Consider the following 72,089-nt stretch of genomic DNA (forward strand, 5'->3'; position numbering starts at 1 on the left):
ACACTTGGTTCTATCTAGAACCTAAAAGGATTTCTTAGCCTGTCCCCACGCCAGAACACTTTGAAGAACCCTTTTGCATTCCAGGTAGAACCCTTTCCACAGACAGTTCTATATGGTACCCAAGAGGGTTCTCTCTGGAACCTAAAAGGGTTCTTCAAAGGGTCTGCTATGGGGACAGCCAAAGAACCCTTTTGGAACAATTTCTTTCTAAGAGTGTACATACTGTCCCATACTGATCAGAGTGAGCATACCGACTGACGTCATCATAAGTACCAATTGTTATAACACTGATTGTTGAACCTCTTAAACTGCCTCCTACTCAAACTCAGAAGCTAGGATATGCATATTATTAGTAGATGTGGATAGAAAACACTCTGAAGGTTCTAAAACTGTTTGAATGATGTCTGTGAGTATAACAGAACTCATATGGCAGGCAAAAACCTGATGAAAAATCCTACCAGGAAGTGGAAATCTGATGGGTGGACTCTTTTCAAGTCATTGCCTATCGAACACACAGTGACTCAGTAATCACTGTGCACTTCCTAAGGCTTCCACTAGATGTCCACAGTCTTTAGAAAGTTGTTTGAGGCGTCTACAATGAACAGAGACAGAACAAGAAGGCTGGGAAGTTGGTGACCCAGGGAAGGACATCAGCTCATTGGCGCGCATTCATGCGAGAGGTAGCTCTGTTCCAAAACATTTTTCAAGACACTGGTTTCGTCCGGTTGGAATATTACTGAATTTTCACGTTCTAACGGCCCTAAAGATTGATGTTTTACAGCGTTTGACATGTTTGAACGAACGTAAATATAACTTTTTTTGACTTTTCGTCGTGAAATTTTTGCCGCGCTTCCAACTGAGCCTCCCTGTGGCTCAGTTGGTAGAGCATGGTGTTTGCAACGCCAGGGTTGTGGGTTCGATTCCCACGGGGGGCCAGTACAAAAAAATGCATGAAATGAAATGTATGCATTCACTACTGTAAGTCGCTCTGGATCTGCTAAATGACTCAAATGTAAAATGAGTAGCTGAACTGAATGCGTGAACAACAAGGAGCTATTTGGGCATAAATTATGGAGTTTATCGAACAAAACAACATTTGTTGTGGACCTGGGATCCCTGGAAGTGCCTTCTGATGAAGATCATCAAGTGAATATTTCTAATGCTATTTAAAATTTTAGGTGACTCCAAAATGGCGGCTATCTGTATTGCGTAGTGTACTTTTCTGAGCGCTGTACTCAGATTATTGCAAAGTGTGCTTTCCCAGTAAAGTTATTTTGAAATCTTTCACAGCGTTAGCATAAAGGAGATGTTCATCTATAATTCTTTGAATGACAGTTTAATATTTTATCAACGTTTATGACGAGTATTTTTGTAAATTGTAGTGCTGATTCGCCGGCAGTATTTGAGGGAAAATATTTTTTAGATATAAATATTAACTTTATCGAACAAAAAATGCATGTATTGTGTAACATGATGTCCTAGGAGTGTCATCTGATGAAGATCGTCAAAGGTTAGTGCTTCATTTCGCTGTGTTTTGGGTATTTGTGATGCATCTAGTTGCTTGGAAAATGGCTGTGTGGTTATTTGTGTCTATGTACTCTCCGTGTACTCTCCTAATGTTTTGCTTTCGCTGTAAAGCCTTTTTGAAATAGGACAAGGTGGTTCGATTCAGGAGAAGTGTATCTATAAAATTTTGTAAAATAGTCCTATGTTTGAGAAATTGAAATTATTAGATTTGTGGTTTTGAATCTGGCACTCTGATTTTTCACTGGCTATTGTCAAACTCAGTCCCGGTGATGGGATCGGGTTGTCGTAAGAAGTTGCTTACTCTTTTACATTGATCAACATCACTTTGACTGTTTGGGTTGAAATGACGTGAAAACAATGTTGATTCAACCAGTTTTGCCCAGTGGGAAGTGTTTGCTGTCATTTAATGAGAAATTATTAGTTTTTATGCACATTTTTCCACTTGAGAAATACTGCACCAAACATCTTAGCTAGATGTTGAATTGCTTGACTAAGACCTCCTCGCCTCCAATTTACTCAACATTTTTGAAAACGCATTGGCCTACCTGTCAACTAGAATCTAGTAGTATCAGTGTGACTTGTTACCTTTCTTCTTTCCTCAATTTCATCAGTTAGTATTTCTGCTTCACTCAATACTTTTGAAAACACATACCTGTCCACCTGCACACATGTGGCTTATTAACTTGAAGAACTTGAAAGTTAAGTCTGCTAGGTATGCATTCCCTTCACCAACTAGTTATAGGACAACAGACACAAGAAACATCACTTCCTACCCAGTAAGTCTCACATTTCTCAGAAATCGCTCCAACATTTCCTGGTTGCAAAAATTCTTATAGTTCACCTTATTTCAGTTTATATGACAAAACAAGCAGACATTGTGTAGAGAATCATTGTTCCATCTAAACCGCTGTGAATAACTTTTCCATAACCCAAAATATAATATTTTCAGCGGTTTGAAGTTGGTGTATAAACCCGAAAGTAAAAGACTCAAAAACGCTTCTTAGACTTACTTTCAAAGAGAATGAGATATATATATATATATAACTGACATTTCTATGTGAAAATGGTCGGGTCGCCCAAAAAGTTACATATTGCAGTTTTAAATCGATTTGAGTTCAGTTAATTCATTCAGTCCAAATTTCTTTATATACAAACTGAAATAAACTTAATAGCGAACTTCTTTAAAACCAGGTGAGTATAAATGAAGAACGCTGTAGGATAAAGACAGCGATACATTTAGAATTGTACTACTTACCTTTTGACAGGAATGTCACCATTATGGTCACTACACAAAGAGTCCTGAGGAAGGCCATGCTTTCTTGTTGGTACTCTGGACTCAATCTTCCTCCCTAAGCAACCCTCTCTTCTGTTGTCTTTTCTCAGCTCCTCCCTTCCACACACCACATTACCTGCTAGACACACACGTCCCTTACATACCTTTCGTCAAATTTTTTCCCCCTCTGTCCACTTCCTTCTAAGCATGCATAACTAATGCTGTAATCTATGGTTAGCCCAAGCCTAGCTCTTTGGTTTCCATTACAGAGTTATAATGTCGGCACTATTTTCATCACACCATTGCCAATTTAGAATAATTTTACTACTGTAATTTAGTTGTAATTTTACAACTGTATCTGATAAATGTTACATGTAGATGTTAACAGTGCTTTCTTTCATTGCCCGACAACAAAGCAGTGCATGATCATGAGACTAAAATCAACACACCAAATACTACTTTCCATGTCTAGGAGCATTGACAAAGTTTTGCCACCGAGGCCCAAGACAAGAACCTACCTTAAAACCTAATCCTAATCCTAACCCTTACCTTAAAACCCCCTAAAGTCAATGTCTGGGCCTCCATGATAATCTAATTAGCATAAACACCTGTTAGTTTAAACTAGACATATCTGGATTTTTGCATTGGATGAGTCTCAATCCACTGCATCCGTCGATGCCGCACTTCCGCATCTGCTGTGGAAGGTGACAGAGCTAGAGCGATGTTTGTCAGAACATGAGACATCCCAAAAATGGGTCTTCTCATAAAATCATCTGTAACATCAGATCGGTTTGCTCTGTGACCCCCACAAGCGTCTTGGGACTAGTCTGAAGTTGGTACAGCTGATTTGCCAACTTCGGTCTGTAGCGTCCGAACAGTTTGGGCTACACACTAATACGACCCCTCTGTGGAAAGGAACACGTACAGGGCTTAGACTGTTATGGGTTAACCGTTTTAAATGTCAACTTCAATTGGGTGATGTAATAGTTGGGTTGTCCTAAGCATACTACTTATCAAAAACCCAAATACAACAGGGTGTGAAACGGCAGTCCGTAAGCAGGATTTGTTTGAGTGGTATTTATTCATAAAGATAATATGATAAAGTGATTTCTCTTCCTCCTGGGTTGTTTTGAAGAAAAAGGTGTGGCTGTTCTAGATAAATAAAGCTCTGTATCCTCATTCCTACTTAAGGCCACTAAGGCCAGGCAATACTGGCTAATAGGGATTTTTTCCCCTTACTGTCATCTGACTGAAACTTTACCAGTTGAAAGTATACATAAATATAATATATAATTGTATTACAAGTTTTATTTATTTTAAAATTAAAATATGCAAATGAGGCAAGCCATCCTTAAATGTGCGATAATTTGCATATTACGAGAATCTGTTTTTCAACACATTGTTTCAAGACAGAATGTTTTTTAATTTTTTTTTAATTGTGAAAAGACACTCAATGGTCAGACTTTTACAGATCAGTTTATCTTAATATTATAATTTCATGGAATTATTTAAAAAACACTTCACATGTATGAAGGATGCAGATGTTGCATATATTTACATGTACAATGACACTTAAAATCAAAATGACACAAGATATAAAAGAAAAGCCTCTGTAAAAGTCTGACTATAAGACCTAAGAACCTGTGTGGAATAAAGGGAATGTACGTCCTTTGAAGACAGAAAAATGAATTGGCGCACAGGGAACATGTCATTTTGAGAAAATGGCCGATAAAGACAGGCTAATGCAATTAAAATGTACTTTCCATAAATATTTATGTCACATTAAATAAACTCTTATTCATATATCACTTCTAAACTGACAAATACACATCAAATATACCTTTTACAAATACATTAGCACGTTTAATACATTTGTTTCAAGCAATAGAGCATATGCTTTGAATACTGGTCTGTTGGGCAAATATGTAGTTTTGGGCAAATTCTCATATCACTTTGTTCAATTTGTCACATGCAAGGCTTTTGTACGGCAGTTGAAATGTGAAGAACATGAATCAGCTATGCCTGCCCCATATGTAAGGCCCTCTGAGTTGTTGCTGGTGACGATTTACTTTCTTGACTGTGTCATGGGACCTGCTCCTATACTTGGCACACTCCATTGAAGCAGAATCAGCTCTCACAACTCCTCTCTGATTGCTCCAATCTCACCAAAGTGCTGTCAATCCACAATTTTGTTCATCACATTTGTTATAGCAGTGGCTCCCTCATTGAATGTGCCTACTGCCATACTGGCTGCTCCGTCAATGAGGCTTTTGTCCACGAAGACAGTTTTAAGGGCATCGCGACCATATTAAAGAGTTCAGACATTCATTTGCATTCTGGGTTCCTCCGTGATACATTCTTTTGAGTACGTTATCATTTGACATCCTCAAATATACAGCTACCATTTTCTGTGCAACCTCTCTGTTAAAAAATGTATGGCCTCCAAGGTTTTTGTGACAGGGTGGATCTTTACCATTTTCTATGGCTCGCAGGTACCAGCACCAATGCACACACCTATCCCGTAGTTGGAAGTGAATCCTCTCTTGTGCCATCGAAGGATACATTAATGTCTATGATGACATACTCATCCTCCTTCAGCATCTCTGCTATGTCTGGGTCTATATCTGTATCCTCATCCTCCTTCAGCATCTCTGCTATGTCTGGGTCTATATCTGTATCCTCATCCTCCTTCAGCATCTCTGCTATGTCTGGCTCTATATCTGTATCCTCATCCCTCTTCAGCATCTCTGCTATGTCTGGGTCTATATCTGTATCCTCATCCCTCTTCAGCATCTCTGCTATGTCTGGCTCTATATCTGTATCCTCATCCCTCTTCAGCATCTCTGCTATGTCTGGCTCTATATCTGTATCCTTATCCTCCTTCAGCATCTCTGCTATGTCTGGGTCTATATCTGTATCCTCATCCTCCTTCAGCATCTCTGCTATGTCTGGGTCTATATCTGTATCCTCATCCTCCTTCAGCATCTCTGCTATGTCTGGCTCTATATCTGTATCCTTATCCTCCTTCAGCATCTCTGCTATGTCTGGGTCTATATCTGTATCCTCATCCTCCTTCAGCATCTCTGCTATGTCTGGGTCTATATCTGTATCCTCATCCTCCTTCAGCATCTCTGCTATGTCTGGTTCTATATCTGTATCCTCATCCCTCTTCAGCATCTCTGCTATGTCTGGGTCTATATCTGTATCCTCATCCTCCTTCAGTATCTCTGCAATTTTAATTTTTTTTATATCACCTTTATTTAAATAGGCCATGGTGGCGAAGTAATTACAATATAGCAATTAAACATTGGAATGTGCAGAAGATGAATGTGCAAGTAGGGATACTGGGGTGCAAAGGAGCAAGATAAATAAATAAATACAGTATGGGGATGAGGTAGGTAGATAGATGGGCTGTTTACAGATGGGCTATGTATAGGTGCAGTGATCTGTGAGCTGCTCTGACAACTGGTGCTTAAAGCTAGTGAGGGAGCTATGAGTCTCCAGCTTCAGAGATTTTTGCAGTTCGTTCCAGTCATTGGCAGCAGAGAACTGGAAGGAAAGGCGGCCAAAGGAGGAATTGGCTTTGGGGGTGACCAGTGAGATATACCTGCTGGAGCGCATGCTACGAGTGGGTGCTGCTATGGTGACCAGTGAGCTGAGATAAGGCGGGGCTTTACCTAGCAGAGACTTGTAGATAACCTGTAGCCAGTGTGTTTGGCGACGAGTATAACGCGAGGGCCAACCAACGAGAGCGTACAGGTCGCAATGGTGGGTAGTGTATGGGGCTTTGGTGACAAAACGGATGGCACTGGGATAGACTGCATCCAGTTTGTTGTGTAGAGTGTTGGAGGCTATTTTATAGATGACATCACCGAAGTCGAGGATCGGTAGGATGGTCAGTTTTACGAGGGTGTGTTTGGCAGCATAAGTGAAGGATGCTTTGTTGCGATATAGGAAGCCGATTTTAGATTTAATTTTGGATTGAAGATGCTTAATGTGAGTCTGGAAGGAGAGTTTACAGTCTAACCAGACACCCAGGTATTTGTAGTTGTCCACGTATTCGAAGTCAGAGCCGTCCAGAGTAGTGATGCTGGACGGGCGAGCATGTGCGGGCACTGATCGATTGAATAGCATGCATTTAGTTTTACCTGCGTTTAAGAGCAGTTGGAGGCCACGGAAGGAGAGTTGTATGGCATTGAAGCTCGTCTGGAGGTTAGTTAACACAGTGTCCAAAGAGGGGCCAGAAGTATACAGAATGGTGTCGTCTGCGTAGAGGTGGATCAGAGAATCACCAGCAGCAAGAGCAACATCATTGATGTATACAGAGAAGAGTCGGCCCGAGAATTGAACCCTGTGGCACCCCCATAGAGACTGGCAGAGGTCCGGACAACAGGCCATCCGATTTTACACACTGAACTCTATCAGAGAAGTAGTTGGTGAACCAGGCGAGGCAATCATTTGAGAAACCAAGGCTGTCGAGTCTGCCAATAAGAATGTGGTGATTGACAGAGTCGAAAGCCTTGGCCAGGTTGATGAATACGGCTGCACAGTAATGTCTCTTATCGATGGCGGTTCTGATGTCGTTTAGGACCTTGAGCGTGGCTGAGGTGCACCCATGACCAGCTCAGAAACCAGGTGCGGTGGGATTCGAAATGGTCGGTAATCTGTTTGTTGACTTGGCTTTCGAAGACCTTAGAAAGGCAGGGTAGGATAGATATAGGTCTGTAGCCGTATGGGTCAAGAGTATCCCCTCCTTTGAAGAGGGGGATGACAGCAGCTGCTTTCCAATCTTTGGGAATCTCAGACGACACGAAAGAGAGGTTGAACAGGCTAGTAATAGGGGTTGCAACAATTTCGGCAGATAATTTTAGAAAGAAAGGGTCCAGATTGTCTAGCCCGGCTGATTTGTAGGGGTCCAGATTTTGCAGCTCTTTCAGAACATCAGCTGACTGGATTTGGGAGAAGGAGAAATGGGGAAGGCTTGGGCGAGTAGCTGTGGGGGGTGCAGTGCTGTTGACCGTGGTAGGGGTAGCCAGGTGGAAAGCATGGTCAGCCGTAGAAAAATGCTTATTGAAATTCTCAATTATAGTGGATTTATCGGAGGTGACAGAATTTCCTATCCTCAGTGCAGTGGGCAGCTGGGATGAGGTGTTCTTATTCTCCATGGACTTTACAGTGTCCCAGAACTTTTTTGAGTTTGTGTTGCAGGAAGCAAATTTCTGCTTGAAAAAGCTAGCCTTGGCTTTTCTAACTGCCTGTGTATATTGGTTTCTAACTTCCCTGAAAAGTTGCATATCACGGGGGCTGTTCGATGCCAATTCAGAACGCCACAGGATGTTTTTGTGTTGGTTAAGGGCAGTCAGGTCTGGAGAGAACCAAGGGCTATATCTGTTCCTGGTTCTACATTTCTTGATTGGGGCATGCTTATTTAAGATGGTGAGGAAAGCTTTAAAAAAAAATAACCAGGCATCCTCTACTGACGGGATGAGGTCAATATCCTTCCAGGATACCCGGGCCAGGTCGATTTGAAAGGCTTGCTCGCTGAAATGTTTCAGGGAGCATTTGACAGTGATGAGTGGAGGTCGTTTGACCGCTGACCCATTACGGATGCAGGCAATGAGGCAGTGATCGCTGAGATCTTGGTTGAAAACAGCAGAGGTGTATTTAGAGGGCAAGTTGGTTAGGATGATATCTATGAGGGTGCCCGTGTTTACGGATTTGGGGTTATATCTGGTAGGTTCATTGATAATTTGTGTGAGATTGAGGGCATGAAGCTTAGATTGTAGGATGGCTGGGGTGTTAAGCATGTCCCAGTTTAGGTCACGTAGCAGCATGAGCTCTGAAAATAGATGGGGGGCAATCAGTTCCCATATGGTGTCCAGAATTAACAAAGAACTGCAGTCAGTTTCAGAATGGGTGGCAAGTAATAAGCTAGTACATGGACAAACCATTAACTAAACCCTAAACCTCAACTAAATCTTGTAATGAATAATGTGGAAATTGAGCTAGTTGAGGAGACTAAACTGCCTGGAGTAACCCTGGATTGTTAACTGTCATGGTCAAAACATATTGATACAACGGTAGCTAAGATGAGGAGAAATCACTGCTCTGCTTTCTTGACAAGGCTATCAACTAAACAAGTCCTACTGTATGTAGTAGTGGTGTGGTGATGTTATGTGATGTACTGTTTTTATTGAGCTTTTTGTTGGTTTATGTTGTGATGTTCCTAACTGTGACTGGACACCAGGAAGAATAGCTGCTTTCTTGGCAGCAGCTAATGGAAATCTTTAATAAATACCAAAAAGATTCAACACTAAAACATACCTCAATACAGTATGACTAAAAAACATACTTGTAACAAAGTTATTACAACATAAGAACATATAACCAAGTTATTGCGACATAAATTATTAGCTAAAGCAATGTAATTACAACATATAACACCATTTCCCCAATGTCAGAGCTTCTGGACATCACCCTGTCCCCCCATAGAATTAGATAGAGAGCACAACACAAACAGGCTTTGTGGCATGTGCACCCTCTATCCAACTCTATGCCGCTCAGCAAGGAAGAAGCCACTGCTCCAAAACCGCCATAAAAAAGCCAGACTATGGTTTGCAACTGCACATGGGGAAAATGATGGTACTTTTTGGAGAAATGTCCTCTGGTCTGATGAAATAAAAAGAGAAGTGTTTGGCCATAATGACCATCGTTATGTTTGGAGGAAAAAGGGGGAGGCTTGCAGGCCGAAGAATACCATCCCAACCGTGAAGCACGGGGGTGGCAGCATCATGTTGTGGGGGTGCTTTGCTGCAGGAGGGACTGGTGCACTTCACAAAATAGATGGCATCATGAGGAAAATAAATTATGTGGATATATTGAAGCAACATCTCAAAACATCAGTCAGGAAGTTAAAGCTTGGTCGCAAATGGGTCTTCCAAATGGACAATGACCCCAAGCATACTTCCAAAGTTGTGGAAAATGGCTTAAGGACAACAAAGTATTGGAGTGGCCATCACAAAGCCCTGACCTCAATCCCATAGAAGATTTGTGGGCAGAACTGAAAAAGCATGTGCGAGCAAGGAGGCCTACAAACCTGACCCAGTTACACCAGCTCTGTCATGAGGAATTGGCCAAAATTCACCCAACTTATTGTGGGACGCTTGTGGAACCCGAAACGTTTGACCCAAGTTAAACAATTTAAAGGCAATGCTACCAAATACTAATTGAGTGTATGTAAACTTCTGACCCACTGGAAATGTGATGAAAGAAATAAAAGCTGAAATAAATTATTCTCTCTACTATTATTCTGACATTTCACATTCTTAAAATAAAGTGGTAATCCAAACTGACCAAAGACAGGGAATTTTTACCCGGATTAAATGTCAGGAATTGTGAAAAACTGAGTTTAAATGTATTTGGCTAAGACGTATGTAAACTTCCCACTTCTACTGTATATAGAGAGAGTGACTCTCTGTTTTTATAGCTTACAGTTTACCCTCCGTTAGTCAGCACCTCAACACTAAATCATTTTCCCTGAGTGTGCGCCAGCTTTTTAATGTTGGTAGAGTGAATCAACCTTCGTCCTTCTCCTCCACAGTTCTTCCTCACCAGAAGGCAGAGTCGTAGAGGCCCATCATGATCATGGCGTCTTTGAGCCTGTGTTCCTTCTCTGCAGCCACGTTGACGATGAGGAAGGTGACGAAGGGTGTGAAGGCCAGAACCAGGAAGATGGAGATGACGGCGTGGGGGGGAACTTCTGGATCTCCACTGACCCTGGCTGGCCCATCATCACCACACGCAGCTGGCCCATCTCACTCCACACTGACTGCTTGGTCTCCATCTGAACACAGGTAGGGATTAAGACCCCTTAACTTTTTCCACAATTTGTTACATTACAGCCTTATTCTAAAATGTATTAAATAAACATTTTCCTCATCAATCTACACACAATACCCCATAACGACAAAGCGAAAACTGTTTTTTAGAAGAAAAAAAGTGAAAGTACTGAGTAAAAGGTCTGAATACTTATGTAAATGTGATATCTATAAAAACGGACATTACTGTAACTCGGAATACCACAACAACAAGGTTCCAGTTTAACAACGTTTACTAAACCGTATTAGCACACTACATGGTTGCCATAGCACTCAGGCCAGGTTCATCAACAACGAGACTGCTGCATAGGCGCACTAATAACAGAGTGATATCCCCGTAATAACAGAAATATAGGGATAACATGAACTTAATAATCTCCCACTTTTCTTCAAAGACAAATAAAACATCAACAACATAATTAAATGTCCAAGTATTTTTCAAGTCCCCCATTACAAATGGGTTTAATCCGCTGGATCCTCTGTGCTTGAATAAGTTCCTTGATGCTGCTAATCTCAAGACCAAGTCTTTTCTCTGTGACAGACTTGGTTGACTTCACGCATCAACTAAGTAGTAGTTGTCAGTGACACAAACGTACAGGTAGAATGTGCCGTTTTGTCTCACCAGTGGTAAGCTCTGAGAACAGAGTTGCAAGAAAGATAGCATTGTCAATTCCATCCGCAAGAGCAAGTGTTTCTCCAGCAAGTGTACTTCGGGACAACCCTTCTGATCCTTTTTGACTGCCAACAGATAGGTGAGAATCTTTCTCCTTCACCCATTAACACGATTAGACGTCCACCTTGTGTGCCTCCATCTGTAAGGTTCCCTAGCGAAGCATCACTGAAGACAACTAGTTTTAGAGATTCATCTTTTCCAACATGCTGAAACTTTGTCACTTGTTGTGATTTCAGTTTACTTTTATAGTTTCCACAGTGTTCCTTCACTCTCAGCTTCAGGCGGAGGTTGGATGTGAATGTCCCTTGACGGCTCTGTTCCCTGCAAAAATGCAGATTTGATGTCTGTGGAATGAAGTTTCCATTTTTTCTGGCAGATCACTGACATCAGCAATCTGAGTGACTCTGAGGTGCATGGCGGTGAGTCGTTTGGAAGTTGTTTAGCAGCCAGCTCCTCTAAACCTCTAGCCACTAGGTGAGTCGTTTGGGAGTTGTTTAGCAGCCAGCTCCTCTCATCCTCTAGCCACTAGGTGAGTCGTTTGGGAGTTGTTTAGCAGCCAGCTCCTCTCATCCTCTAGCCACTAGGTGAGTCGTTTGGGAGTTGTTTAGCAGCCAGCTCCTCTCATCCTCTAGCCACTAGGTGAGTCGTTTGGGAGTTGTTTAGCAGCCAGCTCCTCTCATCCTCTAGCCACTAGGTGAGTCGTTTGGGAGTTGTTTAGCAGCCAGCTCCTCTCATCCTCTAGCCACTAGACGTGCTTTAGACACTATTCCAGTTAAGGATTCTTTAAGGGTACACACCCATCTTGTTGAGACACATTTTTGGCCAATGTCTTTGACTTACTGCTGTAGAATGGAAATACTCTCATCATCAGTATTCCCTGAACTGCTGAGTCATTTCTGAAGTCTGTCAACTGTAGCATGTCCAAAGTGTTTGTGAAGTTTTAACAATACTTTGTGTTTTTCCTTTGTGTTCATGTTCTCTGTGTCTGTCAGAATCTCATTTTTACATGGACTCTATGACTGACAGAATCTATGTGCTCTGTGACTTTCAGAATCTCCATGTCCGTCAGAATCTCATTTTTACATGGACTCTGTGTAATGTCTTTGTCTAAAATGTTTACACAATAGTGGCCTGTTAGTTTAACTTGTTCATCTTTATGAGGACAGTCTTTAACCCAATGGTAAGTGCTTTGATGGATTTGTGGTGGATTTGTGCCGGGCAATGGTGCCCTCTTCTGGTTGTCTTGAGAACGTGACTTGCCGTCATCCTTGTTCAAATTCTCCAGGGATATTTCCAGTGCTGTATCCCACACTCTTCCCTCGAGCGATAATACCGCTGCAAGTGCTTTCTTTCTCTCGTCTAGATTAGTAACCCGTGTGCAGATTAGTAACCGGTGTCCAGATTAGTAACCCGTGTCCAGATTAGTAACTCGGGATTTCAACTTCCGGTCCGGAGTGAGCAGTCGCACTTCGCTTCGCTCCACAGGTAATATTACACTTCTTTACATTACAACGGTTTGGTTTGTTTGATCTGAGCAATTTTTCTTAGCTATCAAAGATAATTGTGTAGTTTAGAGTAATTAGAGTAATTATCGAGGCTAGCTATTTTTTCGTCCTCCTAACGTAGTCAACACTGCTAGCTGCTAGCTAGTCAACACTGCTAGCTAGCCAACCGTTACCGACTAGCAGCGCTGTAGATACTAATACATTAAAACGGAACGATTTGACTGGTGCAGTGTTAGCTAGCTAGCTACATAGCTGTCTTTGTCATAGCTTGATAATTGTGTAGTTTAGTAATTATCGAGATTAGCTAGGTTAGCTAGCCAGCTATTTCCGTCCCCCGCGACGCCATTGTTCCATACCTAGCCAACTATTACCGACGAGCAGCATTGTAGAAACTAAATACATTACAAAGGAACGTCTTGATTAGTATTATGTTACGTTAGCTAGCTACAAAGTTGCTTTTGTATAATAGCCAACCTCTACCGACTAGCAGCACTGTAGAAACTATTACATTACAACGGAACGACTTGATTAGTGTAGTGTTGTGTTAGTTAGCTAGCATTTTCGTCATTTTAGTCAATAAGATTTTCGCAACGTAAGCTTAACTTTCTGAACATTCGAGACGTGTAGTCCACTTGTCATTCCAATCTCCTTTGCATTAGCGTAGCCTCTTCTGTAGCTTGTCAACTATGTGTCTGTCTATCCCTGTTCTCTCCCCTCTGCACAGGCCATACAAACGCTTCACACCGCGTGGCCGCTGCCACTCTAACCTGGTGGTCCCAGCGCGCACGACCCACGTGGAGTTCCAGGTCTCCGGCAGCCTCTGGAACTGCCGGTCTGCGGCCAACAAGGCTGAGTTCATCTCAGCCTATGCTACCCTCCAGTCCCTAGACTTCCTGGCGCTGACGGAAACATGGATTACCACAGATAACACTGCTACTCCTACTGCTCTCTCCTCGTCTGCCTACGTGTTCTCGCATACCCCTAGAGAATCGAGCCAGCGGGGTGGTGGCACTGGAATCCTCATCTCTCCCAAGTGGACATTCTCTCTTTCTCCCCTGACCCATCTGTCTATCTCCTCATTTGAATTCCATGCTGTCACAGTTACCAGCCCTTTCAAGCTTAACATCCTTATCATTTATCGCCCTCCAGGTTCCCTTGGAGAGTTCATCAATGAGCTTGATGCCTTGATAAGTTCCTTCCCTGAGGATGGCTCACCTCTCACAGTTCTGGGTGACTTTAACCTCCCCACGTCTAACTTTGACTCATTCCTCTCTGCCTCCTTCTTTCCACTCCTCTCCTCTTTTGACCTCACCCTCTCACCTTCCCCCCCTACTCACAAGGCAGGCAATACGCTTGACCTCATCTTTACTAGATGCTGTTCTTCCACTAATCTCATTGCAACTCCCCTCCAAGTCTCCGACCACTACCTTGTATCCTTTTCCCTCTCGCTCTCATCCAACACTTCTCACTCTGCCCCTACTCGGATGGTATTGCGCCGTCCCAACTTTCGCTCTCTCTCTCTCCCGCTACTCTCTCCTCTTCCATCCTATCATCTCTTCCCTCTGCTCAAACCTTCTCCAACCTATCTCCTGATTCTGCCTCCTCAACCCTCCTCTCCTCCCTTTCTGCATCCTTTGATTTTCTCTGTCCCCTATCCTCCAGGCCGGCTCGGTCCTCCCCTCCTGCGCCGTGGGTCGACGACTCACTGCGAGCTCACAGAACAGGGCTCCGGGCAGCCGAGCGTAAATGGAGGAAAACTCGCCTCCCTGCGGACCTGGCATCCTTTCACGCCCTCCTCTCTACATTTTCCTCTTCTGTCTCTGCTGCTAAAGCCACTTTCTACCATTCTAAATTCCAAGCATCTGCCTCTAACACTAGGAAGCTCTTTGCTACCTTCTCCTCCCTCCTGAATCCTCCTCCCCCTCCCCCCCTCCACTCTCTCTGCGGATGACTTCGTCAACCATTTTGAAAAGAAGGCTGATGACATCCGATCCTCGTTTGCTAAGTCAAACGACACCGCTGGTCCTGCTCACACTGCCCTACCCTGTGCTTTGACCTCTTTCTCCCCTCTCTCTCCAGATGAAATCTCGCGTCTCGTGAAGGCCGGCCGCCCAACAACCTGCCCACTTGACCCTATCCCCTCCTCTCTTCTCCAGACCATTTCCGGAGACCTTCTCCCCTACCTCACCTCACTCATCAACTCATCCTTGACCGCTGGCTACGTCCCTTCCGTCTTCAAGAGAGCGAGAGTTGCACCCCTTCTCAAAAAACCTACACTCGATCCCTCCGATGTCAACAACTACAGACCAGTATCCCTTCTTTCTTTTCTCTCCAAAACTCTTGAACGTGCCGTCCTTGGCCAGCTCTCCTGCTATCTCTCTCAGAATGACCTTCTTGATCCTAATCAGTCAGGTTTCAAGACTGGCCATTCAACTGAGACTGCTCTTCTCTGTGTCACGGAGGCTCTCCGCACTGCTAAAGCTAACTCTCTCTCCTCTGCTCTCATCCTTCTAGACCTATCTGCTGCCTTTGATACTGTGAACCATCAGATCCTCCTCTCCACCCTCTCCGAGCTGGGCATCTCCGGCGCGGCCCACGCTTGGATTGCGTCCTACCTGACAGGTCGCTCCTACCAGGTGGCGTGGTGAGAATCTGTCTCCGCACCACGTGCTCTCACCACTGGTGTCCCCCAGGGCTCTGTTCTAGGCCCTTTCCTATTCTCACTATACACCAAGTCACTTGGCTCGGTCATATCCTCACATGGTCTCTCCTATCATTGCTACGCAGACGACACACAATTAATCTTCTCCTTTCCCCCTTCTGATAACCAGGTGGCGAATCGCATCTCTGCATGTCTGGCAGACATATCAGTGTGGATGACGGCTCACCACCTCAAGCTGAACCTCGGCAAGACGGAGCTGCTCTTCCTCCCGGGGAAGGACTGCCCGTTCCATGATCTCACCATCACGGTTGACAACTCCCTTGTGTCCTCCTCCCAGAGTGCTAAGAACCTTGGCATGACCCTGGACAACACCCTGTCGTTCTCCACTAACATCAAGGCGGTGACCCGATCCTGTAGGTTCATGCTCTACAACATTCGCAGAGTACGACCCTGCCTCACACAGGAAGCGGCGCAGGTCCTAGTCCAGGCACTTGTCATCTCCCGTCTGGATTACTGCAACTCGCTGTTGGCTGGGCTCCCTGCCTGTGCCATTAAACCCCTACAACTCATCCAGAACGCCGCAGCCCGTCTGGTGTTCAACCTTCCCAAGTTCTCTCACGTCACCCCGCTCCTCCGCTCTCTCCACTGGCTTCCAGTTGAAGCTCGCATCCGCTACAAGTCCATGGTGCTTGCCTACGGAGCTGTGAGGGGAACGGCACCTCCGTACCTTCAGGCTCTGATCAGGCCCTACACCCAAACAAGGGCACTGCGTTCATCCACCTCTGGCCTGCTCGCCTCCCTACCTCTGAGGAAGCACAGTTCCCGCTCAGCCCAGTCCAAACTGTTCGCTGCTCTGGTACCCCAATGGTGGAACAAGCTCCCTCACGACGCCAGGACAGCGGAGTAAATCACCACCTTCCGGAGACACCTGAAACCCCACCTCTTTAAGGAATACCTGGGATCGGATAAAGTAATGCTTCTAACCCCCCCCCCCAAAAAGATTTAGATGCACTATTGTAAAGTGGTTGTTCCACTGGATATCATAAGGTGAATGCACCAATTTGTAAGTCGCTCTGGATAAGAGCGTCTGCTAAATGACTTAAATGTAAATGTACATGTGTGCAGATTAGTAACCCATGTCCAGATTAGTAACCCGTGTCTAGATTAGTAACCCGTGTCTAGATTAGTAACCCGTGTGCAGATTAGTAACCCGTGTCGAACCGAGGTGGCACATTGTAGTTATTAGCCATCCTCTGCAACCAACGTTAACTCAGAATGACACAACGACAAGGTTCCAGTTTAACAACGTTTACTAAACCGTATTAGCACACTACATGGTTGCCATAGCACTCAGGCCAGGTTCATCAACAACGAGACTGCTGCGCAGGCGCACTAACAACAGAGTGATAGCCCCGTAATAACAGAAATATAGGGATACTTAAAACATGAATTTAACAGTTACGCGGGCTGAAATGTATTACAAAATATTGCATGCTGTCACGTCCTGGCCAGTATATAAGGTTAATTGTTTTGTAGTTTGATTTGATTTGATTGAGAGTCCCTTATATTAGGGTGTGTTTGTGGTTGTTATTTGTGGGTGATTGTTCTGTGTTCAGCCTTGTGCTTTACCAGACTGTTAGTTGTTCGTTAGTTCTCGTGTTTGTTATTTTTGTATTCATTTTTTGAAGTTAATAAATCATCAAAATGAGCATACACGTACCTGCTGCGTTTTGGTCCGCCTTCACCGACGACAACCGTGACAGAATCACCCACCACCAAAGGACCAAGCAGCAGAGGAAGGAGCAGACGGCGTTCGAGTTGGACTGGCGGGAGAAGTGGACTTGGGAGGAAATTCTGGACGGGGCCGGACCTTGGCATCAGGCTGGGGATTATCAGCGCCCGCAGTGGGAAATTGAGGCAGCCAAGGCGGAGAGGCGATGGTACGAGGCCAGAGACGCGCTGAGGGAGAAGCACGAGAGGCACCCCCAAGAAATTTTTTTGGGGGGGCACACGGGTAGTTTGGCTAGGCGAAGGAAGAGCCGGAAGCCAGCTACCCGTGGTTATATGGAGGAGCGTATGGGGTGGAGAGCGCTATGTTTCGCTGAGAAGCGCACTATCTCACCCATACGCACGCACAGTCCGGTGCGAGTTATTCTAGCCCCTCGCAGGTGCCGTGCTAGAGCGGGCATGCAGCCTGGTAGGAGGATGCCTGCGCAGCGCATCTGGTCGCCGGTACGCCTCCGAGGACCAGGCTACCCAACTCCCGCTCTACGCACGGCTACCATCAGGCCCCTGCACAGCCCAGTCTGCCCTGTACGAGCACCCCGCTGAACTGCCGGAGTGGCCAGACTGCGCTGAACTGCCGGAGTGGCCAGACTGCGCTGAACTGCCGGAGTGGCCAGACTGCGCTGAACTGCCGGAGTGGCCAGACTGCCCTGAACTGCCGGAGTGGCCAGACTGCCCTGAACTGCCGGAGTGGCCAGACTGCCCTGAACTGCCGGAGTGGCCAGACTGTCCTGAACTGCCGGAGTGGCCAGACTGCCCAGACTGTCCCGAGTTGCCAGACTGCCCAGACTGTCCCGAGTTGCCAGACTGCCCAGACTGTCCCGAGTTGCCAGACTGCCCAGACTGTCCCGAGTTGTCAGACTGCCCAGACTGTCCCGAGCTGCCAGACTGCCCAGACTGTCCCGAGCTGCAAGACTGCCCAGACAGCCTGGAACGGCCTGAGCCGGAGCCACCTCCAAAAATAGGTGGGTTGGGGAGGGGGGGTGTAGCACAGTGCCGTCGTTGACGGCAGCCACCCTCCCTTCCCTCCCTTTAGTAAGGGGGAATTTTTCTTTTGGGTATTGTTTGGGGTTATTTTTTTTGTTAAGGTGCTTCCGGGGTAGCACCTTTAAGGGGGGGGTACTGTCACGTCCTGGCCAGTATATAAGGTTAATTGTTTTGTAGTTTGGTCAGGGCGTGGCAGGGGGTATTTGTTTTATGTGGTTCAGGGTGGTGTGTTTGGTTAAAGGGTGTTTGATTTAGTATTTCCGGGGTTTTGGTTTATAGTCTATGTTTATATATTTCTATGTGTAGTCTGGTGAGTGTGTTTCTATGTTGTGTTGATTGGGGTTGGGACTCTCAGTTGAAGGCAGGTGTTGTCTATCTGCCTTTGATTGAGAGTCCCATATATTAGGGTGTGTTTGTGGTTGTTATTTGTGGGTGATTGTTCTGTGTTCAGCCTTGTGCTTTACCAGACTGTTAGTTGTTCGTTAGTTCTCGTGTTTGTTATTTTTGTATTCATTTTTTGAAGTTAATAAATCATCAAAATGAGCATACACGTACCTGCTGCGTTTTGGTCCTCCTTCACCGACGACAACCGTGACACATGCGATATGGATCTCTTGCGATATGGACATTGCGCCATGATGTGATTGGTGGCATTGTTGACGGGGGTGTATCCCAGGCCCTTGAGGACGGAGTAGTGTACCCTCTCCAGCTCCATAGTACTGATACCTCCATAGTAGGCATGGGGGTTCAGGATGCTGATCAGAAACAGAAGGCACAGCAGCAGCAGGGGCAGGATACACTCCTGGAGCAGAAAAGGCACCAATCAAATCAATCAATTTATGAATGAATCAATAAATCAAATCAACTCCTGGAAGGGCAATCAATCAACCAATCACTCACTAAATTAATCAAGCAAAGGGATAAAGGGAATCAATTAAATCAAAAAAATGTATAAATCCCTTTTATATCAGCACTTTACAGTAACCCGGCCTAGATGGAAATTCACAAGACTGAGGTCAAATTAAAACGTGGATAGATGTCACCACGTCATTGTAATAGATATCGCCACGTCATTGTAATAGATATCGCCACGTCATTCTAATAGATGTCGCCACGTCATTCTAATAGATGTCGCCACGTCATTCATATAGATGTCGCCACGTCATCCTAATAGATGTCGCCACGTCATTCTAATAGATGTCGCCACGTCATCCTAATAGATGTCGCCACGTCATTCATATAGATGTCGCCACGTCATTCATATAGATGTCGCCACGTCATTCATATAGATATCGCCACGTCATTCTAATAGATATCGCCACGTCATTCTAATAGATATCGCCACGTCATTCTAATAGATATCGCCACGTCATTCATATAGATGTCGCCACGTCATTCTAATAGATATCGTCACGTCATTCTAATAGATATCGCCACGTCATTCTAATAGATGTCGCCACGTCATTCATATAGATGTCGCCACGTCATTCTAATAGATGTCGCCACGTCATTCATATAGATGTCGCCACGTCATTCATATAGATATCGCCACGTCATTCATATAGATGTCGCCACGTCATTCTAATAGATGTCGCCACATCATTCATATAGATGTCGCCACATCATTCATATAGATATCGCCACGTCATTCTAATAAACAGCACAGTGACACTACCGTAAACATCCTAATAACATCTCCACCCCAAACTCCCTACTCCTCCCCCATAAGCACATAACCACTAGATGACCATGTTTGAGCGGATCAAATCTGTAAGGCATTGTGATTGGCTGACTGATCTGTCTACAATTCAGTAATGACTGAGTAGTTACTTATGATGAGAGGTGATTTGTAAATGAATCAGTCGGCAGTCGCTTACGCTGTCGGCTGCAATGTCGAACAAGCACACTGTCTGCAGCTTGTCCAATGTCTCAAATTCTCCCTCCCATCAAGGTTGGCGACAAACCAGCAGTGTTATTAAACAACCCTGATTTATGACAGACTGACCTTGGGGAGCAGTGAGATGAATTGAAACCCTAAATTAGAGTGTTTGGCATATCAAGCCCTCGGCTGGAGGTTGGCGTATCTTTCAAACAGCAACGGATTTAAAAAACATGTGTTAGCCACCCCTATGACATATCTAGTCATATGCCCATTAGGTAAGTAGTAGCCTGGCATGAGCCTTGACTGTTGCAAGCCAGAACGGCTCACAGGAGCAGGAGCCTATATCCTGTTTCTGTAGCGTGAGGCTGCTTGACGTACCCCCTGGACACTTTGCTAGTCTATCACAGGGCCTTACCCTCTATCGGGTCCATATAAAAACAAAGTTTCTTGGGAGTAAAAAGCACACCCTGTGAAGGAGGGTATTAAGTAATTTAAGAGCTGTGAATTACTACTTGCTTATCGTTAGTTTATAAATCTGTAATGAACAGTTATATCCCCCCCCCAAAAAAGACACGTTTGTTAAACACATCTTCGTCAAAGGATAATCATTAGAGTTAAACTGGCATTGATGCTCTGCTCCCAGACAGGCCTGGCACAGAGGCCTGGAGAATTCATTTATTTGGTTGCGTATTAATAACTTCTAAAAGTATTGCAGCCAGCCCAAGACGGATGATGACCAGCAGGCAGGATTAAAAAGCCTAGTCTATACTGTATACCGGGGTATTTGGAAATAGCCAAGGGATGGTTTTTCAATACAGACAAAAGCATTGAAACTATTTATTTTGAAGTTTTTAATTAGCTAGCCCCTTGTGTTCAGTGCCCCAATATTAGTGAATGTCCTGGGATGGCACAAGATCTGTATGAAGGTATGACAATATGGATACAAGCCTATCGACCACTTCATTTTGACAGTGCAAGTACAGTAGGTGCTATGTTCGTCCCAAATGGCATCCTATTCCCAAAATAGTGCGCTACCTTTGACCATGATTAATGGGGTTTTGGTAAAAAGTTGTGCACTACAAAGGAAACAGGGTGCCATTTGGAAAACAGCCCTAGTAATTCACCACTAGCTGCCTTAAACAGCTACTTTAACTTCCAGGAGGCCCCTCTTAAACACTAGCTACCCCTGGAGGAAAATATGAAGAGACACACACATTAATAATGCATTAGAGCAACTTAAGTCAAAATGAAAAATGCATGGCCCTACAAAGCAGGATAAAAAATAATAATAATCAAAATCCAAAATCAAAGAAAGAATCGTGGAGACTTGCTGATCTTCAAAGCAGAAGGCAGTCATATTTTCACGAGTCACAATAAGTTGACAGAAGCTTGTTGGCAGGTGGGGTGAGATAAAATGCTAAAGGCAAAAGGCTCTGGAGGTAGATAAAACGAGAGAAATGATTTCCTAGTAATAACCATGCAGAAGAAAGTACATGTGACTGACCATGACAGTGTAATCGTGGCCCTAGGGGAGTAGGATGGACCCGATTGAGTGGTTCCGGTAGACTATAGCCACAAGCAAAGCAGCATTCAGCAGGCTGTAGTACTATTACCGAACTATCCCTAATAGTACTAATGGGGATAGCCCACAGGGTGGTGTGTACAATACTTTCGTATTAGCGTTCTCCTGGCAGCAGGAAAATATGCTGGCACCACTGGTTAGATACAGATGAGTTGGCTAGTTAGCTATACAGCTAGCTACTTTTCTCAGAAGCAAAACATAAAGGTCCCGGACGCATATTAAAGCTAGTTCTGGACAACAACAAAAACTAACTTAATGGGGAATCTCAACTGAAAGTAATTTTTTTTGTCATAGACTAGGCTTAATACGGACCTAATGTTGTTAAAATCAGACAGACAAAGCACAAGGTGCAGCAAATGACCAACCTGCAGGCTTTGTTTTTTTTGTCCTCCATTTGATGAGTAGATTCTTATAAAGCAGGCTTCTCGTTTGATGCCACACTCCGGCATCTCTTCTGGTTACAATGGGCTGCATACTAACGTTACTAACTACCAGCACATCAACTGTCTGGCTCACGAATAAGGCTGGGACGCTCTCCAAAACTGGCTGAATAATGGGTCAATCGATTTAGCTGGCTAAGCTAATGAGCTAGCTAACTAGGCTTATTATATTCTACAACGTTCATATCCCTGGGTGTGTTTGATATGCAACATGAGAAAAAGTACAACCGAGCTGTGGCCAAGGATCGATAACCCGGTCATACATTAGCTAGTTAACTTAACTAGCTATAGTTGATAGGGTAGCTAACGTTACCGACTAAGGTTAGCTAGCAACCGTTGATGTTAGCTAACTAGCCATACTAGACAAGTGGACTGTATGAGTGTTTAGATATGAGAAATTAGGATGAATATTATGTAAAGTGCGTAGATACAAATAGTAAAAAAATAGCTGGTCGTCTTTTAAATGGTTAGCTACTTATGTAGCTACGATAGTTAAGGGCACAATCATGCTAGGAGGCTAGCTATAAATTAGCTAGTTAGCCGCTAGCAAGAGTTTTCGCTACTTACGTATGAAATACATTAAGACATGTCTTTAATATAACGTGCTTCAGTTGTAAGTGCGTTTTATGTAAACAATCCAAAAATAGCCCCACCTATGTGTAGCGGAAAATATTAACTAAGTACTTCTGGGTAGCGCTTTTCTGGGGGAATCCTTCAGAATTATAGTCATGTCCTGTATTTGTAAATTAATAATAATGATTGAAACATTTCTCGGTATATTTTATACTAGTTATCATACAAAGAATAATTAAAAGTATTTCTAAAAATATATATTATGCCATTTATTTGCTTTATCTTTATTTGTTTAAGCCTAAATGGTCAATAATGTTTTTGTGTGTGAGTTTATACGGCGATATAAAATGATCTGTAGGTTGCGTCGCAGTAAAAGGCAACGCTGCGCAGCTCCCGCCCCCCGTCGAGCTTCCCATTGGTTCCTGTATGAAAGAACCAATGGGATTCAGGAACCGCTTCGAGCACGTCATCTTCTGCTTGTGTGTCACTTTTGAATGTGGTTCCAAAAGAGGAAATAAAAATATTATCTGAGTTTATTGCCCCTGACTACCGGAGTCTTCCTTGCTCAACAGGAGCGACACCAGTAGACTGTGTCCTTCGCTCCCACCAGCTGAACACAGTCGTTAGTTTGCGACACCGGTGTGCTGGCTTGCTAGTTAGTACCACCGGAGAAAACCGTGCCCGACAGGCGGGGGCGAAGGACACTGTCTACCGGTCGTCCCTACCACCTACTGTACTGTGTTCAAATCTCATCGTGGACAACTTTTTTTGTTTAGCTTTTTAGACACTTTTCAACTACTTAACATGTTAGCTAACCCTTACCCTAACCTCTAGCCTAGCTAATGTTAGCCAGGTAGTTAACAGGTAGCTTTAGCCACCTAGCTAACGTTAGCCACAACAAATTAGAGTTCGTAACATATACGCTTTCCCAAATTCGTAACATATACGAGTTGTAATACACATAGATTTGCCACCAATGCTCCTTATAGGACACATCACTGCACTCTGTAAACTGGGCATCTCTGTATACCCGTCGCAAGACCCACTGGTTGATGCTTATTTATAAAACCCTCTTAGGCCTCACTTCCCCCTATCTGAGATATCTACTGCAGCCCTCATCCTCCACATACAACACCCGTTCACTCCCCCCTATCTGAGATATCTACTGCAGCCCTCATCCTACACATACAACACCCGTTCACTCCCCCCTATCTGAGATATCTACTGCAGCCCTCATCCTCCACATACAACACCCGTTCACTCCCCCCTATCCGAGATATCTACTGCAGCCCTCATCCTCCACATACAACACCCGTTCACTCCCCCCTATCTGAGATATCTACTGCAGCCCTCATCCTCCACATACAACACCCGTTCTGCCAGTCACATTCTGTTAAAGGTCCCCAAAGCACACATCCCTGGGTCGCTCCTCTTTTCAGTTCGCTGCAGCTAGCGACTGGAACGAGCTGCAACAAACACTCAAACGGGACAGTTTTATCTAAATATCTTCATTCAAAGACTCAATCATAGACACTCTTACTGACAGTTGTGGCTGCTTTGTGTGATGTATTGTTGTCTCTACCTTCTTACCCTTTGTGCTGTTGTCTGTGCCCAATAATGTTTGTGTCATGTTTCGTGCTGCTACCATGTTGTGTTGCTGCCTTGCTATGTTGTTTTCTTAGGTCTCTCTTTATGTAGTGTTGTGTCTCTCTTGTTGTGATGTGTGTTTTGTGCTATATTTATATTGTATTTTTTTAATCCGAGGCCCCGTCCCTGCAGGACACCTTTTGCCTTTTGGTAGGCCGTCATTGTAAATAGGAAATTGCTCTTAACTGACTTGCCTAGTTAAATAAAAATAAATAAATAGAAAACGTAACATAAAATACTAAATATATTTTCATGGATTTACGTACAGAATAATACATAATTCTCTGAGACCAGGTTGAGTTCTAAATCCACAGAGTATAGCTGCTCATTTGGCCCTTATAGAGTGGCCCATCAGTTTAAATCAACTCGTTTTTTCATATTGGATATACATATTGCACCATACTGATAGTACGTTGTAAAAGGGGGTCCATTCTACTCAGGAGCTACTTGTAGTTAAAAAAATACACAGAGTTTACACCCAGAGGAGCATTTGTAAACATTTCTAAAAACATAATTCCACTTTGACATTATGGGGTATTGTGTGTAGATCAGTGACACAATATCAACATTTTATCTATTTTAAATATTCAGGCTGTAACACAACAACATGTGGAAAAAGTCAAGGGGTGTGAATACTTTCTGAAGGCACTGTATGTCCAAAATGAAAAAATACTTTATTTAAGATGATTTGCCACACTTTAAGGGCCGCCAAATGAGCAGAGACGCTCCTCTGGGTGTAAAATCTGTGGATTTGGAAAGCTCCCGAGTAGAATGGACCCCCTTTTACTGTGACACAAAGTACATAAAATTGTGTACTAAGTATGTCCAATATGGAAAAACAGATTGGATGTAAGCTGATGGGCCACTATAAGGGCCGCAAAAAAGTGCTCCTGAGTAGAACGAACCCCCAACTCCCTTTACAGCGACACAACGCACAGAGAATTATCTACGGTGCTGTATGTATATCCAATATGAAAAACATATTGGATTTAAACTGATAGGCTGCAGAATGATCCACTTGACTTGTACACTCTGTGGATTTGTAAACTAGAGGTGCTCTTTGATACTGTATCAATGCTGCATAGGTCTAAAAGGCAGGCAAAATGAGGTTTCGAAATGGACAGTCCTCCCACTAAACTATGTACTAAATTAATTTAACTTTCAACAAGTGTAGGAAGCCCAGCCGTGAGGCCGGGCATCAAAAAATTAGTTGATACTCATAATGTTCCTCTCCACGGAAATCTTTAGTAAAAGGCGAAAGATTTATGCGATCTGAAGAGAAACCAGAGTGTACTACTGATTGAGAGGGTTGATACCGACCAGATTCACAGCACTATCAATCTCGGTAACGGTTATGGCTAATAATATGGTCTGGTCAGCGACGCATAAATAAGGTTTTCCCGATCATGTTCCTGTTGCTTTATATGTAAGTGTTTTTGGTGGAATTATGGCAAATAATCAAATATCGTTTCTATAATGTGTATATAGATACGCGAAGGGGACCCTGGGTAATATAGTATCCACTACTTCGGTCGTCACTAGTTACCACAGCCACAAAGTCATAAACCCCGTCCATTTCTACAATTTCGCTTCTAAAAATGAAATGTTTAACCTAGCTCAAACCTTAACCACACGGATACATGTGTGCCTAACCCTAACCTTGAATGAAGACCATACATGTTTACTTTGTGGCTGTGGTAACTAGTGGAATCAACTACTTCCTGATTGTTTCCATTCCATGCTTAATTCCGTCGTTAAACTACAGCATTGAAGACTGGAATGACACGTTACACAAATTAGAAATGTTCTTCTTTGATATTTTGGTGGATCATGTAGATTTGGGATTCGGCAGTAGGGAGGGCTCCAGCCCTGCCTGTAGTAGCGGGGGTAGCCAGTAGGAGGCGCAGTTCACCACACTGAGCGCCTCACACAGCAGTCCACCAACTCATCGTTTCAGCCGGAAGCTGCTGGAACAGGATCCGCCACCTCTCTGTTTCGGACTGTTTTGTTCCGGAACCTATTTCGGCCGGATCCGTTACATCGCGTGGCATGACATTTTTTTTCTCACACTTTTTGCGATGCAACAATTATAATAAAAGCGACCAAAGTTCATTCGAGTTGCCTCTTCGTTTATTCTCCTGCCCCTACAAAAAAAACGTTATTTGAAAAAAACAAAAACATTTTCAGCCCGGCCCTAATATTATAAGAGTTGATTTGGGTTGATCCGGCCCAGGTTTGTAGTTTGTGAAACATTGTAACCTATGTTTGAGACCAAAGCCTGTCCGTGTCTGTGTGAGAAGCGAGCCAGTATCTCTCACATAACTAGAATGAGATTCACTTTCTATGATCTCTCCCTCTCTGTTCTGATAGACATGAGCTTGCAACTCTCATCTCTCCAGCGTTGCACTTCATCATTTATTGCTTAGAATCATAGCCGCGCGAAGGGTTCTGCTCTGCTCTGGTCTGGAGCTGCTCCTGTTCTGATGCTCTGGTCTGGAGCTGTTCCTGTTCTGCTGCTCTGGTCTGGAGCTGCTCCTGTTCTGATGCTCTGGTCTGGAGCTGCTCCTGTTCTGATGCTCTGGTCTGGAGCTGCTCCTGTTCTGCTGCTCTGGTCTGGAGCTGCTCCTGTTCTGCTGCTCTGGTCTGGAGCTGCTCCTGTTCTGCTGCTCTGGTCTGGAGCTGATCCTGTTCTGCTGCTCTGGTCTGGAGCTGATCCTGTTCTGATGCTCTGGTCTGGAGCTGCTCCTGTTCTGCTGGTCTGGTCTGGGTATGCCCCTGTTTTGATAGATGTACCGCAGCGCCACTGATCCACATTTGAACAGAATGAAGAACCATATCGGCTCTGTAAAAGTGGCTATCATTGCTGAATTACTTGAAGAGAAAGAGACGAGGGCCAGGCTGAGTGGCAATACATCATGATAAGTGTGCATGTGTGTGTACATGCAGAACTGAGTGATGTGTGAGAGGGAGAGAAAGAAGGGAGAACGACTGCCCCCTCTCATTGAAGCCACGGTAGTTCAAGGCCGACCGCGGTGAATTGTAAGCATAAAACAGGATCCCCCAGGCATTATACTGAATTGGAAATACTGCTGAACTGCATTTTCCTTTAAATCGGATTGGAGTGATTTTAGCAGCTCATTTTAGATTGTTGGTGTGGAGCTAGTGTATGTTGGTTGCCATACCCAATTGACACCTGATTCCTACATGGACTAACATTTGTAGGTCGCACGCACGCACGCACGCACGCACGCACGCACGCACGCACGCACATATACACACCTTGTTTGGTTTGCCTACCTGTTCCATGGCTCTGTTCTGTTGATATTATGTAATAGATTGTACATACAGTAGAACAAGAGAGGTCAATGAGTGTTGATTTGATAGTACTGCTGAAGATAGTTATTTTATTCCAGTGTCATTTCATTCACACTACCTACTTTAACCGTTGAGGGAGTGAACTGCAGTGCTTCCATAGTATCTAACACCATACAGAGGATGTAAATATTATGTCGTTAGGAATGTATTTTTGTGGTGTCTTGACTGACGTGTTCTCTCGACCCGTGAACAGTGCATGTCTGAACCCAGTTTGATGAGTCTCCGTTTGTCAGTATTGCATTCAACTTCCACATACCAGTACACCTAGAACAGATGTGGTTCTTGAACGTCTCCAAGTCTCTGATTGCGTCCATAATGGTACCCTATTCTCTATATCGTGTAGGTATTGCTCCAGTCAAAAATAGTGCACTAGACAGTATTGGGTTCCATTTAGGAAGCATCCTCAGTTTGATAGCATGGCACTTAACTTCTCACATACATCACCAGAACAGAAGCGGTTCCTTGAACGTCACCAAGGTAAGCCTAGCTGATGAAAGTAGTGGACTCCCAAATGGTAGCCTATTCCCTTTATGGTGAACCCTATGAGCCCTGGTCAAAAGTATTGCACTATATAGGGAATCGAGTTGGGACGAAATCCAAAGTATTTTCTGGTTGATGAAAGTAATGTGGTGTGTTTAAAGTAGAAGTAGAGCATGCTGGGACATTCCTCCTGACCTGACGGAAGCTGTGACCCTGCATGCTCTTTATCTTCCACAGATGGAGGCTTGGCACAGTCTCTTTCTCTCTGGTGGAAATAGCTCCAACTCTCTCTCTCACACACACACACACACACACGCATGCACGCACGCACGCACACACACACACACACACACACACACACACACACACACACACACACACACACACACACACACACACACACACACACACACACACACACAAGAGTACAGTATAAATCGCACACACACAAACATCTAAGTATGGCTAACCCCTGTTTAGACTCCCAGGCTCTAGCCTTCACCCTTCAGTTTCCTGTGGTTCTTTAATCTGGTGCTTAATGAATCCACATAGTTCTTAATAATCACCATAATGACATTGATCCTATGTAATCAGCCAGTCATAACTAGTGAATGGCAGAGTGACTGGCTGGGTAGATAGAAAAGACTGGTCTGAACATTGTGTTGGTTGATCTCAGGGGCCATAGAGATAAGCCTCCAGTGTGAGATGTGAACCTGGCTGCTAATAATAATACTAGCATTTATACAGCGCCTTTTTAGATGCTCACAGCGATAATCCAAACTTCATCTAAATAGATTGACAGGGTGGTAGGTTTGACTTGGCATGTGTTGCTTTGTGGCCCCTGTGCTCCAGTTTTAGGTGTATTTTATGTAAACAAACCAAATCTAAGCGAGCTCCACTGTTTTATGTCGTACTTCCCCTCTGCCATCAAATGCGGGACCCAAAGTGTGTGACGTTGACCAACCAAGAGTCACTGAAGCTGGGCATCTGTTTATGTTATTTATAATATGGGCCTAATGTCCCTGATGGTCCTATATGGAACCGTAGTGACTCAAAGAACCCTTTGAGCTCTTCAACGGTTCTTTCCAGTTCACAAAAGGGTTCTTTCTTCTTTTAGTGATAATTAAAAAGTAAGGGTGGTGGCTCATTCAAATATTTTGGGACGTGGTTTGCTCACAGCTCTTTTTATGCAACAGTATGGCCTTGCGTCAATTGAGAACAGTAGTTCTTCTAAATGTAACCAAAAATGGTTCTCCTATGGGGACAGCCGAAGAAGCCTTTTGGAAAACTGTTTTTCTAAAAGTGTGGCCAGATGTGGGGCAGTGTGTTTTCATTGTCTTTCCTCTGACCCAAACCCTCAATGGCACCCACCCTATTGCCTATATCATGGCACTCCAACACTGTTCCTGGAGAGCTACCATCCTGTAGGTTTCCAATCCTAATCTAGTGCACAGGATTCTAATAATTAGCTGGTTGATAAACTGAATCAGTTTCGTTACAACTGGGGTTAGATCAGGAACCTACAGGAGCTGTCCAGGATACAGGGTTGGAGAGCCCTTACCTATATCAATTAAATCAAATTGTATTTGTCACACGCGCCGTGAAATGCTAATTTACAAGCCCTTAACCAGTTTTAAGAAAAATACCTAAAAAAAGTATGAAATAAAAGTAACAAGTAATTAAAGAGCAGCAGTAAAATAACAATAGCGAGACTATATACAGGGGGTACCGGTACAGAGTCAATGTGGAGACAATATACATGGGGTATACAGTGAGGGAAAAAAGTATTTGATCCCCTGCTGATTTTGTACGTTTGCCCACTGACAAAGAAATTATCAGTCTATAATTTTAATGGTAGGTTTATTTGAACAGTGAGAGACAGAATAACAACAAAAAAAAAACAGAAAAACGCATGTCAAAAATGTTATAAATTGATATGCATTTTTATAAGGGGAATAAGTATTTGACCCCCTCTCAATCAGAAAGATTTCTGGTTCCTAGGTGTCTTTTATACAGGTAACGAGCTGAGATTAGGAGCACACTTTTAAAGGGAGTGCTCCTAATCTCAGTTTGTTACCTGTATAAAAGACACCTGTCCACAGAAGCAATCAATTAATCAGATTCCAAACTCTCTACCATGGCCAAGACCAAAGAGCTCTCCAAGGATGTCAGGGACAAGATTGTAGACCTACACAAGGCTGGAATGGGCTACAAGACCATTGCCAAGCAGCTTGGTGAGAAGGTGACAACAGTTGGTGTGATTATTCGCAAATGAAAGAAACACAAAAGAACTGTCAATCTCCCTCGGCCTGGGGCTCCATGCAAGATCTCACCTCGTGGAGTTGCAATGATCATGAGAACGGTGAGGAATCAGCCCAGAACTACACGGGAGGATCTTGTCAATGATCTCAAGGCAGCTGGGACCATAGTCACCAAGAAAACAATTGGTAACACACTACGCCGTGAAGGACTGAAATCCTGAAGCGCCCGCAAGGTCCCCTTGCTCAAGAAAGCACATATACATGCCCGTCTGAAGTTTGCCAATGAACATCTGAATGATTCAGAGGACAACTGGGTGAAAGTGTTGTGGTCAGATGAGACCAAAATGGAGCTCTTTGGCATCAACTCAACTCGCCGTGTTTGGAGGAGGAGGAATGCTGCCAATGACCCCAAGAACACATTTATATTACATTTACATTTAAGTCATTTAGCAGACGCTCTTATCCAGAGCGACTTACAAATTGGTGCATTCACCTTATGATATCCAGTGGAACAACCACTTTACAATAGTGCATCTAAATCTTTTAGGGGGGGGGTTAGAAGGATTACTTTATCCTATCCCAGGTATTCCTTAAAGAGGTGGGGTTTCAGGTGTCTCCGGAAGGTGGTGATTGACTCCGCTGTCCTGGCGTCGTGAGGGAGCTTGTTCCACCATTGGGGTGCCAGAGCAGCGAACAGTTTTGACTGGGCTGAGCGGGAACTGCCTCAGAGGTAGGGAGGCGAGCAGGCCAGAGGTGGATGAACGCAGTGCCCTTGTTTGGGTGTAGGGCCTGATCAGAGCCTGAAGGTACGGAGGTGCCGTTCCCCTCACAGCTCCGTAGGCAAGCACCATGGACTTGTAGCGGATGTGAGCTTCAACTGGAAGCCAGTGGAGAGAGCGGAGGAGCGGGGTGACGTGAAAGAACTTGGGAAGGTTGAACACCAGACGGGCTGCGGCGTTCTGGATGAGTTGTAGGGGTTTAATGGCACAGGCAGGGAGCCCAGCCAACAGCGAGTTGCAGTAATCCAGACGGGAGATGACAAGTGCCTGGACTAGGACCTGCGCCGCTTCCTGTGTGAGGCAGGGTCGTATTCTGCGAATGTTGTAGAGCATGAACCTACAGGATCGGGTCACCGCCTTGATGTTAGTGGAGAACGACAGGGTGTTGTCCAGGGTCACGCCAAGGTTCTTAGCACTCTGGGAGGAGGACACAAGGGAGTTGTCAACCGTGATGGTGAGATCATGGAACGGGCAGTCCTTCCCCGGGAGGAAGAGCAGCTCCGTCTTGCCGAGGTTCAGCTTGAGGTGGTGATCTGTCATCCACACTGATATGTCTGCCAGACATGCAGAGATACGATTCGCCACCTGGTTATCAGAAGGGGGAAAGGAGAAGATTAATTGTGTGTCGTCTGCATAGCAATGATAGGAGAGACCATGTGAGGATATGACAGAGCCAAGTGACTTGGTGTATAGTGAGAATAGGAGAGGGCCTAGAACAGAGCCCTGGGGGACACCAGTGGTGAGAGCACGTGGTGCGGAGACAGATTCTCGCCACGCCACCTGGTAGGAGCGACTTGTCAGGTAGGACGCAATCCAAGCGTGGGCCGCGCCGGAGATGCCCAGCTAGGAGAGGGTGGAGAGGAGGATCTGATGGTTCACAGTATCAAAGGCAGCAGATAGGTCTAGAAGGATGAGAGCAGAGGAGAGAGAGTTAGCTTTAGCAGTGCGGAGAGCCTCCGTGACACAGAGAAGAGCAGTCTCAGTTGAATGCCCAGTCTTGAAACCTGACTGATTAGGATCAAGAAGGTCATTCTGAGAGAGATAGCAGGAGAGCTGGCCAAGGACGGCACGTTCAAGAGTTTTGGAGAGAAAAGAAAGAAGGGATACTGGTCTGTAGTTGTTGACATCGGAGGGATCGAGTGTAGGTTTTTTCAGAAGGGGTGCAACTCTCGCTCTCTTGAAGACGGAAGGGACGTAGCCAGCGGTCAAGGATGAGTTGATGAGCGAGGTGAGGTAGGGGAGAAGGTCTCCGGAAATGGTCTGGAGAAGAGAGGAGGGGATAGGGTCAAGTGGGCAGGTTGTTGGGCGGCCGGCCGTCACAAGACGCGAGATTTCATCTGGAGAGAGAGGGGAGAAAGAGGTCAAAGCACAGGGTAGGGCAGTGTGAGCAGGACCAGCGGTGTCGTTTGACTTAGCAAACGAGGATCGGATGTCATCACCCTTCTTTTCAAAATGGTTGACGAAGTCATCCGCAGAGAGGGAGGAGGGGGGGGAGGATTCAGGAGGGAGGAGAAGGTAGCAAAAAGCTTCCTAGGGTTAGAGGCAGATGCTTGGAATTTAGAGTGGTAGAAAGTGGCTTTAGCAGCAGAGACAGAAGAGGAAAATGTAGAGAGGAGGGAGTGAAAGGATGCCAGGTCCGCAGGGAGGCGAGTTTTCCTCCATTTCCGCTCGGCTGCCCGGAGCCCTGTTCTGTGAGCTCGCAGTGAGTCGTCGAGCCACGGAGCAGGAGGGGAGGACGGAGCCGGCCTGGAGGATAGGGGACAGAGAAAATCAAAGGATGCAGAAAGGGAGGAGAGGAGGGTTGAGGAGGCAGAATCAGGAGATAGGTTGGAGAAGGTTTGAGCAGAGGGAAGAGATGATAGGATGGAAGAGGAGAGAGTAGCGGGAGAGAGAGAGCGAAGGTTGGGACGGCGCAATACCATCCGAGTAGGGGCAGAGTGAGAAGTGTTGGATGAGAGCGAGAGGGAAAAGGATACAAGGTAGTGGTCGGAGACTTGGAGGGGAGTTGCAATGAGATTAGTGGAAGAACAGCATCTAGTAAAGATGAGGTCAAGCGTATTGCCTGCCTTGTGAACACCATCCCCACCGTCAAACATGGAGGTGGAAACATTATGCTTTGGGGGTGTTTTTCTGCTAAGGGGACAGGACAACTTCACCGCATCAAAGGGACGATGGACTAGGCCATGTACCGTCAAATCTTGGGTGAGAACCTCCTTCCCTCAGCCAGGGCATTGAAAATGGGTCGTGGATGGGTATTCTAGCATGACAGTGACCCAAAACACACGGCCAAGGCAACAAAGGAGTGGCTCAAGAAGAAGCACATTAAGGTCCTGGGGTGGCCTAGCCAGTCTCCAGACCTTAATCCCATAGAAAATCTGTGGAGGGAGCTGAAGGATCGAGTTGCCAAATGTCAGCCTCGAAACCTTAATGACTTGGAGAAGATCTGCAAAGAGGAGTGGGACAAAATCCCTCCTGAGATGTGTGCAAACCTGGTGGCCAACTACAAGAAACGTCTGACCTCTGTGATTGCCAACAAGGGTTTTGCTACCAAGTACTAAGTCATGTTTTGCAGAGGGGTCAAATACTTATTTCCCTCATTAAAATGCAAATCAATTTATAACATTTTTGACATGCGTTTTTCTGGATTTTTTGTTGTTGTTGTTCTGTCTCTCACTGTTCAAATAAACCTACCATTAAAATTATAGACTGATCATTTCTTTGTCAGTGGGCAAACGTACAAATCAGCAGGGGATCAAATACTTTTTCCCCTCACTGTAAGTACAGTGTCACAGTGTTGCTAGGAGTGGTGGTAGGAGTCAGGCGCAGAGAGCAGAGGTACGGAACTTTGTGTTTATTTGAACAAAAAACAACACGAATCAACGCCAACACAAACGGCGTGGGAAAATTGCCAAGTGCCCAAAACAGGTGCACAGCATGTATACAATATTAAGTAAATAATCGCCAGCACATCCAACGACAAAAGTACAACCTGACGCTAAAATAATCCCGCACAACACTGGGCGGGCTAACCAGGCTTAAATAACCAAAATCAAAAGACCAAATGAGGAACAGGTGCAAACAATAAGACATACCAAACGAAAAGGAAAAAGGGATCAGCGGCGGCTAGTAGGTCGGTGACGACGACCGCCGAGCGCCGCCCGAGCAGGCAGGGGAGCCACCTTCGGTGGGATTCGTGACATACAGAGTCAATGTGTGGGGGCACCGGTTAGTCAAGGTAATTGAGGTAATATGTACATGTAGGTAGAGTTATTAAAGTGACTATGCATAGATAATGCAAATATACAATATAGTGCAGAGCCCTATTTTTGACCAGAGCCCTATGAGGCAGCAATCATCTGTCAAGCATTAATTTCTCTTTAGAATGGAGAGTTTTGATTGACAGAAATCACTGAGCCTTGTCATCACGACAAGGAGCTGGTTACTTAATGTGTGTGTGTGTGTGTCTAAGGTAAGTGAGAGAAGTTAGGATTTCCGTCAAACAGTAGACGGCTCTTGACGTTGTTGTGACAATAACTCCGTCAACTTAATCTTCACGTCAGCAGAAAGGCATGGTTTAAGTAGTTTGATATGTTAGCACCTTTTAAGACCTCTACTATAATTACTATACATGTAGCAGCATGAGGGGTATTGTTTTCTGACATCTTGACTATTCTGGCTTCTTTCCAAGTCAACAAATGTAAATGTCAGTCCTATTTAAATCCTTCTCACATCACAGTTTTATTATCATCACGGTACCCAATCAGACCTTAGGTTTGATTGGGTACCCAATCAGACCTTAGTGCCCTCAGGTTCAGCTTGGATTACTTAAACATGTACATCATTCAAAACAATTGACCTACAACACATGATTCTCAACAAAACGTTGGGAGAACAATCTGTTTCATTTGTCCAGACAAACTGTTGAATCTACTTACAACTACTTTATACCTCTATCAATTCAACTCAATTCAAAGGGCTTTATTGGCATGGGAAACATGTTTACATTGCCAAAGTGGAATAGATAATAAACAAAGTGAAATAAACAATCTCTCTCTCTCTCTCTCTCGCTCCCTCTCTCTCTCTCTCCCCCTCTCTCCACTTGTTTGAAGGACCCGGTCTTTCCGCAGGCAGCAGTGTTCAGTGTTAGGGGAGAGTTGGAGGTGGATGACTCTCACACACTGACTGGCTGCAGGGATCTGAGGAAGACTAACTGGGATATTACCAGGATAAACTAAAGCTAACGGTGGGCTAGACGTGGGCTAGACCAGGCTAAACCAGGCTAAAACCAAGTCAAAGAAACAAGCAGGATCTTTTCCATAAAGCCTGAGGGTTGTGGATCTATAACCACAGAAGAGGTGAGTGTTGTCATGTTATCTAGAGTGCTCATTTTGTTGCATTGAATCTGAACGTCAGGAATAAGGTGCAGATATATATTACACTGTATTCATAGTGAATGAACACATTCGGCTCAGATCCAGTTTCCATTGTTTTTGCCAATGAAATATGTTAACAAAGCCTGTCAAGACACACCCACACACAGCTTCTGTGGAGCCTTGACCAACCATTCCTAGATTTCGTACTCATTTGAATAATACCTAGCATGCATTGCAAGTGTTTGTTTTCACATGTGTGCTCTTATCTGGAGTTACTTACAGTCGGTGCATTCAACGAAGGTAATTAAACAACAACATATCACAGTCATATCAACAACAACAAAGATAATCTGTAACCGTTACTCAGAATGTTACTGTAGTTAGTCACGTGTTGGTTTATTGTGGATGTTGTAATGCTTTGAAAATTGTTGCTGCCAGTTTTAAAGTGTTTGAAAAAGCTAACAGAAGTGGATTTCTCTGATTAAGAGGTCAGAAAAGTATTATTGTAATATAGTTCCTGGAATTTTGCAACCCTGCTCCTGTGACAATGTAGTAAGAGATGGAAATACTTGGTTTTGTCCCAAATAGCACCCAATTCCCTCTGTAATGAACTACATTCGACCAGGGCCCGTAGGGAATAGGGTGTGATTTGGGAGGGATCCCTTGTCTCTCTGTTAGACAGAGAATAATGGGGATGGTATGAAGACATTATGACATTATAGTGATATAATCGGAGAACAGAATTAGTGTTTGTGAGGGATAGGCATTGGAGTGTCCTGAGGAGGCAAAGCAGTGAAATGTGAAATGTGGGACAGGAATTCTTTGGGCATGCCATCACAAAGACTTCAGGCTGCTGCTAAACCTGCTGCTACTGCTCAACTTATGTCTTGCCATGGGAGAGAGAGAATGAGAGGGAGAGAGAGGGAGGAAGGGAGTGGGAGAGAGAGAGGGAGGGAGAGAAGGAGAGAGGGAGGGAGAGAGGGAGAGAGAGCCCAGGGAGAGAGAGAGAGAGAGAGAGAGGGAAGGATGGGGGAGGGGGGGAGCCTAGAGAAAGAGAGCAGGAGAGGGAGAGAGTGTCAGAGAAAGGGAGAGAGGGAGGGTCAGAGGAGAGAGAGAGAAAGAGCCCAGAGAGAGGGAGAGCAGGAGAGAGAGAGAGAGTGTCAGAGAAAGGGAGAGAGGGAGGGTCAGAGGAGAGAGAGAGCCCAGAGAGCGGGAGAGCAGGAGAGAGAGAGATCCCAGAGAGAGGGAGAGCAGGAGAGAGAGAGAGCCCAGAGAGAGGGAGAGCAAGAGAGAGAGAGAGCCCAGAGAGAGGGAGAGCAGGAATGAGAGAGTGTCAGAGAATATGAAAAACAATGTCTAAATGTAATACTTCGACCTTACATAACAATGTTCTTCTACAGTAGTTCTCAAACCATACTTTTTCTGCCATCAAAAAGGCACTGTCCTTGTTCAGTTCTTGTCTGCATATTGTACCAGGTGAGTACACGTCTGTTTTTAGCCTTCACTATGTCATTAACAGGTCTACGTCCCAAATAGTACTCTATTACCTATTTAGTGCACTACTTTTGGCCAGGACCCATAGAGCTCTGATCTAAACTAGTGCACTATATGTGGAATAGGGCTCTAATCTAAACTAGTGCACTATATGGGGAATAGGGCTCTAATCTAAACTAGTGCACTATATGGGGAATAGGGCTCTAATCTAAACTAGTGCACTATATGGGGAATAGGGCTCTAATCTAAACTAGTGCACTATATGGGGAATAGGGCTCTAATCTAAACTAGTGCACTATATGGGGAATAGGGCTCTGGTCTAAACTAGTGCACTATATGGGGAATAGGGCTCTGATCTAAACTAGTGCACTATATAGGAATAGGGCTCTGATCTAAACTAGTGCACTATATGGGGAATAGGGCTCTAATCTAAACTAGTGCACTATATGGGGAATAGAGTGCCATTTGGAATGCACACTAAGTGTTTTGTTTAATTGGTGATGCTCTGTCACGCTACAGGTGAAGATGCTCCTGGCATTTTATCATTACTGTGTGTGTGTGTGTGTGTGTGTGTGTGTGTGTGTGTGTGTGTGTGTGTGTGTGTGTGTGTGTGTGTGTGTGTGTGTGTGTGTGTGTGTCTGGTAGTCTACGTAAGGTTGTCACATTTCATACCACTACTGATGGACAGCAGGCTATTGAAGCTGCTCCTCAACTAAAACAACGACACAAATACAGGATGGGTAATATGCCTGGAGGTCGACTGGTTACGTCACAAATGGAAACCCTATTCTCTATGTAGTGCACAAGGGCTCTGGTCAAAAGTCGTGCACTATTTAGGGAAATGGAACGTAGCCTCTACCCATAACCACAGACCTGGGATCAGATTAATCTTTCATCGGGACAGATTAAGAGATAGAAAACATATATGAGTTTGTATCAATGGAGCAACGCAGAACTATTTCTCAGGGAATAGGCATCAGGGGGGAACTGTTAGGGTGGGACCCAATATTTACCGCACTCTCTGTGTGTGTGTGTGTGTGTGTGTGTGTGTGTGTGTGTGTGTGTCTGTGGGGGGGGGGGGGGGGGGGGGGGGGGGGGGGGGGTGTTACACAACATATAAGAGATACATGAAGCTACTTGTCTGTATTATTGAACTGAACACTCAGTCAACAAACAGACACACACACAGTTGTTGTTGATTTCTGTACCTTACATCTCCTTTTGTCCCGGCAGTCAATATGCAGGAAGACAGGCACAGACACACCCACACACGCAATTATGAAGACATGTAGGTAACGCAATTAGTCACACATGTGTGCACAGACACACACACACACACACGCATACACACACACACACACACACACACACACACACACACACAGTATAAACAACTTTTTCTCACTCAAAAGCTGAAGAAGTATTAATTTCAATGGGAAAAATGGACTATCACCCAGTTCTTGTAAACCAAGCCCACCACACACACACGCACAATTCACACACACACGTCCACACACACACACACACGCACATACACGCACGCACGCACACACACTGGCATTTTTTTCTGACTTCAGACATTCCACCATAGACAAGATCCAGCACAATCTGTGCTGGATGAGTACAATTAGTTTTACTAGAGATGGGTCTGCTGCACTACTAGGTCTCTGTTTGTCTCGTCATTAGGAACTGCTCTGTACATGACACAGACTGACCAGGTGAATCTACGTGGAAGCTGCGATTCCTTAAATCCACTTCAATCAGTGTAGATGAAGGGGAGGAGACAGGTTAAAGAAGGATTTTTAAGCCTTGAGACAATTTGATTTAAGTGCCTAGGCGCACCGGTTTGAGTGTGTCAAGAACTGCAACGCTGCTGGGTTTTTCATGCTCAACAGCTTTCCGAGTGTATCAAGAATGGTCCACCAAACAATTGGGGGGGGGGGCATGGACTTATGATAAGACATAATAATTCATAATAATAATTAACAGTGTTAAATCAACACTGAAAGTGCGGAGTCTGTGAGCCCATATAGACACCGGAAGAGTGTTAAATTTACAACACTGCTTAGTGTAAAGCCTTATTAAAATATTTCCCAGAGTGCCTTGCCTTTCGAGTAAATTGTAGATTTACCACCCTTGACTGTTTTTGTGGGCAAAGGGGGTACATCTCAATATTAGGAAGGTGTTCCTAATGTTTTGTACATTTCCCTGTTTGCCGAATTAAGGGTCCCAATAACTTCAGCATCCACCGCTGGGCTATGAAGGATTTATAGGGAGTGGAAGAGGTCACAACATAACCCGTATCAAAGAGACTGCGGTGACAACACTGGGACTTGCTCCAGTTTCTGAGGCTCTGGATGACACACACACACACACACATACACACACACATGCGTGTATGTGTGTTTGCATAAGGACAGTATGTGTGTGTGTTTATGTAGCATATGTTGTTTTTGTGTGTGTGTGTGTGTGTGTGTGTGTGTGTGTGTGTGTGTGTGTGTGTGTGTGTGTGTGTGTGTGTGTGTGTGTGTGTGTGTGTGTGTGTGTGTGTGTGTGTGTGTGTGTGTGTGTGTGAGTGTGTGTGTGTGCCCCTGTAGTGTAAACATCTCTGGAGCGGATCTGGAGGGAAGAAAGGGGAGGGTTAGGAAGATATCAGACTTGGGATTGTAAACATGATAGGGGCCAACTAAAACAAAACATTTAAGAATCGTCCTTTGTTCAAAGTCACGTTTTATGAGAAAACAGAAAGTTCATTCTTTACTATTTGAACACTGGTTCGGTCAGTTATCTGCTCGGAATATTACACATTTACATGAATAACTTAAAAGGGGTAAGCTATTGTATACAAAACAAATACTTAGATACCATCGCTAAAACAAACACTTAATACCATCTCTAAAACAAACACTTAGATACCATCTCAGATAAAATGGATCAGAGTATGCAAAACAAACACTTAGTTACGATCTCTAAAACAAACACTTAGATACCATCTCTAAAACAAACACTTAGATACCATCTCTAAAACAAACACTTAGTTAGCATCTCTAAAACAAACACTTAGTTACCATCTCTAAAACAAACACTTAGATACCATCTCTGATAAAATGGATCAGAGTATACAAAACAAACACTTAGATACCATCTCTGATAAAAATGGATCAGAGTATACAAAAGAAACAGTTAGTTACCATCTCTAAAACAAACACTTAGATACCATCTCTGTAAACGTCAACTGGGAAAACCACTCGGAAAAGAATTCCAGAATTCTTTAAGCCCATCTTACTGTTGTGGAATTGGGTACCATTTAGGATGGATCCTCTGTCTCCAATAGCTTCCCCCTTCCTCCTGCGTCTGGATTAGAGAGAGGAGAGAACTAATAAAAGAGCAGAGGGTGAAGGGTAGACCTGGTCTGGCCTTTACCCTATGGTATCCTGTTCACTATATAATGCACTACTGTTGACCACCAGAGCCCTATTGGCCCTCGCCCAAAGTAGAGCACCATAAAGGGAATAGGGTGCCATTTGGGAAGCATCAAGTTGCATGAAGAATCAGTGTTAGAGGTCAGAGTTCATAAAGTGAACACATGAGATTAACCAGGGGAATAGAGATTCAGCTGTGGCCACAATGCCTTTCAACTTTTTCAGATGCACCTGGCATCAGGGTTATCATGCTCTCAGATGAGGAGACAAAGTCACACACACACACACACACACACACACACACACACACACACACACACACACACACACACACACACACACACACACACACACACACACACACACTGATTATACACTTGATATATTCTCTCCTGTTTCATTGACTGGTGTCTTCTCTCTCTTTCTCTCTTTCTCTCGTCCATCCTTGTTAACCGTGACATTACTGTTTATTCATACTTTAGATTCTTTATTGTTAGTCTCTTGCCATATTAGACTGCGTATAAACCTTCTCTGTCAGTACAGACAGTCCCTTCTCTTTCTGTTGAAAGTCTATTCTCTCCATGCTTTCCAAATGGTAAACTTTTCCCTTTCTAGTGCGCTACTTTGTACTGCACTATGTAGGGAATAGGGCTCTGATCTAAACTAGTGCACAATGTAGGGAATAGGGCTCTGATCTAAACTAGTGCACTATATGGGGAATAGGGCTCTGATCTAAACTACTGCACAATGTAGGGAATAGGGCTCTGATCTAAACTAGTGCACTATGTAGGGAATAGGCTTTGTCGTGCCCTCTTCACGACTGTCTTAGTGTGTTTGGACCATTCTAGTTTGTTGGTGATGTGGACACCAAGGAACTTGAAGCTCTCAACCTGCTCCACTACAGCCCCGTCGATGAGAATGAAGGCGTGCTTGGTCCTCCTTTTCCTGTAGTCCACAATCATCTCCTTAGTCTTGGTTACATTGAGGGATAGGTTGTTATTCTGGCACCACCCGGCCAGGTCTCTGACCTCCTCCCTATAGGCTGATGGTGTTGGAGTCGTGCCTGGTCACACAGTCGTGGGTGAACAGGGAGTACAGGAGGGGACTAAGCACGCACCCCTGAGGGGCTCCAGTGTTGAGGATCAGCATGGCAGATGTGTTGCTACCTACCCTCACCACCTGGGGGCAGCCCGTCAGGAAGTCCAGGATCCAGTTGCAGAGGGATCCTTAGCTTATTGATGAGCTTTGAGGGTACTATGGTGTTGAACGCTGAGCTGTAGTCAATGAATAGCATTCTCAAGTAGGTGTTCCTTTTGTCCAGGTGGGAAAGGGCAGTGTGGAGTGCAATAGAGATTGTGTCATCTGTGGATCTGTTTGGGCGGTATGCAAATTGGAGTGGGTCTAGTGTTTCTGGGATAATGGTGTTGATGTGAGCCATTACCAGCTTTTCTAAGCACTTCATGGCTAAGGATGTGAGTGCTATCGGTCTGTAGTAATTTAGGCAGGTTGCCTTTGTGTTCTTGGGCACAGGGACTATGGTGGTCTGCTTGAAACATGTTGGTATTACAGACTCAATCAGGGACATGTTGAAAAGGTCTTACTCACGTCGGCTACGAAGAGCGTGATCACATAGTCGTCTGGAACAGCTGATTCTCTCATGCATGCCTCAGTGTTGCTTGCCTAGAAGTGAGCATAGAAGTGATTTAGCTTGTCTGGTAGGCTCGTGTCACTGGGCAGCTCGCAGCTGTGCTTCCCTTTGTAGTCTGTAATAGTTTGCAAGCCCTGCCACATAAGACAAGCGTCGGAGCCGATGTAGTACGATTCAATCTTAGCCCTGTATTGGAGCTTTGCCTGGTTGATGGTTCGTTGGAGGACATAGCAGGATTTCTTATGAGCTTCCGGCTTAGAGTCCCACACCTTGAAAGTGGCAGCTCTACCCTTTAGCTCAGTGCGAATGTTGCCTGTAATCCATGGCTTCTGGTTGGGGTATGTACGTACAGTCACTGTGGGGACGACGTCCTCGATGCACTTATTGATAAAGCCAGTGACTGATGTGGTGTACTCCTCAATGCAATCGGAAGAATCCCGGAACATGTTCCAGTCTGTGATAGCAAAACAGTCCTGTAGTTGACCACTTTTTTATAGACCGAGTCCTGTTTACATTTTTGCTTGTAAGCAGGAATCAGGAGGATAGAATTTTGGTAAGATTTACCAAATGGAGGGTGAGGGAGAGCTTTGTACGTGTCTCTGTGTGAGGAGTACAGGTGATCGAGAATTTTTTTCCCCTCTGGTTGCGCATTTAACATGTTGATAGAGATTAGGTAAAACTGATTTAAGTTTCCCTGCTTAAAGTCTCCGGCCACTAGGAGCGCCGCCTCTGGGTGAGCGGTTTCCTGTTTGCTTATTTCCTTAAACAGCTGACTGAGTGCGGTCTTAGTGCCAGCGACTGTCTGTGGTGGTAAATAAACAGCCACGAAAAGTATAGATGAAAACTCTCTTGGCAAATAGTGTGGTCCACAGTTTATCATAAGACACTCTACTTTGTATATCGTATAGCCTGCTAGCTGAATATCCATGTCATCATTCAGCCACGATTCTGTGAAACATAAGATGTTACAGTTTTTGATGTCCCGTTGACAGGATATTCGTGATCATACCTCGTCTATTTTATTGTCCAATGATTGTACGTTGGCGAGTAATATTGATGGTAATGGTAGCTTTGCCACTCGCCTTCTGCGGATCCTTACGGGGTGCCCTGCTCTGTGTCCTCTGTACCTGCGTCTCTTTCTCTTGCCAATAATGGGGATGTTGGCCTTGTCGGCTGTTAGCAGTACATCCTGTGCGTCCTGCTTGCTGAAGAAAACATCTTCATCTAATCCGAGGTGAGTGGTCGCTGTCCTGATATCCAGAAGCTCTTTTTTTGCCGTAAGATACGGTGGCAGAAATATTATGTACAAAATAAGTTACAAATAACATGAAAAAAACATATAATAGCACAATTAGTTTGTCGCCGTAAAACTGCTGCCATTTCTTCTGCCGCCATTTGGGTGTTAGTCTAATGTGTGAAATGAGTTAGTCTAATGTGTGAAATGAGTTAGTCTAATGTCTGAAATGAATTAGTCTAATGTGTGAAATGAATTAGTCTAATGTCTGAAATTAATTAGTCTGATGTGTGAAATTAGTTAGTCTGATGTGTGAAATTAGTTTGTCTGTGTAAAGTTAGTTAGTCTAATGTGTTAAATGAGGTAGTCAAATGTGTGAAATTAGTTAGTCTAATGTGTGAAATGAATTAGTTCAAAAAAAAATGGAGTGTTGTTTTTTACACTGATTAATAGTTTTTACTCTGAGAGTCCGTCTCCATCTCAAATGGCACCCTATTCCCTACATAGTGCACTACTTTTGTCCGGAGCCCTGGTGAAACATATACTGTACGTAGTAGGGTGACATTTGGGAGGCACTCTCTGTTGTTGTCATAATGAGGTGTCATCACCATCCTAGACATTTGGTTTATCCCACAAATACATTACAGGAGCAGGGCAAACCACTTTGTCTCCAGAGACACTGGGTCCTTCCCCAACTTGGCCCGTCATGTAGTAACCACTCTCCTAGAGAAATAGTAAATCTAGAGTCCATTCATAGTAAATCTAGAGTGCAAAAAACAACCATTAACAACATATATGGGGGAATCTCAATTGTATTTCCTTGATTCACAGATCACTGCATCTGTACAAAGCCCATCTGTACATAGCCCATCTGTACATAGCCCATCTGTACATAGCCCATCTGTAAATAGCCCATCTGTACATAGCCCATCTGTAAATAGCCCATCTGTACATAGCCCATCTGTACATAGCCCATCTGTACATAGCCCATCTGTACATAGCCCATCTGTACATAGCCCATCTGTACATAGCCCATCTGTAAATAGCCCATCTGTACGTAGCCCATCTGTACATAGCCCATCTGTACATAGCCCATCTGTACATAGCCCATCTGTAAATAGCCCATCTGTACGTAGCCCATCTGTACGTAGCCCATCTGTACATAGCCCATCTGTACATAGCCCATCTGTACATAGCCCATCTGTAAATAGCCCATCTGTACGTAGCCCATCTGTACATAGCCCATCTGTACATAGCCCATCTGTACATAGCCCATCTGTACATAGCCCATCTGTAAATAGCCCATCTGTACGTAGCCCATCTGTACATAGCCCATCTGTACATAGCCCATCTGTACATAGCCCATCTGTAAATAGCCCATCTGTACGTAGCCCATCTGTACATAGCCCATCTGTAAACAGCCCATCCAACTATTTCATCCCATACTGTTATTTATTTTGCTCCTTTGCACCCCAGTATCTTTACTTGCACACTCATTTTCTGCACATCAACCATTCCAGTGTTTATTTGCTATATTGTAATTATTTCTCCACTATGGCCTATTTATTGCCTTACCTCCCTTACCCTACCTCATTAGCACACACTGTATATAGACTTTTTCTATTGTGTTATTGACTGCATGTTTGTTCATTCCATGTGTAACTCTGTGTTGTTGTTTGTGTTGCACAGCTTTATCTTGGCCAGGTCGCAGTTGTAAATGAGAACTTGTTCTCAACTAGCCTACCTGGTTAAATAAAGGTGAAATAAAAATAATACAAATAAATACAAATTCCTTGCTTCCTTCCTCTCCTCACTAGTTACCACAGCCACAAAGTCAAAATTGGCTATATTGTAAAAATGTATGAAAACTAAAAGTTAGTGTTAGGCATAAGGTTAGCAGTGTGGTTAGGGTAGGTTTAAAATAAGATTTTAAGGAAGAGACGTTTTAGAAATAGGCAGGGTTTAGCCATAATGGCTTTGTGGCTGTGGTAACTAGTGATGACCATTCCTCACCCTATGAGCTCAGTCACTTCCTGATCATGACTGATGTCACTTCCTGTTTCCTGAAGATGAAAGTTTGTGGTGGGCCTCTGCCCTCTTCCCTGTGTGCGTGGGTGGTGCTGCTTATTTTGGTGGAGTCAGGTGAACCCTACCGGACCCCATACGACCAGGAACAAGGCCAGAACAGAGACAGGGACAGAGAGAGGACAGACTCCAGGCTAGACACCATGACAGACACCAGGACAGACACCAGGGACTACCACAGAGATGCCAGGTATTACTGCTGTACAACATACTACCTAATAATACCTCTCCAAGTGGCACCCTATTCCGTATATAGTGCACTACTCTTGACCAGGGTCCCTATATGGTGCACTTATTAGGGAGTTGGGGTGCCATTTGGGGATGTGTCCATTGACATAGTTTTCTCTGCTAGTGAGGTGAGGGGTAAAGAGTGTCAGCGGTGCTGTGACCCTGGAGAGGAGATCCGTACTCAGTCTGCCAACCCCCAGTACCCACAACACTACCCACAGTACCAGGCGGTGCCACAGATCAACATAACCATCCTCAAAGGTAGGTGGTGCCACAGATACTACTTCATAGCAAATGGGTCTGAAGTTAGCGTTTGATCAACGTCTTGAATACTTTACCTATTTTTGACACAATTGGCTTAGAATGCTCAATACTTCAGGAAGTTTAATTTCCCCATCACTAGGAATTACTAACCACTTTACATTTTTACGTTTACATTTTAGTCATTTAGCAGGCGCTCTTATCCAGAGCGACTTACAGTAGTGAATGCATACATTTCATGCAATTTCATACATATCATACATTTTTCTGTGCTGGCCCCCCAGATAATATTGTGATTTGTCTGATGTGGCCCATGAGGAATGATTTTCAGACCACAATTTTGAAGATCACTATGCCATAACTGGTCATAAAGGGTTTATTTTTAATTCAAACACTGGGGGTAATTATTTAGTGAAGACTTCAGCAATAAACGTTTTTGAATGCAACAAGCATGTCTCTGTCACTGACAAACACAATCATGGGTGGGTATCTCTCACATTAATTCGAAAAGCATGCTGGGAAATATGCAGTTTTAAAACAACACCCCCTCCAAAATAATGCAACACTACCAGTTATTCCCTAACACTAAAAAAGTATAATGGTATCAACTATAATGGTATCAACTATATCAACTATAATGCTATCAACTCTAACTCTTTAATTGAAATTTGCAGCACCCACGGTGTTAGGGACCAACACTCTAGGGGTGTTAGTTTGTCAACACTTTGAAACGGCCAAAACTAGTTTTGAAACCAGTGGGTTAGGAGAGGGGATAACAGCTTTGGGTATTTGTATCTGCCACATTGTATATCTTGGATGCTGAGATTGTGAAAACAAACAGATGTGGTATTGTAACTGGAATGATGAATGCTAGCTATGCTAAACAGCGGACCAATCGGGGTCAGACACAAACACAACAAATAGTTCAACGGATCATAAACACATTTCAAATCCTAATCGTCAGTTATTTGAGTACAGAAACGCGGGGAAAACCATCTTGACCATCCACTGACCTGAGGTCATTTCTATAATTTCTATTTCTTCCTTCTCTAGGTGAGAAGGGAGACAGCGGCCAGCGAGGACCCTACGGTAAATCCGGCAAGTCCGGCCAGTCCGGCCCCCGTGGGCCCAACGGCATCAAGGGCACCAAGGGGAGCATAGGGACCCCAGGTGACCCCTGCAAGGCCCAGTACGCTGCCTTCTCCGTGGGTCGCAAGAAGGCCATCCACTCCAACGACTATTACCAGACCTTGGTGTTCGACACTGAGCTCGTCAACCTCTACGGCCACTTCAACATGTTCACAGGCAAGTTCTACTGCTACGTGCCGGGAATCTACTACTTCAGCCTGAACGTGCACACGTGGAACCAGAAGGAGACGTACGTGCACGTGATGCATAACGAGAGAGAGGTGGTGATCCTGTATGCCCAGTCCAGTGACCGGAGCATCATGCAGAGCCAGGGGCTGATGCTAGAGCTGGAGAGAGAGGACCAGGTGTGGGTCCGGCTGTTCAAAGGAGAGAGGGAGAACGCCATCTTCAGCGATGACTTTGATACCTACATCACCTTCAATGGACACCTTATCAAGCCCAAGAGCGAGGGGTAGGGGGAAGGGGTTGGTTGGGGCTGTGTCCAAAATGGCACCCTATTAGCTGTATAGTCCACTACATAGACATTTTACGTCATTTAGCAGACGCTCTTATTCAGAGCGACTTACTTTTCATAAAAAAAATGTTTTTCCATACTGGTCCCTCGTGGGAATTGAACCCACGACCCTGGCGTTGCAAACACCATGCTCTACCAACTGAGCCACACGGGACTATAGGAAACAGGATGCCACTTGGGACACATACTGGGGGGGTTGTGGGCTTGTATGATGGACCAGTGTGACATGAGAAGGAGACCAAAATCTGAAGAAGATTGGTTCCCAGTTCATAGAAGAATATCTTCATTTTCTTATTGTGTCTTTTTATGTGTGTTATAATAACTGTATTTTAATTCAGATATCAAAATAGATATTCACTTACTTTGAGAAGTAAACCAAGCCACTTGTTGATTTGGCAAAAACATGTTGCACACACAGCCTGACGAAGATTGATGATCGTTTGGAGGTTTTGTCAGGAAACAGCCAAACAGAATCAATTCAAGATGGCCACAATTCAAGATGGCCACAACAACCCATAGCACACGGGAAGTAGTGGTGCTGCAGCACCCCCTGATAAATAAAACAATATAATATTAATATAATAAAATAAAAAATAGAATTACCCCCCCCACCAACCAGATGAGTGCTCTAGGCCTTTATTACTCCTGTATGAGAGGAGAAAAAGACTTGTCAACAGAGCGGAGAAAATGTATCCTCAGGGTAGGGACGTCCCAAGGATCCCTGATAGCACTAACCATGTTCAAAGTGCCTTGATTGCATGAAGCATTGTCTTGCACCCATACCATTCTTACAGTACTGCTTTCACTTTGGGCCAGTAAATCTTAAAAATTAAACCATGACTCCCTGCAACACTTAGTGTGCATCCCAAATGGCACCATATCCCCTATTTAGCCACATAAGGTTCTGGTAAAAAAAATTGTGCACTAAATACGGAATACCGGTATGGTGCTATTTGGGACACAGACCCTTTATGAATCATGTATTTTTAATGTATTTTGTGTGATGCAAAGTATTATGAATCGTATCAATGCACCCAGATAAACTGTATGTTAGGTTGAGAGCACTCCTCATAGCTTTCAGATGTAGAGACAGATAATATTTTTTGGAGTTAGACATAGATTGCACTTATATTACACTGTAAACACATCCATTTAAATGTCAATATATCTTTATTGTCAATTTCAACTCAATATATCTTTATTGTGCCCAGTGTAAAACAGTTGTAGACATAGATATCATAAAATATGTCATACAATGACCTAGACTAGATAAAGCAACAGGACCTAGACTAGATAAAGCAACAGGACCTAGACTAGATAAAGCAACAGGACCAAGACTAGATAAAGCAACAGGACCAAGACTAGATAAAGCAACAGGACCAAGACTAGATAAAGCAACAGGACCTAGACTAGATAAAGCAACAGGACCAAGACTAGATAAAGCAACAGGTGCTAAAATGGACTTCATATGAACTAGACAAAGCATGCCATATCTGTACATTCACTCACATAGCTGCATTCTGGTTGTTTGGTGACTGTGGACATTCAAACCATCTAAGCAAACTGTATCTGTAGGTTTAGGTTATTGTACTAGGGTGGGTTTGCCCTTCTTTGAAATATCAAATGAAAAACCCAGGACTATTATTGACAATTCATGTATCCCAAATGGCACCCTATTCCTTGGACAGTGCACTACTTCTGACCAGAGCCCTACGGATCGTGGTAAAAGTAGTGCACTACATAGGGAATAGGGTGTCATTTAGTGAGCAAACAATATTATTTCATAGTGGATGTAACCTACCATGTATAATACAACAATGGGACCAGCTAGACTGAATGTGTGCTGCAAAATCCGACACATACAGTAATTACACATGGAGATTTTACTTTTTAAATGGTGTTGTTTAGATTAAAGAAACAATCCATACAGTATATATTGTATTGTATTTTGCAAAGTGTTTGAAATATAATGATATGTTTTTTTTATTGTTAAATATTATAATGTCAAGTGTAACATCAGTGGTGAAAAAAATATATATCGAAATCATATCAAGTTTGACATAAAAATGAATATTTTTTTTGCCACAATCCAGTATTCACTTTCCATGAAACCTCAAGTCATTTAGAATGTCAAGGATGGTTTCCCAATATTCTGTTTATTCGAGTTGATGACAGCCAATCAGATTAAGAAGTCCCTAGAGCTCACTACTAGCCTCCAAGGCCAGGGCCCCATTCCAAACCAAACACTCACATCCTATCCCTGGGTCCTAGTTGGGCATTGTTCCAAAACCAAACCCTCACACCCTATCTCTGGGTCCTAGTTGACTTCCCCTCATGGCTTTTGAATGACAGGTCATTGTAGGTCAAGTAATTTATACTGAACAAAAATATAAATGTAACATGCAACAATTAGTTACAGTTCATGTAAGGAAATCAGTCAATTGAAATAAATGTATTAGGTACTAATCTATGGATTTCACATGACTGGGCAGGGGCGCAGCCAGGGGTGGGCCTGGGAAGGCATAAGCTCACCCACTGGGGAGCCAGGCCCAGCCAGTCAGAATGAGTTTTTCCCCATAAAAGGGCTTTATTACAGACAGAAATACTCCTCAGTTTCATCAGCTGTCCAGGTGGCTGGTCTCAGACGATCCCGCAGGTGAAGAAGCCAGATGTGGAGGTCCTGGGCTGGCGGGTTACACATGGTCTGCGGTTGAGAGGCTGGTGGGACATACTGCCAAATTCTCTAAAATGATGTTTGTCGGCGGCTTATGGTAGAGAACTGAACATGAAATCTCTGGCAACAGCTCTGGCGGACATTCCTGCAGTCAGCATGCTCCCTCAAAACTTGTGTTGTGTGACAAAACTGCACATTTTAGAGTGGCCTTTTATTGTCCCCAGCACAAGGTGCATCTGTGTAATGATCATGCTGATTAATTATCTTCTTGATATGCCACACCTGTCAGGAGGATGGATTATCTTGACAAATGATAAAAATGTTCACTAACAGGGATGTAAACAAATTTGCGCACACAATTTGAGAGACATACTCTTTTTGTGCATATGGAAAATGTTTTTTTATTTCAGCTCATGAAAGATGAAACACTTTACATGTTACGTTTATATTGTTGTTCAGTATAAGTGAAACTCCAGATGTTTTTCCCCAATCACATGTCCTGACTAGAAAAAAACTTTGGTTCCTAATTAATTAGTTCACTTATTTTTCTGGACAGGTAACAGGGTCCAGACAAAGTCATCCAACCCTTTTCGATTAGCTAAAATGGAAGTAAAAAAGGATGTGGAGAGGAGGGCCAGGAAATACTTACCCAAGACCATAAATGACAGGAAACTGTTTTAGTGCCTGCAGATGTACATATTTGATATACTGTCAGTGAAAGCTGTCTACTGTTTACTTTCTTTTAACTGAACCTTTATTCATTCAGGCGAGTCAATTAAGAACAAAATCTTATTTACAATGACGACCTGGTAGCCACTACAGTATGGATTGTTTGAAAGTAGTTTTGATATATAAAGATTAAGCTGAGAATGTATATGGTTCATATTCATTAAAAATACAAATAAAGAATACTCTCTTGTTTGTTTGAGTGACAGGGAGGTTGAGAGAATGCATGAGAGAAATGGTATCCTTGCATGCTTGTTTAGGGGTGTGTGTGTGTGCCTGTCTTGTATGGGGTGTGTCTCTAATTCCCCTGGGTATTTGATGGTGTGTACCTGCCAAGCTCTCTCAGTGGACACAGTGGAATGTGCTGGGTAGATCAGAGCGCTCCAACCCAGACCCAACCTAGAGACGGAGACAGCAAATATTATGCCTCTGTCTTTCTTTCTGTAGTTACTGTGCTTTCCCTCTGCCTCTCTTAGGCTTTTTGGGTATGTGAAATTTCGACAATTTAGTTATGCTTTAAATGCCAGGATGTCATATTCATTTTGGCTTTTCATCTATGAAAATTCGCTGCACACTATCGAGGAAGAGAATTGTCTTTTCAGACCCTCCTGCGTCTGTCTTTTCCCCAACGCAGTTAAGCCAAAACCACGGCCCGTTATTCAGAGGGGCCTTCTACAACGCTTTGAGCGCCAAGTCTCCAAGTCCGGAAATGATTAATAACGTTTACCTTTGTATTTGAAGATTGAAAGATATAATAACATAACGTCATGGACCGAGCTAGCCATTAAGGTCCCTTAACGCTCAAAGACAGATTCAGTGGCTGATTAATTATGTTTGACATCATATTCGTTAAATCCTTAATACATACATATTTTGTCTATGCCAGTGGCTAACCCCTCCCCTTGAGCATTTTGTATTTTATTGAGACAACTTCAAGGGGAACATCATTTGTGCTTTATTGTGCGTTATTCACTTTGGGTGAGAACTATTTGCATACATTGAGTCAGACAACTTGTGATGTCTAATTTCTGATGGCCTTTTCTTTTACCATGTGAACAGTATGGGTACTCAGAACCACTGTTCTGGCCTTTTGGTCGTCCAGTCGTGAGACACCGTTTTGTACCAGCCTTGGTGGAACGATGGGCAACAGCTGTAGGCTGACAGGGAATCATAGCGCCTGGTCATCTGGCAGCTCTTCGTAGTGCTGCTGCACTGTTGGCCGCTGGGCTGATGTGAGACTTCGCAAAGCAATGGACGGCTGACACAAGCCTTGATGGATTGTAATGGACGGCTGACACAAGCCTTGATGGATTGTAATGGACGGCTGACACAAGCCTTGATGGATTGTAATGGATGGCTGACACAAGCCTTGATGGATTGCAATGGACGGCTGACACAAGCCTTGATGGATTGCAATGGACGGCTGACACAAGCCTTGATGGATTGTAATGGATGGCTGAAACAAGCCTTGATGGATTGCAATGGACGGCTGACACAAGCCTTGATGGATTGCAATGGACGGCTGACACAAGCCTTGATGGATTGTAATGGATGGCTGACACAAGCCTTGATGGATTGTAATGGATGGCTGAAACAAGCCTTGATGGATTGTAATGGATGGCTGAAACAAGCCTTGATGGATTGTAATGGATGGCTGACACAAGCCTTGATGGATTGTAATGGATGGCTGAAACAAGCCTTGATGGATTGTAATGGATGGCTGAAACAAGCCTTGATGGATTGTAATGGATGGCTGAAACAAGCCTTGATGGATTGCCTTTATTTGCTTCGCCATTACCACCAGTGCTTCACTAAAGTTGTCATTGATACTCAGCCTGTTGAGGTCCTCCATCAACCAAGTCAGTTGGGGATAATTCAGAAGATGTGTCTGTAAAATAAACAAACATGTTTTTTTGGTGCAATGTAAAACTCTAGTAATTCATCCCATTGTTAGGGGACAGACAACTGAAATTACAGAAAATGTGTCACTGTCAAAATAATGTAAGTGCTGAATGTGAACTGCTTAGAAGTACAAGTCTCTTACCCTCATCATGGTCACTGGACACAGGCTGTTGGTCAGGAGCACACTCTGTTTGTTCCTGCAAGCAGGTGGCCATGTCTGCAAGTGAACATAGAAACTACTAAGATATGACTACTAAGGTACAATCCACAATGAAGGTTGTATATTTGGATAGTTCAACTGCACTCAATATGGATGACAACACCATATACCATTATTTGAAAACAACAGTGGAAAATGACAACCCAAACAGAATACAAGTGCCAGTATAAATACTTTTCCTGTATTCATTCATGAAGTGTAGATGTACTGAACATTGATGTTTAAGCTTCATACCGTTTACTGGTGAGCTTGGATCCCCAAGTTGTTGATTGGAGTGAGCTGTAGCTAATAGTTAGAATCATGCTGGTAAATGATATGACAAATGATATATCTATTTTTGGGGGGGTTGTAGTATGTCTGTGAAACAGTGTAAGTACTTGTTGAGTACAGGCATGTTACCTGTGTCTTACTCACCTCTTGGCTGATTCTACTGACTTGTGTCCCTCAGGGGTTGCAGGAATTCCAGGGAAATGTTAGCTATAACAGGTATTCAAAGTACGTACAATGAATACTGATGCATGTATTTATGTACATTAACAGTACATTCATTTCATGTTGGGTTTTATAATGTTTTGTTGGCACTGTATTACTGTATCCTGATGTTATTTTAAAGAGCTCAGCCCGCATCTCCGATGTTGTGGGAAGGAAGTTTGCTGGAGAAGCATCCACAGTTCTGTACCACTGCAGCCTCGTGCTTTCACAGTGCTCCTGTATGGCCTACTGGGCAGGTACACAGCTCCACCTCCATATCGTCTGTGTAGACAATGCCTAGAGAGGTGTCCTTCACACTAACCTTCTTCTATTCAATCTAGGATATTATATGAAAATGTATATAAGAAGATATCACTAAAATGTGGTAAGATATGTATAAGGCGTGTGATAGTAATATGCTTGTATTTACCTGGCAGATGTCTGACCCGTTAAAGATTGCTCTCCAAAGCAAGGAATCTAGACTTCTGGAAAGCCTCCCAACATCCACGTGCCACGTCTGTCACCGTGGCTTCAGATTAGGTCTCCAAGCGGGATGTGGGGAGATCAAACAGCTGAGGCAGGTTGAAGGCTTTGGTCCTCCGGAGGATTTTGTCTTTCAGGACTCTCATGGCAGCTTTCACGTAGTTGTTGGTGTCATTACCACAGGTCTGAAACTCAGGGCCCCACAGGTCTGAAACTCAGGGCCCCACAGGTCTGAAACTCAGGGCCCAACACTCCCTATGACCATATTGTTTCTCCAGGTAAGCCAGGAATTTGCTGTACCTGCAATTGTTCAATGAACACACATAATACAACTGACATGTATTGTCTCACTGTTAACATTTGTGCGGGTTAAACAATTCTGTTCTGTGAATACCAGTATTGAAGAGTTTACTTTTGTTACGTCATGTGAGGAGGACAATCAAGGTCTTGTTCCTGTTATTCTACACTGAACACTGACCTAACTTGACTCTAAACTGACCTGACTGCAACTGGGTTGACAAGGGCCCGATGATGGAGCTGTTGGACCTTGTCTATATCCCTAGCATAAAGCATGTCCTTGACAATGCTAAAGAGGGCCTGCCTGACATTCATCTCAATGCCATGTTCTTTGCTCCATAGCCACCTCCAGGCTGCATGGAGCAGGTGGAAAACACAGAGGGTTGCCTCCGGGAAGGCCTAATGCTCCTCTCTCTGCCTTGCAGTGGTCGAATAGCAAAAGACGAGGCCCTGCCTGACCTGTCCCAGCAAATGCATCCTCCTCCAATATCTCCTTCAGGAGCTGAAGGCCCTCAAAAATGTGTGGCCTCATCTTCTACTGGGTCAAGATGATCCCAAGAGGAAGATAATAAAAACACTCTGCAGTTCTCTGTCCATGTTTCTGGATGAATCAATGAAACGTTGGTGTTTGAGTTGATGGACCCGCTTCTTAAGGGGGGAGGATATGGACACGAGAGGAGTTCCACTTGAAGATGTTGCTTTTTTACAACAGGTGTTGCTGCATTTTTGATGGTATTCCTCTATCTGCCTCTCTAGTGCTGATATCGTGGAAAGCCCGCTCTGCTCTCCGTACTCTTTCCTAAAGACTTTCTGAGACAATCTGTGCCAAATACATGGTGAAAATGACAAATAAACCTTGTCTCTAAATATATTCTACAGAAATAGATTTTTTTTACATTTTATTTTGGCTCTGTAGTCTCCCAAGATTTGCAATCTTCAAATCAAATGTTATTGGTCACGTACACATGGTTAGCAGATGTTAATGCGACTGTAGCGAAATGCTTATGCTTCTAGTTCCGACAGAGCAGTAATATCTAACAAGTAATCTAATCTTACACTGTATATGATATGAAAATACACTGTTATAGCCAGATCATATATGAGATGTATGTGGGTGAGACCAATGTACCTGAAACATGTGTATCTTGTATGGCTATAATCATTTCTCTAGGGAGCAGCATTTCTTACACACTGGATCATTCCCCTGTGAGTCCACAGCAAAAAAAACACTTACATTGGATCTACTGTAAATATTGTGTTGGCACCTGTATCCAGCCTAAACAGAAGGGGTATTGTATTTATTATCTGAATGTCTGCATACCTTACATTTTCTCTATCTCACCGACAAAATATAATTTTACCCACTTTAATCATTACCTTGAAAATAATTGTATGTCCTTTCCTGGGTCTCGTTACGCTGGCCCTCCATGTCACTGCAGTGTCTCCAGCGTCTTTAGAAGCCACTGTTGTAACTCGACAACAGAGTTCACTCTTTGGTGTAGACTCAATTCAAAAGTTGAGTGGTCTCTCTGGGTAGGTCTCTCCACAAGTGAACAAATAGGATATTTGTAGCCAAGGGGATAGCCAACTTTAAATAGGAAATCAAATGTAACTTCACGTGTTGTGTGCTATGCTCAGAGCAACTTAAACAATTTTTATAGAAACGATTAGCTAATAAATATTAGAGAAATTATGAATAACAAGCATATGCTTTTACCTGATATTAGACTACTAATGATAATATACTTTAAATACTGAGCTGGTAACGTTAAGTCGCCTAGGTTAACTTAGCTGACCTTCAAATGGGGGAATTCAGCAGAGTTCTCTGAGACATTTTTACAACTCATTGAAACTCTGAAAATAAATACATAGGCAAATGTTACCATGTTAATAGTAGCCCTGCATTACGTCAGGGATGTGTGTACATCCACGTCTCTCTTTAACAGGCTGTGAGGCAACAGCTTTTGCGAGCCAACAGCTGACTAGAAGCGCTGATCGCCTGTGAGTGAGACAACGCTAGCCAATGGGAGCGTAGTAGAACGTCCCTATGAATAACGGGGCGTGGTTTTGGCTTAACTGCGTTGGGAAAAAGAAAGATGTGACCCACCTGTGTTTGACAACAGCGGAATAGGGGACGTGCTCTACATAAATTAACACGTTGGGGAACAGTATGGATGAGTAGTATGTCGATATTTGTTTCTACCTGCATGCCTTTTTACTAAACAGTATGTTCTAAATAATATGTAGTACATTCAGAGATGGGCAGTATATATGTTACATCTGAGGAGGCTGGTTTGAGGAGATATAGGAACACATGCTCATTGTAATGGCTGGAATGGAATAAATGGAACGGTGTTCAACATGTGGTTTCCATATGTTTCATACATTCCATGTAATCCATTCCAGTCATTACAATGAGCCCAGCCTCCTATAGCTCCTCCCACCAGCCGCCAATGTGTTACATTTATTTCAAATATGTATTTCAATTACTTATTAGTATTTGTATTTGTCATTTGTATTACATTTGGCTGAACTACACTCCAATGTATTTTGTAACAAGATACTTTTGAGAGCTGTAATTTGTATTTTCAAAATACAAAATGGTGTTCGATACCATTTTTTTATAGCAGTTCACCATTTTGTGGCCACCTTCACCATGCATTGGTTTCAGAAGTCTGATGGCACTATGATGTGATAAGACCATCTGCTAAATTAACTATGAAAAGTATTATTATTATTAATTATTATATTATTATTATTCTAATGAGCTCCGCCCCGAAATAAGGTTTTGTCTAGAAGGGATACATCTTTTGTCAAAATATACTTTTTCGTAGCAGGTTTAGGAGAATTTACACAGCAGGTTAGGAGAATTAACATAGCAGGTTAGGATAATTAATGTAGCAGGTTAGGAGAATTAAAGTAGCAGGTTAGGAGAATTAACATAGCAGGTTAGGATAATTAATGTAGCAGGTTAGGAGGATTAAAGTAGCAGGTTAGGAGAATTAAAGTAGCAGGTTAGGAGAATTAAAGTAGCAGGTTAGGAGAATTAAAGTAGCAGGTTAGGAGAATTAACGTAGCAGGTTAGGATAATTAACGTAGCAGGTTAGGAGGATGAGGTTAAGCTGTATCCTTTCTAGACATAACCCCGAAATAAGGTCAATAATAATACCCAGTGTGCTTTGCAGTTAGTTTTGGGATATTCATTTTTACGCATACATTTACATTTTGGTCAAAACAGTCAAAACTGTTCGCTGCTCTGGCACCCCAATGGTGGAACAAGCTCCCTCACGACGCCAGGACAGCGGAGTCAATCACCACCTTGCGGAGACACCTGAAACCCCACCTCTTTAAGGAATACCTGGGATAGGATAAAGGAATCCTTCTAACCCCCCCCCCCTTAAAAGATTTAGATGCACTATTGTAAAGTGGTTGTTCCACTGGATATCATAAGGTGAATGCACCAATTTGTAAGTCGCTCTGGATAAGAGCGTCTGCTAAATGACTTAAATGTAATGTAAATGTAAATGTAAATGGTAATTTAGCAGACACTCTTATCCAGAGTGACTTACAATCAGAGCATTCAACTAAGGTAGATAAACAACAACATATCACAGTCATAGCAAGTAAAACGTTTCTGTAACCGTTACTGAGAATGTTGTTGCTTTTTGGGCCGGTTGCTTGCAAATGTATTTCTGTACATTTATTTTACTTAAATCCATTTCAAAATACTTGTATTTTGTAGTTTATTTTAATACATTGATATTTACGGTATTTTGTTATTGTATTTTGTAATTTTGCACATCCGTGAGTACAATTAGTATGCAATTTAAGCAAGCCAGATTTCAACGGCCACTGTCTTTTACATCTTCTGGTTTTGCAGAGCTGTTCTGCTGCCATCAAGTGGTGGTGTTTGGTACAGCAGCTTTGAGTTTTATACTGACCAATTCCCTGTTCTGTCCTGGCTCAACCCCAGCACACCTCCTGTCCATGTACATACCTGGTGCTCTGGCCTCCAGACATTCAGCCACTAGGAAGAATGAGCTGCACAAATGTTCTCTCTCTCTCTCTCTCTCGATGAAGATATGTGATGTGATTTATAAAGCTTTTACCCTCGGGGGTAGACTGAATAGAGTATAAATAAGCCATGAGAATAGATTAGTGTGTAAGGGTAATGAGCAGATGTCGGAGCTCCCCAGCGCAGCACAAATGCACGGAGAAAGATAGCTGCTAAAATGGCAGACACCAGACTCAGCAGTCTCTGGCCTGTTATTGACCACATCCCTCAGGGAGATATCACTGTCTATGGGTTTTGGTGGTGATGGTCAACTCCATGTTGTATTTTTCCTACCAGTAGATCTGAAGAGCTGTTAGATTTAACTCACTGAATTAGCCCTAATCTTTTTCTATTGGAGTAAAATGGTCCTGTGTTTATACAGGTGAAGTGCTGAAGTTGTGGTCGGCAGATTCTCTGACAATGCAGTGCCCCAAAGACTATTATAAGAGATGTGTTTCTCTGACTGTGCAGAGTGGCATAAAGAATTAAAGAGACGTTTGTAGGAGACAAATGCACGAGATTGGTAGGGTGTGGGGTGTTTCAGCAGGTTTCAATTGCTAAGGTTAGCAACCCTAACCCTAGCCTCAACCACAACCCTAACCCTAGCCTCAACCACAACCCTAACCCTAACCCTAACCCTAGCCTTAACCACAACCCTAACCCTAACCCTAGCCTTAACCCTAACCCTAGACTCAACCACAACCCTAACCCTAGCCTTAACCCTAACCCTAACCCTAGCCTCAACCACAACCCTAACCCTAACCCTAACCCTAGCCTTAACCACAACCCTAACCCTAACCCTAACCCTAGCCTCAACCACAACCCTAACCCTAACACTAACCCTAACCCTAACCCTAACCCTAGCCTTAACCACAACCCTAACCCTAACCCTAACCCTAACCCTAGCCTTAACCACAACCCTAACCCTAACCCTGACCCTAACCCTAGCCTCAACCCTAACCCTAACCCTAACCCCAACCCTAACCCTAACCTTAAACCTACCCTAACCCTAACCCTAACCCTAGCCCTAACCCTAGCCTCAACCCTAACCCTAACCCTAACACTAACACTAGCCTTAACCCTAACCCTAACCCTTAACCACAACCCTAACCCTAACCCTAACCCTAGCCTTAACCCTAACCCTAACCCTAACCCTAACCCTAACCCTAGCTTCATGTCGAGATCCCGGTTCCACCGCTGGACAGTTCTGTAAACGAGTGTAGGTGAGCTGTAATGCACTATATGACCATGTGGTGGCAGCATTGTTTATATTTTCTTCATGTTACGCTGAGCAGGTCAGTTGTTCCGTATCTCTTCCATGAAGGCCAGTGTTGGTCAACTCAACTCAACTCTCCTCTCCAGATATAATTTTGGGAAAAAGTTAACTTCTATATAATCATAAGCACACACACTCACTGTCATAAAATGGAAATAATTAGTTTTCAATATTTTCTATTAACAAACATATTACATATTGTACAGCAACCAGAGGAAAAGTCACATTCAGAGATGTACAAACATATACACAAAAAACTGTATACATTGTCAGGAATCCTACACAAACAAATCATATTCATTAATAATTCTACAGATGAAACTCATAAAGCATATAGTACATGGTTAATGTACCAGGGAGGTAGGTAGCCTAGTGGTTAGAGCGTTGGACTAGTAGCTGAAAGGTTGCAAGATCAAATGCCTGAGCTGACAAGGTAAAAATCTATCCTTCTGCCCCTGAACAAGGCAGTTAACCCACTGTTCCTAGGCTGTCATTGAAAATAAGACTTTGAAGAAGCAGTGAGATCAGGAGTTGGTAGAAGCACACCGTCGTGAGTTAGGACTAATTATATCAAAGGCAGATTGAATGGAAATTTCTTATAAAAATTAATTAAACATTTGTTTTAGTCATGCTATGTTTCTTGCATAGGCCTGGAATGTAGAAGAGGATGGACATCAAGGTCTCCATGGCATAAGGCCTAATGCGACTAGTGCCAAAAAGATTTGCCCACCAACCAACCAGGCCGTTAAAATATAAAATATATGATCAAAATATATATCTAATTTACAGTATATATATATATCTTATATATCTTATATATATATATATATATATATATATATATATATATATATAATATACTATGCATATATATAGTTGCAGTTGGAAGTTTACATACACTTAGGTTGGAGTTATTAAAACTTGTTTTTCAACCACTCCACAAATTTCTTGTTAACAAACTATAGTTTTGGCAAGTCGGTTAGGACATCTAAGTAATTTTTCCAACAATTGTTTGCAGACAGATTATTTCACTTATAGTTCACTGTATCACAATTCCAGTGGGTCAGAAGTTTACATACACTAAGTTGACTGTGCCTTTCAACAGCTTGGAAAATTCCAGAAAATGATGTCATGGCTTTAGAAGATTCTGATAGGCTAATTGACATTTGAGTCAATTGGAGGTGTACCTGTGGATGTATTTCAAGGCCTACCTTCAAACTCAGTGCCTCTTTGCTTGACATCATGGGAAAATCAAAAGAAATCAGCCAAGACCTCAGAAAAAAATGGTAGACCTCCACAAGTCTGGTTCATCCTTTGGAGCAATTTCCAAATGCCTGAAGGTACCACATTCATCTGTACAAACAATAGGACGCAAGTATAAACACCATGGGACCACGCAGCCGTCATACCACTCAGGAGGAGACGTGTTCTGTCTCCTAGAGATGAACGTACTTTGGTGCGAAAAGTGAAAATCAATCCCAGAACAACAGCAAAGGACCTTGTGCAGATGCTGGAGGAAACAGGTACAAAAGTATCTATATCCACAGTAAAATGAGTCCTATATCGACATATCCTGAATGGCCGCTCAGCAAGGAAGAAGCCACTGCTCCAAAACTGCCATAAAAAAGTCAGACTATTGTTTCCAACTGCGCATGGGGACAAAGATCATACTTTTTGAAGAAATGTCCTCTGGTCTGATGAAACAAAAATAGAACTGTTTGGCCATAATGACCATCGTTATGTTTGGAGGAAAAAGGGGGAACACCATCCCAACCATGAAGCACGGGGATGGCAGCATCATGTTGTGGGGGTGCTTTGCTGCAGGAGGGTCTGGTGCACTTCACAAAATAGATGGCATCATGAGGGATGAAAATTATGGTGATATATTGAAGCAACATCTCAAGACATCAGTCAGGAAGTTAAAGCTTGGTCGCAAATGCGTCTTCCAAATGGACAAATACCCCAAGCATACTTCCAAAATTGTGGTAAAATGGCTTAAGGACAACAAAATCAAGGTATTGGAGTGGCCATCACAAATCTCTGACCTCAATCCTATAGACAATTTGTTGGCAGAACTGAAAAAGCCTGTGCGAGCAAGGAGGCCTACAAACCTGACTCAGTTACACCAGCTCTTTCAGGAGGAATGGGCCAAAATTCACTCAACTTATTGTGGGAAGTTTGTGGAAGGCTACCTGAAACGTTTGACCCAAGTTAACCTCTCTGGGATATGTGGGACGCTAACAGCCAGTGAAATCGCAGGGCGCCAAATTCAAAACAACAGAAATCTCATAATTAAAATTCCTCAAACATACAAGTATTATACACCATTTTAAAGATAAACTTCTCGTTAATACAACCACAGTGTCCGATTTCAAAAAGGCTTTACAGCGAAAGCACACCAAATGATTGTTAGGTCAGTTCCTAGTCACAAAAAAACATACAGCCATTTTCCAGCCAAACAGAGGAGTCAGAAAATGCAGATATAGAGATATAATTAATCACTAACCTTTAATGATCTTCATCGGATGGCACTCGTAGGACTTCATGTTACACAATACATGTATGTTTTGTTCGATAAAGTTCATGTTTATATCCAAAAATCTCAGTTTACAATGGCGCGTTATGTTCAGTAATGTTTTGCCTCCAAAACTCTGGCGAATTTGCAGAGAGCCACATCAATTTACAGAAATACTTATCATAAACTTTGATGAAATATACAAATGTTATGCACAGAATTAAAGATAAACTTCTCCTTAAACCTGTTGGGGCTAGGGGGCAGTATTTGCAAGGCCGGATAAAAAACGTACCCGATTTAAACTGGTTACTACTCTTGCCCAGAAACGTGAATATGCATATAATTGGTAGATTTGGATAGAAAACACTCTAAAGTTTCTAAAACTGTTTGAATGGTGTCTGTGAGTATAACAGAACTCATATGGCAGGCCAAAACCTGAGAAGATTCCATACAGGAAATGACCTGTCTGACAATTTATTGTCCTTCTTTAGCCTCTCTATCAAAAATACAGCATCTGTGCTGTAATGTGACATTTTCTAAGGCTTCCATTGGCTCTCAGAAGGCCCCAGAAAGTGTAATGAGATGTATGCAGTCTCTGGGCTAAGTACAGCAGCAGAGTTTGTTACTGGCCTGCCTGGGGACAGTGACACTGGAGATGTGCATTCATGTGAATTCTCCATTTTGTTCTTTCAGTCTTTGAATGAATACAACGTCGCCCGGTTGGAATATTATTGCTATTTTACGAGAAAAATGGCATAAAAATTGATTTTAAACAGCGTTTGACATGCTTCGAAGTACGGTAATGGAATATTTTGAATTTTTTTGGCACGAAATGCGCTCGTGCGTCACCCTTCGGATTGTGACCTGAACGCACGAACAAAACAAAGCTATTTTAATATAACCATGGATTATTTCGAACCAAAAGAACATTTGTTGTTGAAGTAGAAGCCCTGGGAGTGCATTCTGACGAAGAACAGCAAAGGTAATCCAATTTTTCTTATAGTAAATCTGAGTTTGGTGAGGGCCAAACTTGGTGGGTGTCAAATTAGCTAGCCGTGATGGCCGGGCTATCTACTCAGAATATTGCAAAATGTGCTTTCGCCGAAAAGCTATTTTAAAATCTGACACCGCGATTGCATAAAGGAGTTCTGTATCTATAATTCTTAAAATAATTATGTATTTTGTGAACGTTTTATGCTGAGTAATTAAGTAAATTCACCGGAAATTTGCGGTGTGTATGCTAGTTGCTAGTTCTGAACATCACATGCTAATGTAAAATGCTGGTTTTTGATATAAATATGAACTTGATTGAACAAATCATGCATGTATTGTATAACATAATGTCCTAGGAGTGTCATCTGATGAAGACCATCAAAGGTTAGTGCTGCATTTAGCTGTGTTTTTGGTTTTTGTGACATATATGCTTGCTTGAAAAATGGCTGTGTGGTTATTTCTGGCTATGTACTCTCCTAACATAATCTAATGTTTTGCTTTCGCTGTAAAGCCTTTTTGAAATCGGACAATGTGGTTAGATTAACGAGAGTCTTGTCTTTCAAATGGTGTAAAATAGTCCTATGTTTGAGAACTTTGAATTATGACATTTTGTGGTTTTAAATTTGGCGCTCTGATGTGTCACTGGCTGTTGAATAGTGCGGGACGATTTCGTCCCACCTACCCTAGGGAGGTTAATGCAACCGCTGTGTCAGATTTCAAAAAAGCTTTACGGCAAAAGCACACCATGCCATAATCTGAGTACAGCGCTCAGACACCAAAACAAGCCATACAGATACCCGCCATGTTGTGGAGTCAACAGAAGTTAGAAATAGCGTTATAAATATTCACTTACCTTTATTGATCTTCATCGGAATGCACTCCCAGGTCTCCCAGTTTCACAATAAATGTTCGTTTTGTTTGATAAAGTTCATCTTTATGTCCAAATACCTCCATTTTGTTTGCGCGTTTAGTCCAGCATTCCAAATTCACAAAGTGCGCGCGTTTAGTCCAGACGAAAAGTCAAAATAGTTCCATTACAGTTCGTAGAAACAGTTCAAACGATGTATAGAATCAATCTTTAGGATGTTTTTATCATAAATCTTCAATAATATTCCAACCGGACAATTCCTTTGTCTTCAGAAAGGAAAGGAAACGTGGCTTGCGCTCACGGCCGCGTGTGAGACTGAGCTCTTGGTCTACTGCCAGACACCTGATACAAACAGCTCTCATTCTCTCCCCATTCACAGTAGAAGCCTGAAACAACGTTCTAAAGACCGTTGACATCTAGTGGAAGCCTTAGGAAGTGCAATATGACCCACAGACACTGTATATTGGATAGTCAATCACTTGAAAAACTACAAACCTCAGATTTCCCACTTCCTGGTTGGATTTTTTCTCAGGTTTTTGCCTGCCATACGAGTTCTGTTATACTCACAGACATCATTCAAACAGTTTTAGAAACTTCAGAGTGTTTTCTATCCAAACCTACTAATTTGCATATTCCAGCTTTTGGGCCTGAGTATCTGGCAGTTTACTCTGGGCACCTTTTCATCCAAGCTACTCAATACTGCCCCCCAGTCTCAAAGAAGTTAAACATTTTAAAGGCAATGCTACCAAATACCAATTGAGTGTATGTTAATTTCTTACCCACTGGGAATGTGATGAAAGAAATAAAAGCTGAAATAAATCATTCTCTCTACTATTATTCTGACATTTCACATTCTTAAAATAAAGTGGTGATCCTAACTGACCAAAGACAGGGAATTTTTACTAGGATTAAATGTCAGGAATTGTGAAAAACTGAGTTTAAATGTATTTGGCTAAGGTGTATGTAAACTTCCGACTTCAACTGTATACATTACCAGTCAAAAGTTTGGGCACACCTACTCATTCAAGGGTTTTTCTTTATTTTTACTATTTTCTATATTGTAGAATAAAAAATCAAAACTATGAAATAACACATATGGAATCATGTAGTAACCAAAAAAGGGTTAAACAAATCCAAATATATTTTAGATTCTTCAAAGTAGCCACCCTTTGCCTTGATGACAGCTTTGCACACTCTTTGCATTCTCTCAGCTTCATGAGGAATGCTTTTCCAACAGTCTTGAAGGAGCTCCCACATATGCTGAGCACTTGTTGGCTGCTTTTCCTTCACTCTGCGGTCCAATTCATCCCAAACCATCTCAATTTGGTTGAGGTCGGGTGATTGTGGAGGCCAGGTCATCTGATGCAGCACTCCATCACTCTCCTTCTTGGTCAAATAGCCCTTACACAGTCTGGAGGTGCATTTTGGGTCATTGTCCTGTTGAAAAACAAATGACCGCAAACCAGATGGGATGGTGTATCGCTGCAGAATGCTGTGGTAGCCATGCTGGTTAAGTGTGCCTTGAATTCTAAATAAATCATAGACAGTGTCACCAGCAATGCACCCCCACACCATCACACCTCCTCCTCCATACTTCACGGTGGGAACCACCCTTGAATGAGTAGGTGTGTCCAAATTTTGACTGGTACTGTACATACTATATACATTTCACAGACACAGTATATTTGACAATAGTTATATTTTGTTTGTTTTTAGTCCCATCCTTCAGCTCCCCTCAACTCCTTCCATCTATCTCTGAAGACCATCCAGTTTTGATTTCTATTTGCCATATATTTATTTTTCAAATTCTCCAGTGTTAAATCAACACTGACAGAGTTAAATTTAACACTGGTCCTTGGTCTATATGGGTTCACACTTTTCAGTGTCAAGAACAGACAAAATCATGTCTTTTATGAATTTGGATGAGTTTTGGATGAAACCAGATCAAAGTATAATGACCAAAGTTTGAAAAATTACTGTTGCTTCTACATTGATAAAGTTTAATCATGAAGTTACTGGTCCCCTCCCCCATGTCAAACACTTGGATTCAGGAGGCGGGATTATTAAGGGATAGGGTGACATCACCCTAACTCTCATTTTATTACACCAATGGTAACATGATATTCTCTTACCTAATTTAAAATATGTACTGCCTTGTAACCAACATCGTAGAAGGCATATTTGCATAGGGGTGTGGTTTATATACTGTAGCTAGATAGCTACTCTAATGGTGTCAAAATTTGACCGCTGGTTGTCAGCAAATATAATTAAAAGTTAACACTATTAATCTATGGCAAAGACTCTTCACATGTGTGGTGTTAGCTAGTTATTGGTTAGCTTAGTCTCCAGCCAGCATGGAACAAAAGAGGGGGAAGTGTTATTCAAAACTAACTATGCTTATTTATCTAGGCAAGTCAGTTAAGAACAAATTCTTATTTACAATGACAACCTAACCCAGGAAAACCCAGATGACGCTGGGCCAAGTCCTATCACAGCTGGATGTGATACAGCCTGGATTTGAACCAGTAACTGTAGTGACACATTTTGCACTGAAATGTAGTGCCTTAGACTGCTGCGCCACTTGGGAACTCTGACATTGTCACCTTTCAGTTACTGGCCAAACAGTCTTAACCGCTAGGCAGTTTCTGTCTGTAATAAAGCTGTTTTGTGGGGAAAAACTCATTCTGATTGGCTGGGACTAGCTCTCCAGTGGGTGAGCCTGGCTGCCCTCCAAGGCCCACCCACAGCTGCACCCCTGCCCAGTCATTTCAAAGCCATAGATTAGTGCCTAATGAACGTATTTAAATTGACTGATTTCCTTATATGAACTGCAAATCAGTAAAATCTTTGAAATTGTTCCATGTTGAGTTAACATTTTTGTTCAGTATATTTATTATGCTTGATATTTTGGTCACTTAAAAGGCTATTTTACATTGGAATCTGAACGACGGTTTGGGACCTTTCAATGAAAACTCTGCTTAGTTTATAGCCTTATTTGAATATTTCCCAGAATGCCTTGCATTTCGATTGAATTTGTAGAGTTAACACCCAAACATTGTTAGTGACAGAGACATGCTTGTTGCAGAACATTCCTACTACATAATGAAAAGGCCTATAGTTTAGCCACAGAGGATCAATAGCTTCTTTTTTATTATTGCCAAGCAGTGGTTTGTGTGTAGCCCAATAACAAGACATAGCATACGGCGACATGTGGCAAATCTGTCAGTGAACAGCACGCAGACCAAACAAGCCTTTCTCAATATTTCAAATACAATCGCGGGAAAACACAGATTGGAAAGCAAATGGCTCCGGCTGAAAAGAAAAGCCTCTAATCTGTTTTCTGTAGGCTACTAAAATACTTGATTATTTTACAAAGTAAAACATGAGAGAGAGAGGCTTTTGCGTCATTGGCCATCACCAGGGAGTGAGCTGCGCGTCATTGGCCATCACCAGGGAGTGAGTTGCGCATCATTGGCCATCACCAGGGAGTGAGCTGTGCGTCATTGGCCATCACCAGGGAGTTAGCTGCGTGTCATTGGCCATCACCAGGGAGTGAGCTGTGTGTCATTGGCCATCACCAGGGAGTGAGCTGCGCGTCATTGGCCATCACCAGGGAGTGAGCTGCGCGTCATTGGCCATCACCAGGGAGTGAGCTGCGCGTCATTGGCCATCACCAGTGAGTTAGCTGCGCGTCATTGGCCATCACCAGGGAGTGAGCTGCGTGTCATTGGCCATCACCAGTGAGTTAGCTGCGCGTCATTGGCCATCACCAGGGAGTGAGCTGCGCATCATTGGCCATCACCAGTGAGTTAGCTGCGCGTCATTGGCCATCACCAGGGAGTGAGCTGCGCGTCATTGGCCATCACCAGTGAGTTAGCTGCGCGTCATTGGCCATCACCAGTGAGTGAGCTGCGCGTCATTGGCCATCACCAGGGAGTGAGCTGCGCGTCATTGGCCATCACCAGGGAGTGAACTGTGTGTCATTGGGTGAGTCAGTGAAACTGGAAAGCTTTTGTAGCATTATAATTTCCTCCTCATATTGTGCAATATCTCCACACACCTACAGTTGAAGTCAGAAGTTTACATACACCTTAGCCATATACATTTAAACTCAGTTTTTCACAATTCCTGACATATAATCCTAGTAAAAATTGTTTTAGGTCAGTTAGGATCACCACTTTACTATAAGAATGTGAAATGTCAGAATAATAGTAGAGAGAATGATTTATTTCAGCTTTTATTCTTTTCATCACATTCCCAGTGGGTCAGAAGTTTACATACACTCAACATTCGATGAAATTGGAGGGCGTGCAATTCAAATAAATAATCGTAATATTAAACATTCATGAACATACAAGTGTGATATGTCCTTTAAAAGCTTAAATTCTTGTTAATCTAACTGCGTTGTCCGATTTCAAAAGGGCTTTACAGCGGAAGCATACCGTGTGATTGTCTGAGGATGGTGCCCCACATCAACATATTTTTCAACCAGCACAGACTTCATAAAATAACAAATAGTGATTAAATAATCACTTACTTTTGAAGATCTTCCTCTGTTTGCAATCCCAAGGGTCCCAGCTACAACATGAATGGTCGTTTTGTTATATAAAATCCTTCTTTATATGCCAAAAAGTCTGTTTAGTTGGCGCCATCGATTTCAGTAATCACTCGTTCAACATGCAGACAAAGGAGTCCAAAAAGCTACAGCTAAACTTCGTCCAAACAAGTCAAACAATGTTTCTATTTAATCCTCAGGTACTCTAAACTGTAAATTAACTATACTATTTCATACGGAAAGTAGTATGTTCAATAGGAAAGGAAAATTAGTAAGTGCGCGCCCTCTCCCTCTGATATTGATCAGGTGCGCTTCTCACAAAAACTCCAAATACTTGTTTGTTTTTCAAAAAACAAGCCTGAAACCTTGAATAAAGACTGTTGACATCTAGTGGAAGCCATAGGAATTGCAATCTGGGAGACGGATTTACATAGAAACAATAGGCTCTAGTTATAAGAGCCTGGGAGCTTAAAAAAAAAATCAGGTTGGATTTTCTTCGGATTTTCGCCTGCCATATCAATTCTATTTTAGCACTGTGTGTTTCCTATCCAATGCTACCAATTATAAGCATATCCTGGCATCTGGGCCTGAGTAACAGGCAGTTTACTTTGGGCACGTCAGTCAGATGGAAATTCAGGAAACTAGACCCTATCCCTAAGAAATTTTAAATTGTTTAACTTGGGTAAAACAACTTAAATGTTTTTGTATCTCTCACTACCTCTGTTGTTAAGCAATCTGAATGTCATGTCCTAAATGTGGGACTTGGTAATAATGCCCAACTTACTGTAGTGTAAATGTATCGCCCTCCCTCTGCCTCAACATGTGCTCTTAGCCGATTGTCTGACTTGAATCAAACTATACTAAATCTGAATTATTAATTTTGGGAGATCTTAATTTGGATTGGTTGATGCCAGCTTATTTTAGGCTGAAAATTTGTGGTGCTTTTAATAACCACTTTGCCTCAGCAGGCCACCTATTTGATAGAAAAGCTTCTGAAAACTCTGATTCCAGTAGAGGGAGTCCTTGACTCACCTCGAGCCAGGTTGCAGAGAACAATACATTCCCAAATACATTTTCATTTGAACCATTTGATGTCTATGATGTACTAAGTGCCTCACTGTAAATCGATGTAAAACAATTCACTGGGGCTGACTCACTTGATCCCCTTTTTGCTGCAGCTTTCTCTCCCACTTATTTTTTATTTGACAATTGTTTCTGGGGTTATCCCTAAGATCTGGAAAACGGCACAAGTCCTCCCCCGACACAAAGGAGGCAATCCTTCTGACTTGGATAACTACTGTCCAATTTCCAAGCTATCTTGCCTTGCCAAAGTTTTAGAGTTCCTGGCCAATTCTCAGCTTAGAACTTTTTTAACTTCTCATTCTATTCTTAATGAGCACCAATCTGGTGTTGGACCTGGACATGTTTCAGCAGCTACACTGGTCTTTGATGATGTGCTATGTTGTTTAGACCATAGAAGTGACTGTGCTACCTTATTGTTTGACCTGTCGAAGGACTTTGATAAAGTTGACCATTTCTTACTTGCTCAAAAGGTCGTCTGAAATACGCCTAGATCAGGCATCTTTGCAATTGGTTCAAGAACTATAGAACAGACAGGACACAATGTGTGCTTTCTGACGGTATCAAATGTAGTTTCCTCAATATTACGAAAGGTGTGCCGCAGGGGTCAATTTTGGGCCCTGTTCTCTTCACTATTTATATAAATAATATTGGTCCATCTGTTAACACCTGTTAACAACGCAGATGATACAGTTATTTACTACTGTGCCCCCTCAGAACAGCAGGCCATTTATGACCTTCAACATGGTTTTGACTCAATTCCCAAATCGCTTACTGAACTTAAACTAGTGCTAAATGCTAATAAAACCAAATTCATGTTGTTCTCTAGGTCTCGTAATATTGCCCCTGAGGACCTGTGTATTTGCACATTAAAGGGAGCCCAAATTGAGCAAGTTCCCCATTATAAGTACTTTGATATTTGGATTGAAGATAAGCTCTCTTTTAAAAGACACATTGGAAAAACTGACAAAAAAGAAGAGAATTAATATTGTTTTTTTTATAGAAATAAATCCTGCATCACTTTGGAAAGAAGATGGCAGATTGTTCAAGCAATCTTGATTATGGTGATATATATGCAGCTTCTGTTTTAAAACCTCTGTTTTAAACCCTCTGTTTTAAACCCAGTCAATCACTCAGCACTGTGTTTTTATCACTGCATTTTGTGTAGTTCTGTTGGTTGGGAATCTCTGACTACCAGAAGGGCCCAGCATTGGCTACTCTTTATATATAAAGCTGTTCATCAAAGACTACCTCAGCTCACGTATAAATTGGAGATTTTTTAGACCTGCTCCCTGGACTGGCTGGTTCTGGATGTCCGCGGGTCTCCACTGAGCTGAGGAACATGCTTTTAGTTTTTATGCCCCCAGCTTGTGGAATAGCGTTCAAGGCCACCTTGAAGCTGGTCTCCGTTGGACAGTTTAGATACATTTACAGGGATAATATGTGATAGTTGTGTTTGTTTTGATTAATGTAATTTATTGCATTGTGTTGATGTTACTATTTTGCTTTATGTTGCATTGAATTCAAATCAAATTAATCTTTACTTGTCACATGCACCGAATACAACGTGTGTAGACCTTACTGTGAAATGCTTACTTACAAGCCTTTAACCAACAGTGCAGTTCAAGAAAGAGTTAAGAAAATATTTACTAAATAAACTAAAGTAAAAATAATAAAAAGTAACACAATACAATAACGAGGCTATATACAGGGGGTACCGAGTCAATGTGCGGGGGTACAGCTGAGTCAAGGTCATTTGTACATGTAGGTAGGGGTAAAGTGACTATACATACTGTAGATAATAAACAGCAAGTAGCAGCAGTGCAAAAAAAATAATGGAGGAGGGTGTCAATGTAAATTGTGTGTTCAAGGTCATAGGGCTCCCTTGAGAATGAGACCCTGGTCTCAAAGGTGACCCCATGTCTAAATGAAAGTTTAAAGGAAAGTATTCCGACCCCTTGGCTTTTTCAACGTTACAGCCTTATTCTACAATTGATTAAATTTAAACAATTCTTCAGCAATCTACACACAACATCCCATATAGACAAAGTGAAAACAGATTTTTTTTACATTTTAGCAAATTTATAAAAAACCTAAATAACATATTTACATAAGTATTCAGACCATTTGCTATGAGACTTGAAATTGAGCTCAGGGATATCCTGTTTCCATTGATCGTCCTTGAGCTGTTTCTACAACTTGATTGGAGTCCACCTGTGGTAAATTCAGTTAATTGGACATGATTTGGAAAGGCACACA

At 43.0% G+C, this 72,089-nt stretch overlaps 2 protein-coding genes and 2 non-coding genes across 6 annotated transcripts in view; 2 read left to right on the plus strand and 2 right to left on the minus strand.

Annotated features, from left to right (window-relative positions):
* LOC115201676 (transmembrane protease serine 9-like) overlaps positions 1 to 2,888 on the minus strand; it is a 7,525-nt gene extending 4,637 nt beyond the window's left edge. The window contains exon 1 of the mRNA XM_029765498.1: positions 2,783 to 2,888. Coding sequence (XP_029621358.1) covers positions 2,783 to 2,840 — 58 coding nt within the window. The 5' untranslated portion in view covers positions 2,841 to 2,888. The remainder of the gene's footprint in view (positions 1 to 2,782) is intronic.
* On the plus strand, positions 861 to 935 carry trnaa-ugc (transfer RNA alanine (anticodon UGC)). Its single transcript has one exon. It is a non-coding gene; the product is annotated as a tRNA-Ala (tRNA).
* Positions 2,889 to 25,589: 22,701 nt separating the features above from the next.
* On the minus strand, positions 25,590 to 25,705 carry LOC115201791 (U5 spliceosomal RNA). Its single transcript, XR_003879824.1, has one exon. It is a non-coding gene; the product is annotated as a U5 spliceosomal RNA (small nuclear RNA).
* A 9,726-nt stretch (positions 25,706 to 35,431) lies between these two features.
* Positions 35,432 to 49,801, plus strand: LOC115201680 (complement C1q tumor necrosis factor-related protein 1). 3 transcript variants are annotated; one of them, XM_029765501.1, is made up of 4 exons: positions 35,432 to 35,663; positions 45,549 to 45,754; positions 45,917 to 46,053; positions 47,107 to 49,801. In XM_029765501.1, exons 2-4 carry the CDS (start codon positions 45,549 to 45,551, stop codon positions 47,655 to 47,657), a joined length of 894 nt encoding a protein of 297 aa, XP_029621361.1. In that variant the 5' UTR covers positions 35,432 to 35,663; the 3' UTR covers positions 47,658 to 49,801. The 3 variants fall into 3 exon arrangements, with proteins under 3 accessions (XP_029621361.1, XP_029621360.1, XP_029621363.1); XM_029765500.1 differs by lacking the exon at positions 35,432 to 35,663 and adding an exon at positions 35,712 to 35,981; XM_029765503.1 differs by lacking the exon at positions 35,432 to 35,663 and adding an exon at positions 45,195 to 45,237.
* The last annotated feature ends 22,288 nt before the right edge of the window (positions 49,802 to 72,089 follow it).

Source organism: Salmo trutta, chromosome 10 (genome assembly GCF_901001165.1).
Source record: "Salmo trutta chromosome 10, fSalTru1.1, whole genome shotgun sequence".
NCBI classification, from domain to species: domain Eukaryota; kingdom Metazoa; phylum Chordata; class Actinopteri; order Salmoniformes; family Salmonidae; genus Salmo; species Salmo trutta.

Coding starts and splice junctions, on each gene's coding strand:
- LOC115201680 (XM_029765500.1), top strand. CDS start 35,934: ATGTGTGCTCTTATCTGGAGTTACTTACAGTCGGTGCATTCAACGAAG. Junction 35,982..45,548: donor AGTCGGTGCATTCAACGAAG/GTAATTAAACAA, acceptor TGTTTCCTGAAG/ATGAAAGTTTGTGGTGGGCC. Junction 46,054..47,106: donor CAACATAACCATCCTCAAAG/GTAGGTGGTGCC, acceptor TTCCTTCTCTAG/GTGAGAAGGGAGACAGCGGC.